This window comes from Staurois parvus, unplaced genomic scaffold, assembly GCF_062004578.1.
Source record: "Staurois parvus isolate SC_StPar_1 unplaced genomic scaffold, SC_StPar_1.0 ptg000415l, whole genome shotgun sequence".
NCBI classification, from domain to species: domain Eukaryota; kingdom Metazoa; phylum Chordata; class Amphibia; order Anura; family Ranidae; genus Staurois; species Staurois parvus.
Genome location: NW_028318211.1, coordinates 1,265,491 through 1,337,579, shown reverse-complemented (window position 1 = coordinate 1,337,579; position 72,089 = coordinate 1,265,491). Strand labels below are relative to the sequence as shown.

The 72,089-nt window shown below is 43.4% G+C and overlaps 3 protein-coding genes across 3 annotated transcripts; 2 read left to right on the top strand and 1 right to left on the bottom strand.

The window, feature by feature from the left end:
• The first annotated feature begins 8,282 nt into the window (after positions 1-8,282).
• On the top strand, positions 8,283-9,441 carry LOC149454818 (olfactory receptor 6B1-like). Its single transcript, XM_089686935.1, has one exon. The coding sequence runs from the start codon at positions 8,283-8,285 to the stop codon at positions 9,207-9,209; it is 927 nt and encodes a 308-aa protein (XP_089543061.1). The 3' UTR covers positions 9,210-9,441.
• A 35,238-nt stretch (positions 9,442-44,679) lies between these two features.
• Positions 44,680-45,264, top strand: LOC149454817 (olfactory receptor 6B1-like). The gene has a single exon (XM_089686980.1). The coding sequence runs from the start codon at positions 44,680-44,682 to the stop codon at positions 45,262-45,264; it is 585 nt and encodes a 194-aa protein (XP_089543106.1).
• A 15,040-nt stretch (positions 45,265-60,304) lies between these two features.
• Positions 60,305-61,234, bottom strand: LOC149454816 (olfactory receptor 10A7-like). Its single transcript, XM_089686979.1, has one exon. It carries the CDS (start codon positions 61,232-61,234, stop codon positions 60,305-60,307), a length of 930 nt encoding a protein of 309 aa, XP_089543105.1.
• Between the last annotated feature and the right edge of the window lie 10,855 nt (positions 61,235-72,089).

The following is a 72,089-nucleotide window of genomic DNA, read 5'->3' as shown; positions in this document are numbered from 1 at the left end:
GCAACAAAATTCTGATCCCATTGTCTCTACCCTCCCTCCCTGGTACAAATCCCACCTGGTCCCCCCGAATCCATTCTGGCATTAAATCTTTCATCCTATTTGCTAAAACCTTTGCATATAACTTGTCTATGTTCAAAAGTGAGATTGGTCTATAGCTAGAGCACTGAGAAGCATCCTTCCCTTCCTTATGAATAAGCACCACATGGGCCTGTAGGGATTCCTGCCTTATCTCCATCTCCCCACCCAGGGCGTTCATATAATCCTTCAACTTAGGTATTAACAATTCATTATATTTTTTATAGTACCTCACAGTATAACCGTCTGGGCCTGGGCTTTTCCCCGTCATGGTACTTTTCAATGCTATTTTTATTGACTCCTGTGTGATTTCTGAATCCAGGGACTTCAATTGATCTTCATTTAACTTCGGTAGTCCTGCGTTTTTTTAAATATACCCTTCTTTTTTCTCTAATCCCGTTTCCACTTTTATTTACTAAATCCTGAGAGTTAATATTATACAGCTTGCTATAATATTCCTTAAACACCTTAACAATCTCTTTAGTAGAATAAGCCATTTCTCCCTTGGGGTTTCTTATTTTTTCTATATAATTCCTATTTTTCTTTTTCCTCAAGGCTCTCATTAAATATTTTCCTGGCCTATCTCCCCATCTATACCTCTCCCTTGCCACTTTATTAAATACTCTTCTCTTCTCCTCTTCCATCAATACCTCCTGTTCTTCCTTCTTTTTTGTTACCTTCTGTCTTATCTCCCTTGTTATTCTACTTTTATGGATCTGCTCCAGGTAAGATATTTCTTTTAAGAGGCCCGTAAGTTTCTCTCTTCTTTCCCTTTTTTGTTTTTTGCCCCGGACGCAATCAATATACCTCTTATATAGGCCTTATGGGACTCCCAAACTGTAGCCACCGACACATCCCCTGTCTCATTTTCCTGAAAAAATCTTTCCATCTCCTCCCTAATCTTCTGATCAATCTCCTGGTCCAGTAGAATAGCCTCATTTAGCTTTCATCCTACACCACCTGCCAATTGCCTCCCCCACCCTACTTTCAGTGTAACAGGGGCATGGTCTGAGAGAGTCATTGCCTCTATTTCTACTTTAACCACCCTCTCAATAAGTTGATGATCTACCATTATGTAGTCCAATCTCGAATACATCTCGTGTGCATTAGAGAAGAAGGTATAGTCTCTCTCTTTTCCATGCATTATTCTCCAAATATCCACCAGTTGACACTTATGCATCACCTTCTTTAAGGTTCTCAGAGACCCACCTCTCTCTCGCTGCACAAAAGAGGTCGTATCCATTTGTGGATCCATACAGAAATTCAAGTCCCCCGCCACTATCAACCGTCCCTTTTTAAAGGCCATCAGTTTTCTCAATACCCCTTTCAGGTATACCTCCGGTCTCTTATTTGGGCAATAAATATTCGCTATTGTACATTCCATCTCTTGCAATCTACCTCTCAAAAACAAAAATCTCCCCTCAGGATCTATTTCTCTCTCCTCCAACTCCAACCTTATATATTTTTTGCAAACCCTATTGCCATTCCCTTAGCTCTCTTAATTGGGAAATCTGCGTAAAACCATGTTGGATAGTTTCTAGTGTTCAACTTAATGTTTGACTTAATCTCAAGATGTGTCTCCTGCAAGAAGACTACTGAAGCTTCTCTATGGTGTAATTCTTTAAATAGTTTAAATCTCTTCCCAGGACAATTCAACCCATTTACGTTATATGTTATAAACCGTATATCCTCCATACTTCTTGTATACTTCTCCTCCTTATGCAGAGTGTTTTTAATACCCCCAGCCCATTCCCTCCTACTCCCCCTCTCCTATTCACCCCTCCCCTCTCTCCTCCCTCCCCCCTCTCAACCCAAACCCTTCCCCCCCACCTCCCTCCAAATAGCCTTATCCTTCCCCCCCCCATTCCCCCCACCCACCCCTCCCTCCTCCCATTCCACCCTCCTCCCTACTAGGCCTACTATTGCCTTCAAATCAGTTGTGGCCCTAGTGCCACGTTTGATTCCGACCTTGGGGTTGAGCTCTGCCCATGTATGGCTCACCTTCCCCCATTCCCCCGGTACCCCTGATGTCCCCCTTTCTGTCAATTCTCTATTTCTCCTTCTAACTAGCTGCCATTCCTCTTTTCCCAGAGTACATATCTCTCCTTCTTCTTCCTCCTCCCATCCTGGAATCTCTATTCCCTGGATATTAAATGTCTCACAAAAGTCTCTTAATTCATCAGGGAATCTCAGAGATGCAGGAACTCCATTCTTCCATCCAATTAGGCACGCCGAGCTACCCCATCTATATTTTATATTCTGTTTTTTCATCTGTTCTAATAGTGGTTTCAGCGATCTCTTTCTCCACAATGTCTCAGCAGTCAAATCCGCAAAAACTTGTATATTTTTTCCTCCATGTGTAATACTTGTTCTTCCTGGTATCTTCTTCCATACCTCTTCCCTCTCTCCATATTTATGGAATTGTACAACTACATCTCTTGGTATCTCTTCCACCCAATCCCGTTGAAACCTTCATATCCTATAAACATTATCCAGGTCGAATGTCTCAGTACCAGGCTTATCCATGATGGAGTTTAAAATTTCACACATTGTCCCTCTTAGATCTTCTCCTTGTGTGAGCTCCAGAACTCCTTTTATCCTAAGATTTTTTCTCCTATGCCAATTTCCTTGTATCTCCAACATATATAGCAACTTTTTTTGTTCTTTCCTCATCTCCGTTATCCGGTTTTTTAAGTCTGGAATAGCTTGGGCATGCTTTTTAATTTTTTCTTCCGTTTCTTCTACTCTGGATAGTAATTGTCCCAAATCATTCCGAATGATCTCCATCTCTTGCTTAATGGATTTTTCCAAGTTTTTATACATTTCTGCCATCTCCTTTTTGTTTGGGATTTGCAGTTCTCCTTCATTTTCTCTCAACTCCATTCCCTCTGATATTTGTTGGCTACTATTAGCCCTTTCCCCCAAAAACCTGACACTATTATCCAAGCTGGTTTCCATAATACTCCTTTCACATACCCCCTGAGATCTTTCTGGGGTCACGTTTCCCTGGGACGTATACTTCCTAATTGTTCCAGAATGGGGGTGCTTGGGTCCACTTCCTTTACTTATTTTACTTTTCATTTTCCCTATAAGACCATCTCCTCTTCTTTAATCTCTGGGGTATGTGCTATGCCTAGTCCCTTGGGTATGTTCAAATTTCTTCCGTCCCTTTAGGAATCCCCCTTTTTCCTCTGTATATTCCTCCCCCAGCTCAACATTAGGGGTCCTTATACAGTCATTATATACAGGGACAGTATACAGTCCAGCCGCTCTCACTCACCCTCCTCCTTGTAAATCTTTCAGTGAGGCGGCTTTAACTTCGCTATCTCCTGTTCCCAGTTCTCTCTTGTCCTTGTTCTCACTCTTTTAGGGGGATTCCTCCGGGTCCCTCTTTCTTCCTTTATCCACTCTCAGTTGCAGGTAGCAGGCAGGTTGCTTTCCTTTCAAGCCGGCGTCTCTCCGGCCCCATTGGACGTCGGCTGGCTTTTTTCCTTCCCAGCACTCCTCCACGGCTGTCACGTGGCCACGCCGCTTCCCTGGCAACCCGACACTTCTTCCGGGTTCACCTCCCGGCAACACCCCGCTCCTCCTACATCCCCTCACGGACTCTTCTCAACCGCCAAAGACCCCCTCGGGTAAGTCCACGGCGCAGCCAACGGGAACGGGGTAAAGCGGGGGGGGTTAACAGAGAGAGTCTACTCCGCTCTCTCCGTCTCCGCCATGCTCAGGCTCCTCCCCTCCTGACTGAGAAATACCATCTAAGCTGTGTACCTTGAAAAGCTATGGAATAGAGTGGGCTGAAGATAAACAGACACAGCTTATGTAGGAGGATTGAATTCATCACTGTGTATCACCTGAGACTAGTCACTTCTGCGGGTTTATGTAAGAGTTTGCTCTTGCGTTACATTTGAAAAAATTGGATCTAATCATTATGTAAAATGTATACTGTCTAATGGAATATAAAATAAAAACACATGGACCTTTATATACAGGTGAAACTCAAAAAATTTGAATATCGTGCAAAATTTAATTTATTTCAGTAATGCAACTTAAAAGATGAAAAAGGTGAAACTAATATATGAGATAGACTCATTACATCAAGATAGTTCAAGCCGTGATTTGTCATAATTGTGATGATTATGGCTTACAGCTCATGAAAACCCCAAATCCACAATCTCAGAAAATTAGAATATTGTGAAAAGGTGCAATATTCTAGGCTCAAAGTGTCCCACTCTAATCAGCTAATTAAGCCATAACACCTGCAAAGGGTTCCTGAGCCTTTAAATTGTCTCTCAGTCTGGTTCAGTAGGAATCACAATCATGGGAAAGACTGCTGACCTGACAGTTGTGCAGAAAACCATCATTGACACCCTCCATAAGGAGGGAAAACCTCAAAAGGTAATTGCAAAAGAAGTTGGATGTTCCCAAAGTGCTGTATCAAAGCACATTAATAGAAAGTTATGTGGAAGGGAAAAGTGTGGAAGACAAAGTTGCACAAGCAGCAGGGATGACCGCAGCCTGGAGAGGATTGTCAGGAAAAGGCCATTCAAAAGTGTTGGGGACTTTCACAAGGAGTGGACTGAGGCTTGAGTCAGTGCATCAAGAGCCACCACACACAGACGGATCCTTTAAATGGGCTTCAAATGTCATATTCCTCTTGTCAAGCCGCTCCTGAACAACAAACAACGTCAGAAGCGTCTTACCTGGGCTAAAGAAAAACAGACCTGGTCTGTTGCTCCATGGTCCAAAGTTCTCTTTTCTGATGAGAGCAACTTTTGCATCTCATTTGGAAACCAAGGACCCAGAGTATGGAGGAAGAATGGAGAGGCACGCACTGCAAGATGCATGAAGCCCAGTGTGAAGTTTCTACAGTCTGTGTTGATTTGGGGAGCCATGTCATCTGCTGGTGTTGGTCCACCGTGCTTCATTAAGTCCAGGGTCAACGCAGCCGTCTACCAGGAGATTTTGAAGCACTTCATGCTTCCTTCCGCAGACGAGCTTTATGGGATGCTGACTTCATTTTCCAGCAGGACTTGGCACCTGCCCACACTGTCTAAAGCACCAAAACCTGGTTCAAGGACCGTGGGATTACTGTGCTTGATTGGCCAGCAAACTTGCCTGACCTGAACCCCATAGAGAATCTATGGAGCATTGCCAAGAGAAAGATGAGAGATATGAGACCGAACAATGCAGAAGAGCTGAATGCCGCTATTGAAGCATCCTGGTCTTCCATAACACCTCAGCAGTGCCACAGGCTGATAGCTTCCATGCCATGCCACATTGAGGCAGTAATTGCTGCAAAAGGGGCCCAAACCAAGTACTGAGTACATATGCATACTTATACTTTTCAGGGGTCCGATATTGTTCTATGTACAATCCTTGTTTTATTGATTTCATGTAATATTCTAATTTTCTGAGATTGTGGATTTGGGGTTATCATGAGCTGTAAGCCATAATCATCACAATTATGACAAATCACAGCTTGAACTATCATGCTTTGCATGTAATGAGTCTATCTCATATATTAGTTTCACCTTTTAAGTTGCATTACTGAAATAAATGAACTTTTGCACGATATTCTAATTTTTCGAGTTTCACCTGTAAGTTCACCAGATACAAGAAAGGAATTTACATAACTCCACTAGCAGTGAGTAAGTTGTCTGAGTCACTAAAAGTATATGTAAACTCAATCACTAAATGTTATATAACATGGTAATGTCATTCAAAAGCCTTTTTCTAATTCTTTATTTTATCATTCCGCATTTAACAGAATGAGGTACATTTCAGTAATAAGATACAAAATGCTAATATACAGTCTTTACAGAGTGGCTGTATAAATGCAATTAGAGGAAGACATATCCAGATGGTAATAGTTCTTATAGAAAATAAGAACATACTCCACAGTATTTCTGATTCCCAAACCAATAAGTTTTGTATGGCCTCCTAGTGACTGTATGCACAACACAGATAATATTGGAAGGAGTGGAAAGGAGTACGCATTCACAGCACATTGGTGGTAGACTTTTTTCTTGGATTGGATCATACGGACTTTATTTTTTATAGTTCATATTTTTTTTATTTGTGATCAGCTGTATTTTATGTTTATCTGTATTTATTGAGCTACATCTATGTTTTAATATATGATATGTGTAGTGTAGTGAAAGCACTTTTTTGATGTTTAGCGGCAACTTAGATTTTGGAGATATATTCACAATTATTATTGTTTAGGGACAGTGCTGACTGATTTTGGAAGTGTTTGAAATCTTCCATACAGTTGATCTCATTTAGCCACTGCCCTATAGTATAATTACTGTATATATACATGATTTGCATTTCTGGGTAGGGGGCGCATGCCATTGAAAGCAGGGGCGGACTGACCATTCGAGCACTCGGGCACTGCCTGAGGGCCCGGGGTCAGTAGAGGGCTCCATGAAATGCCCCTGGTACTTTTTTATAGGCTTTTTTGAGTGTGGGCAAGGACACAGGGGCCCCATGATCCCCTATTGCCCGGGGGCCCCATGAGTCCGCCTCTGATTGGAGGCTAGGCATGTCAATCACCAGGTCTCGGCCGGAGATTCCCCGCCGGTACCCAGTGATTGCCGTGTAAATATGACAGGGAAGAGACCTCTGTGTAAACAGCACAGGTCTCTCTCCTGCCCGCAAGGACATGCTGCTGCGTATTTCTCTGCACAGCAGAGAAATACACAGCAAAAAAACAAAAGACAAAAGAAAAGAGTGCAACCTATTTACAATCTGAGGATGGCTTTAAGACCGTGAGTAAAGGCAAGAGAACATCAATGTATAAAAAAACCACTGTATATATCAATACCATATAAATGGGACTCAATTGGGTTGTAGTAGAAGTAAAGAGATCAGGGATATTCTGTCAAACAGTTGATGACAAGTATATAACCAGCAAGGTGAATAGAGTCCTGTTCACTTATGGCTGTCTTTCACTGGATTGAAGCTTAGTCCTGTGAGATAGCAGTTCTAGCTCACTCCTTTGTCAAACTAATGGAATTGAGTGAGTTGTGCACGCCAGAGTAGGCACGGCTATGCTGGCTTCCTTTTACCTACCTTGCTGGGATTGGTGAAGCTCAGTTGACATCAGCTGTGGGCTGTAAGACACAGCTTTCTCACAGCGCATGCTCAGGAAATGCGTCGTACGATGCCTGGTGACATCATCATTCACACGCTGCACTGCGCTGTGTGTTCCAAGCCTCGGTGCCAGACCTCCTCCATCTTGCCGGCCATGATGCCTCACACTGACAGAAGATAGATCATCGTCCAGAACTGCACACCATGCTGCTCACCATGGCCAATTCCCTTTGATAGATATTAAAGTGTTTTTTTTAATCTACCCTCCTGTAATTTGCTGTCTTTTATGTGCAATAAAAAAAGTTTACAGTTTACACTTAGAGGCGCCTTTCTCCTCTTTTCTTTTGAGAAATACACAACAGCACACTGTTAACCATTTAATTGCCCCAGATATTAACTCCTTCCTTTGATGCAAACCAATCAGTTTACATGTCATGGGATTTTTTTTTAGCAGAATACATTTTGGCCTAAATTTATGAAGAAATTTGATTTTTAAAATTTTTTTACTGGATGTGTTTTATAGCAAAAAGTCGAAAATATTGTTGTTGGGTTTTTTCAAAATTGTCGGTCTTTTTTGTTTATAGCGCAAAAAATAAAAACCGCACAGGTGATCAAATACCACTGAAAGACAGCTCTATTTGTGGGAAAAAGGACATAAATTTTATTTATGTACAGCATTACATGACTGCGCAATTTCAGTTAAAGTATTGTAGCACCGTATTGCAAAAAATGGCCTGGTCAGCAAGAGGGGTAAATCCTCTGGAGGGCAAGTGGTTAAAAGTTTTTTGTTTTTCTTTATACCTGCTGCCTTCATTAAAAACTGGTAATCCTAATTGAAGGTACATATTCAGGCACTTCCTTTTATAGGGTAACAATTCTTTTTTCTCCTTATCTTCCATTCTATGTTGCTTCTATGTGCTTCTACATTGTCATTCTTTCACATGGGCTTTTGATAGAAACTATATGTTTTAATGCACGATACACTGGCATGATCCATTGGGTAAAAAGTATTTTAGTAAAATAAAATGCACAGTATTTTAACAAATAAAACATCCTTCAATTAGGGGTCAATGTCTCATGTACATGCTACAATTTCAGGTTACCTCAAGATGAAAGCACATCGCATTAACAATGTCACTGAATTCTTTCTTGTTGGATTTACGACACGTCCAGAAATGCAGGTTTTTCTCTTTTTTGTCTTTTTAGTAATATATCTTTTAACTGTGACAGAAAACTTGGTGATCATTATAACTATCAAATTAAACATAAAACTCCACAAGCCAATGTACTATTTTCTATGCAGTCTTTCTTTCCTAGAAGTCTGGTATGTCACTGTTACAGTGCCTATTCTTCTTTGCCACTTCCTGACCCAACATAAAATGATTGCCTTTGCCTTTTGCATGGCTCAGATGTACATCTTTATTTCTCTTGCTTGCACTGAATGTGTACTTTTAGCAGTTATGGCTTTTGACAGATATGTAGCAATATGCATCCCTCTGCGTTACACAGTCATTATGAATAACACCTGTTGCATGCTCATGGCAGTGGGATCTTGGTTAATTGGGTTTTCCGTTGCTATGTTTAAAGCAATTATCATTTTCAGGTTAAACTTTTGTGGTCCCAATACAATCAACCATTTTTTCTGTGACATTTCTCCAGTGCTGAATTTGGCTTGCAACGATATATCACTTGCCGAACTGGTAGATTTCATCCTGGGTATTGTAATTATTCTTGTACCTCTCTCTGTGATAATCTTTACTTATTTCTCTATCATAGAGGCCATCATACGAATTCCAAAGGAAAGGCAGAGGAAAGCTTTTTCAACTTGTGCTTCACACCTTGCAGTTGTTACTATTTTTTATTCAACAACAATTTTTATATATGCAAGGCCAAAAAAGTTAAGTTCATTTAACTTAGCCAAATATGTCTCCATTTTTTATTCCATTGTAACTCCTGCCTTGAATCCAATTGTCTATTGCCTTAGAAATAGAGAAGTGAAAGTAGCATTAAAGAAGACACTCCAAGGATGTCATTAACAAATACAGTAAACTATTTGCTCCACCAAACTTAGTAATTTGTATTTTGTTTCTTAAAAGGTAAAGTCAATTTCAAGGCTTTTTTGTGCATATCCAGTCCATTTTCATTCCACTTTCTGAAATTGTATTTTTGTTCTTCAACATTTCCTTGAACCTCTCTCATCTGATCGTATTTGATCCAGCAGTGGCATGTGGGCACGGTGACACCTCACACAGCAGTGATGCAAATGTATTGCCAGAGCCAGGAAACATGAAACCCAATCTAATGTCTTTGAAGGCTCATTACTGAGGAAGAAGACACTACCATCTACAATCATATATTAGACTCCAGGCTGCCCCAAATTGGGGACTTTTTTTACACCAATGTAATGCAGATACTTTTATAAGTGCAATGGGGTTGATTTACTAAAACCGGAGAGTGCAAAATCTGGTGCAGCTCTGAATGGTAGCCAATCAGCTTCTAATTAAAGTTATACTAAATCTAAAAAAAAATTTTTTTACCTCAATGAATTGCTTGCATTAAGGTAAAAAACATTTTTTTTCTCTGTCCTTCCACTTCCCTGTGTGAAGCGGAAGAGAGGGAAGAAGAGAACAGCTGCATCTCTTCTCCCCTCTCTTCCTGTTCACACAGGGAATCAAATCGAAGCAGGAGCCATTGACTCCTGCTGCTGTCAATCAAATGCAGTAAGAAGGAAATGGGGGCAGGGCTAAGTCCCGCTATGTGTGTCTATGGGGTGCAGCTCTATAGACACAGAGTTTGGGAGTGAGCAGACACTGTGTGCCTCCATAGCAAATGTCTTGCTATGGGGACACATGCAAAAGAGGAGGAGCCAAGATTGCCAGCATGGGACCTGAGAAGAGGGGGATCGGGGCACCTCTGTGCAAGGCCATTGCACAGAGCAGATGTGCATAACATGTTTGTTATGTTAATTAAAACAAATAGACTTTAGTAACACTTTAAGCTTAGAAAAAGAATGGACGCTAATAGATTTCTATGCAGAACTGCACCTGACTTTTAAGCGGAGTTCAAGTTGAATGAAAAACAAAAATAAAAGTCAGTAGCTACAAAAACTGTAGCTGCTGACTTTTAAAATACAGACACTTACCTGTCCCTCAGTCCAGCAGTGTCTTCTCTCCCGGGCACCAGCATCTTCAGTGTGGGCACTCAGCTGTGACAGCTTGCAGCTTCACAGCCTGGTGCCCGCTGTGCATGCTCAAGTAGCGCTGCGCTTTGTAAATGGTCCCGTAGTCTTCAGGGACCTGTCACGTGTCCCAGTAGACTATGGAGAGGGGGGGGACAACTTCTGCTTCCGATCGCCTTAGGCATACCTGCCAAATTCAGGTACCCACTCCTACCATGCTCCCCAAAGGTACCAATCCTAACAGGGAGCAGGAGACAAAGCTTTAAAGCGTACCTTCCCCCTTTTTTTGGAGCTCTACTTTAAACTCCAAGAAACATGCAGATTAGGTCTCCACCCCTTCTGCCCCCCTGGCTTCTGGAAGGTTCTATGGTCCTCCAGAGTCAGGTGGAGGCGATAGAGTCCCAACCTGCCAAGTCATCCAGCCTGACCTGCAGTACCCAACCTCAATCACAGACTCACACAGTTACCATGAGTCATACACAATACATTTGCCTACACTATTCTAGTGGCATACTAGAAGGTAATAAACTGTCTTAACATTTACAATTCAAAACTAAACTAAATCAAAATAAATTCAATTGTAAGTTTCTGCTTTATTTTCAACATCTTTTATGGTTTAATGGTCTTTGAGGTTTGTTGGAGATGCAAGTTTATAGGGGGGGGAGCCACCCATATACTACTCTGGATTCTGTGTTAGATATACTTGGACATTCATTAACATCCTATAAACTACTTTTAACTTGGATGTCAAATCTTCCGGTGAATTTTACTTCCATAGGTGGAGGGTCTCACAGGTAAATGTGATGTAGATATATTAGCACTGGAGATTTTCATCACTTCACATGGATATATTCAGTATATTTGGGATGCTTTTCCCTATATTATTTATTTTTGTTTTATTTATTTTTGCTTTGTTTTTTTTTTGGTTGATTTGCATTGATCAGAATTTTAAAAAAAAATCACTAAAATAAAAGTGTCAATTCCAATTCAAAATTGATCCCCCAATGAATAAACATTATCTACATATCATAAAATACACAACTCAGTTATTAGAATATCTTTAACACTAGTTTCCAAAACATACACCTGTGCTCAAAAGTTTGCATACCCTGGTAGAAACCATGAAATTTGGGCATTTATGTTGAAAACATGACTGATCATGCAAAAAACCTGTCTTTTATTTAAGGAGATGATCATTTGAAGCCACTTATTATTACATAGTTGTTTGGCTCCTTTGTTTATATATTTCTTTATTGAAGCTTTCCAAAACAGAATACAAAGAACTATCAAGTATGAGCAATTAAAAGAAAACAAGCAATAAAGAAAAAAACATGCCACGTACCCCCCCCCCCCCGCCCACCATCAGGGCAGTGAGAACTGGCGCAATTTAAGCACCCAGGGACCCCCTGACCACACAGTAGCTATATCTCTGCACATGGCCAGCAGGTCCCAAGGCGACAGGATGGCTGTACAATATAGTAAAAGCAGAACCAAACATTGAGCTAACACATTGAGCATCAACAAGTACATGGAGCACATGGATTAAGTTGAGGTACACACATGAGAAAAACAGAAAAGGAAAAGGTGAGAGAAAATGTCCAAGGCCTCAATACGCCATCTTAAGGCAAAACAGGATCACAATGCATGAGGTCTGCAAGATGAGGAACAATTGGGTAAGTGTGCAGAAAAAATACCTAAGGGTCCTAAAAAAACACTTTGCATAGTGGTCAGTTGGTAAGGCGGTCAAATCCACAGTCACGGGACAGCAGTCAGCAGCGGGAGAGGTCACCAAGCTAAGGTACTGAACCTATGGGAAAGGCTAACGATTATAAAGAAGCTCCCCAGAAGGAAGGTCATTCGGGCTCTCCAGTTCCATGGAGTAGTACTGCCAACCAGACCAGGTATCATGAAATCTCTGAAGATTATTTCTAACGGTGTGGACCCATCGTTCAGCTTCATAAATCTTGTCTACTTCCTTCCTCCACTCCTGAACAGTTGGACACAGAGCTTGTATACAGAATCTCTGTATCAAACTCTTGGCAGCATTCAGAAGATGCGGGGTAACACTATGTTTATAAGATTTAGTAGAGGAAGGGGCATCATGAAACAAGTAATGCAGGGGTGTAAAGTCAATAGACTTAAGGGTCGTTCTCTGGAACCAAGGGGAAATAGCTCTCCAGAATTGTTGAATCTTGGGGCAATACCAACAGAGATGCCAGAAGGTGCCCTCATGAAGGCAACCCGTCCAGCAGCTACAGTCAGCCCCAGGGAACATCCTAGCTAACTGAGAGGGTGTCCTATACCATCTAGATAAAAACTTATAGCACGACTCGTGCGTCTTAGAGCTCATAGAAGAGACATGGGATAATTGAGTAACTTTCCGCAACTGGTGGGGCGTAAAGTCAAACCCTAACTTCGCTTCCCATTCCTGAACATAGTAGTCTGCGATCCATGTGGTAGCACCTTAGTAATTTCTGGAAGAAATCATGTAACTGTCGATAGTGCCAAATGTCTATGGGGAATGTCCCAAAGGATCTTCTCAGACTATCCAGGGGCAGTAAACTACCCGTCGGGGCCAAGGTCAGACATGTAACAGTCCCCTCCATGCAAACGCATTAAAAAAGGAAACATCGTCCCCAGGCAGGAACCAAGGGAAGCCCCCTAGCGGGGCAAGGGGTGAGGTTGGGGGGGAAGAGCGCCCAAAGTATTGACTTGATCCCATACCTTCAAGGTGTTCAATATGACCAGGCTCGTCCAGCTGGACAGCCCGGGGGCCATCTGCCGTATCCACAGGGCCCCCGCCAAATTCCTACCAGCTATAAACTTTTCAAGAGTAAGCCAAACTTTCTCTGTCGAATGATGCATCTAATTCAAAATACAGACCAAAACCATAGCTTTATAGTAAAGGAATATATCAGGAACTCCCAGGCCCCCATCCTCATTGCATCAGTGAAATAGCGAGTATGCTAACCTAGGTCACTTCCCCTGCCAGATGAAGGTCATGAACAACCTACGTAAGCGACTAAAGAATACAGGTGGCAGGTGTATCGGGGTCATGGAGAGTAGGTACAAAATTTTTGGCAGGATCGTTATTTTAAGAGTATTAATTCGACCCATCCACGTGAGGGCAGTGTTGTACCAGGCACCCAAATCTCTCTCCAACCCTTGTAGCAGCACCCCGTAATTTGCAGAATATAGTAGTTTGAGGTCTGGAGAAATCTGAGTGCCCAAGTAGGACAACGTGTGGGATTGCCATGTAAACAGGAAGCTAGTCTTGAGAAAAGGCAGAAGATCAGGGAGGATCGTGACCGGCAGTATTTCAGACTTCCAATAATTAATACTAAAATTCGAAAGAGAACCATACCTGTGTAAGGGAAAATGGAGCAGCCATTTCTAGATATAAATATTGATTTATTTCTTTATCTCTCTCTATCCTTGTCTTGGTCTTCACAATGACACAGTTACAATGAATAGAGCTTTATACAGCTGTGTGATTGTTTTAGGGCTTTATGCATAGATGCATGTACTCCTCTCAAACTTTTTAATGACCATGACCAGACTTCTTTGACATCCTGCTAAACCCAAAAGACAATGGAAGTAACAATAACATGTAGATAACTATTCGCATCTCAATGAGTTACACCAAAGACACAGATGACTCTTCAAAGAAAGATCAGATAGCTAGGTACCACCCACTGTAGAGCATATAAATTGTATTAGAAAGCCCTAGTTAGATTAGAGCATTACTTTGAATCCAACACTATGTATTGTTCTGCTCTCCCTGCATGGAGGTCTAGCTACATGCTTGTATAATAAACATCTACTTTTCAATCCGGCTTCAGCAGTCAAAATGTTACTGGAACCCATGAGTTTTGGGTTTCCCCGTCAATTTGGTCCTTCGAGCCGGAAAGGGAAACTCTACAGACATCGTTTAGACACAGAAGGACAGCACAACCTGGGAAGGCATCTCTGCTGGCATTGGTAAGCTAACTTTCTGCTTACTATGATTTCCCCTTGTGCTGTGCCTTTGTATGTAAAGTCGATGTTGTGGAAAAGTACCCTTTCCAAGAACCTTGACTGTTGAATTTTTTTCTTTTCTTTTTACTTTCTATACTATCTGTTACTTATTACTGTCCTTTTGCATGAATGTGTTCTGCTGAATGATTTGCCCTATTTCAGGTGCAATGTGTGGTTAGGTAGGATCTCTGCAGTTCCTGTTACCGGGCGACTGGGCAGGTCAGGGATCGGGTCTTCTGACTCAAAATATCTTAAGGTGTGATTGATAAGGTACTAAGTGTGGTGGGGCCATGTGGTCCATTACCATGGGTGACAGGCTGCTTAAAAAACAGCACTGCTTGAAACATTAGTACCAGTTTTGATTGATGAAGTTTTTTTCTTTTTTCTCTTCTGCGTGGCTCTCCATAAAGTCACACCATAAGTAGAGGAACTGTCTTTTCTATTCTACAGCAGTGTCTATAAACTGATGTGAAAGACTTTTTAGGGAAACAAAGCTATCAGATACTATACTTTCTCTAAAAAGTTCTATAATCTTTTCCTATTGAAATTTTGGTTGCTTTGGTTGTACTGTATTGATCTCTTTATGCGCTGCCATGTGTTTTACATATAAGTGGACTGTCTCTCTTTTTGTAGAAAGAAGTACTTTTTTTTTTTTTTTTTTACATTCCTGAATTGTTTTACTCTGTATAACCGAATCCCCTCAGCCTATGTGACTGAGGTGTCCCTGTTCAGTCTGTGTGGCTGATTTATGCATAGTATAGTCTGGTATATATCCTTGGCCAGGATTGGGGGCCAGATATACGGTTCCTGCTATTATCTAGGTATATCGTATCTTGCATTTGATCGTGGGGGCTTAGTAATAGATTAATTCTTGAGGAAGTCTCACCATCGTGTGAGATGGGGAATTGTACCACCGTGTACACCCCAAATGGGTATCTGTGTGATCCCTCCGGGAGCTCCTCCTGGATTGCCAAAGTACATGATATATAACTTTGGAACAGGAGTGGCTGAATCCCTCAAGGAATGGAACCAAGGCACACAGGGGTTTAGTACCCCTAGAAGGGAAATTTCACCTTAAACTCTTGAAAGAATGTAAAAAAAAAGGGAAATAATGAGATCTATATATAGATTTGAGGTACAGTCCAGAAAAAAAATATAAGAGAGAGAATGCAGCCTTATTAGAGAAATGTGCTCATATTTGTGTCTAGAATTTAAGCAAGCTAATTGTGAGAGTATGTTGTGTTAAGATGTGTGAGATCCATGGATTGTATGTTGTATTGTCTGGGATGACTGTATTAATGTGCCTAAAGTGCCCTGTCAGTAAAATATTTGACAATACTGATTCAATATCAGTGGCATAATGATTTGTTTTGTGTTTGTTACTTATGTTTTAAGGTGATGTGATGTTGCAAGTAAAGGTAACGAGTCAATACCATGTTGGTCATGGCAACATCTAGAAGATAAACACATTTTGATCTTAAAATTACTAAATTTTGATTTTTGACTTTTAGAAGTTTAAACAAATTGAGACATGATTGGGGTAACTAATCACTTAAAATCGTAAATCTATAAGTGTAATATGCAGACGTTTTGCACTTTCCATTTTAGGAATGTGATAAATTTAATGTAGGGAAAAAAAAAACAAAAACGTGTAAAATATACTGCTCATTCTAAAAAAATTAATCTAAGAAAATTGTAAGTTGAAAATTGTGAAACGCTTGCTGGGGTAACTATTGGTTTGGACATTTAAGCCGCCACACCCATTGCCGTTATTAAAATTGATAAAAAGTCATGGGGAATGTTAAAAGAATTAGTGACATGTAAAAAGCATTTTCACTGATCTTATTTAAAGTTTAAAAATCAGGAGTGCTGTCTCATATGTTTAAGGTGCTGACAGCCCACCGAGTGCTGACCCCCCTTTTTCTTTAACACAGGTTAATTGCATGGTTTGTGAATGAGAACAGCTGTATGGTCATGCAAATTTACTGAGCCAAGTGAACTCTAAAAGGAAATCAGATGTTAATAGTGAATTGTTATGTGTATTCACTATCTTGTGTTTGTTTTTTAGAAGATACAGTTTTGGAAGTTTCCAGTGTGTTCAGTATGGTGAAGTATAACTCTTGCACACAAATGGTAGCTTACTAAAAGGTTTACATTGAGCTGCTCATTTTTAACCATGGTGTATAATAATAATTTTTTTCTTAATGGTATACCATAAACAAAATCCACGTGGTAATAATTAATTTGACGTCAATAATTTTTGGTATTAGAAAAGTGCACTGTTAGAACAACTAAGAGAAAATTTTAAAAGTATGTACTGTATGTTTTGTTGTTAGATCTTTAACCATTGGTTTATTAGAAGGAAAGTGTCATGTTTGTTACTAAATGTAATTGATGCTTATTCATCAGATTAGATCAATGCCTTGGTTGGACTTCTTTCAGGCTTTCAGAACGGAAGATTACAACCTTCATAAAAAAAAAAAAAAATCAACCAATGGAAGCATTGTTCCAAATTGTTTTCTTCCTTGTTTTATTACTCTGTTTTCTTTTGTAAATACTTAAATGTTTCACCCCCATTAGCTGATATCGGTGTAGTTAGTTAAGTTTGTACCTTCTTTGGAAGTTCCTATTTTCCTATTTATTGGGTGTTAGATCTTCTTTGTTGTGTGTTCTGATCTAACATGTATGGGCTCTGGTATTAACGAGTTCAACACTCTAAGAGAGGTCCCCAAACGAACCAAAGCCAGAAATCCCCTGATACCAGTGACAATAGAACTGAGCGTTTTCTATCTTATAAAGTTTTTATATTATTGTGAAAGTTTGACTATTGAGTTGAATAATTGTTTCTCTATTTTAACACCTATAATATGCTAAGAAATATAATTAATGTATGTTAGTGTTACTATATTGATTGTTAAGCTTAGTTAGATATTGTCAGGGTCTTCAGCTTTTCTTCAGATCTGTCTCCTCTATTTCCAAAGAGCAACAGGTATGCTGGTACATGTAGTTCCATGACTTTAAATTATAAGGTTCTGCTGTTGCCTATTGTCCCACAAGACGTGTGTTTAAGGCTGCTTAACCTCCTGCTGATTTAATGAGCCCAGCCAGGTCATCTCTTCTCATTCTAATGTGGCTCATTGCCTCAGGCTTTACACCTTAAAGGTCCTAGCAGATTGTCTCTGTGTCTCCGAATGTGTTTCAATCCTGTTTCCTGTTTGGTGTCACCGTACATCTCTATCTGCTCTTAGAGACTCCTGTTTGTTTGCTTGCTTTACTACCTACTCCTAGTTTTCTGTTCCCAGTGTCTGTGTGTTTCTATGCATGTCAGCTTGAACTGAGCTCCCTACTGTCCAGTGATCCCTGTGCCTCATCACTGCAAGGGGTTCTTATTTATCAGTTAGTAATTCCCAGTAGCTTCCTGCCTGGGTGAGTACGAGGACCGCAACCTGGGGACTGTCTGCAGCAAACCCATCTCTACCTTCAAGAGCTCTGGAGAAGACAAGGCAGTTCCTTAGACTTCCCAGATGATACTGTTGGGTATCCTTCCGGTCTTAGAATCCTTGATATATCAGCTGTATCCTGTGTGCCTGCATTCCCTGTGAGCCCTGATCCCCAGTGCTACAAGTGTTTCTTACTAGCATTTTGTGTCCTGCTTGACTTTAAAACCAGTACCCCAGTGCTGAACTGTCCTCCTGCCATCCTTCTAAGTCCTGTATTCTGTGCTCTCCAAGTCTCCTGTCTCTGTATTTACATGTTCCTGGTCAACTGTAAGGTCACTGATCCCAGCCATACATGATAGGCCCTTTTTAAGATGACGACTGAGTAACACATTATACAAAGTGAAAGTGGTTTCTCCTCATATTAAGATGTATTTCTTTTTTTTCTAGGTCTTATTGTCTCTATAACACAGATTTACTTTGGCAGAAAAATAAAAACGCCATGGCTTCATGGGCATTTTTGTTAAATACCTAATGTTGGACTAGCAATCTGAATGACGCCATCTTCAAAAATATCCTCCCTTATTCCTGGACTTCTTGACATCAGCCACAAACAACAGTGATGGAGAAAAGTGGTTTCAAAACTTTTGAGTATCTGAAGAACATTTCCACTTATCATTTCAGCTGTCCATGAATAGGAGTCAAAGCTCAATTTGCTATAATTGCAGCAGATCTGCACACCTACCGGAAGTTTCTTGTCATGTGGACTGCGATGGTCCTGAAGAAAATATTATGTATGAACATTGTACGAGTTCTTAGGTGTTGCAGTACAGTCTTATGGAGGACTAGCTGTCAGGGATACATTGGAGGAATCAACTGCAGACTTGGCGTTCATAAACAGTTAGCCCAACACACAGTTTTTTTTTTAGACTTTTTGATTTTTAATTTTTGTTTAATGTTTTGCATTTTTCAGCCTTTGTGAAGCAAAATTAGATTTTTCTGCAGAAGTAAATTGGATGTATAAATCAGGAGAAATATGGACTAGAAAGAAATATTAGGCAAACAAAGTGAGATGTATGAGAATTTAAGGGAGGAATTGTAAAGCAAACATGTTTCTCAAATTTCTTTTTAGGAAGGGATAATTGTTTGGACAATATGATGTCCAAGAGGAGGGATTGTAAGGGAAAATGGAGCAGCCATTTCTAGATATAAATATTGATTTATTTCTTTATCTCTCTCTATCCTTGTCTTGGTCTTCACAATGACACAGTTACAATGAATAGAGCTTTATACAGCTGTGTGATTGTTTTAGGGCTTTATGCATAGATGCATGTACTCCTCTCAAACTTTTTAATGACCATGACCAGACTTCTTTGACATCCTGCTAAACCCAAAAGACAATGGAAGTAACAATAACATGTAGATAACTATTCGCATCTCAATGAGTTACACCAAAGACACAGATGACTCTTCAAAGAAAGATCAGATAGCTAGGTACCACCCACTGTAGAGCATATAAATTGTATTAGAAAGCCCTAGTTAGATTAGAGCATTACTTTGAATCCAACACTATGTATTGTTCTGCTCTCCCTGCATGGAGGTCTAGCTACATGCTTGTATAATAAACATCTACTTTTCAATCCGGCTTCAGCAGTCAAAATGTTACTGGAACCCATGAGTTTTGGGTTTCCCCGTCACCTGTGAAACTTCAACATCAACACCAGTAGAGTTGTGAGTGGCTGGGTGATACAGAACAAAATATCATCAGCATAAGCCGAAAGTTTATAAACCCCAGATCCAATAGGAACCCCCTTAATATCATCATTGCTACGAATTTTCCGTAGGAGCGGTTCTAGCACTAAGGTGAACAAAAGAGGGGATAAGGGGCAACCTTGTCTGGTGCCGTTGCGGATGCTCAGTGACTTAGAATAAGTCCCATTCACCTTAACTCTGGCCTCAGGGTCAGTGTATAGGGCCACCCCATCATCCTCCTCCCAATCCACAGTTAAAGCAGGGTCTCCTCCATGAGCTGCCAATTTCACCCTATCAAACACCTTTTTGGCATCCGTCAATAAAACAAAGAAAGGGGAGCGACATGGCCCAAATCTTGTACAATGAAGGATATTAAGGGCTCGGATAGTATTATCCCAAGCTTCTCGGCCCCAAATAAACCCCGTCTGATCAGGGTGGATGACCCTCGGAAGGAGGTCCTGCAATCTAGTATTTATGAGTTTGGACAAGATCTTGACATTGGAGTTCAACAGAGAAATGGGTCAGTAACTCTGACAATACAGGGGGTCTTTCCCAGGTTTTGCTATAACAACAATATGGGCTAACAGGGCATCCCAAGACAAAGGGTTGGAAGCCATAATGGCATTAAAGTATTCACACATGGACCCTGCCAAGAGGTGTACCATTCACTTATAATAAGCATTAGAGAAGCCATCGGGGCCCGGACTCTTCCCGTTAGGGAGATCCAAGATAACCGAAGCCACTTCAAGAGGGGTAAATGGGCGCTCCAAATCTTCTATTGTCTCAGCCAGGAGACAAGGAAATTGTACTTCTCCTAGATACTGGCAAATGAAATTCCTAAGGTTGGCAGCCCAGGACGAGTCAGGGGGCGGTTTGATATTGTATAAGGAACTGTAATAAGTCCGAAAAGCATCCGCATGTGGTCAGAGTCTACCACCGGTCTGTCACAAACCATCAGTTCATCATGAGAAAGTGCCTGCCATCTATTAAGGAAGTGGGCTAGAAGGCGGACGCATTTTTTCCCATGCTCATAAAATTTATGTGCATAGTAACGCAGTTTGTTCTGAGCTTGCCGCTCAAGACAGGCCACCAGCTTGGCCCTAAGATCAGTCAATGTCGTCAAGTCGGAGGGCTGCAGTCTACTCTTATGTGTTTGTTCAAGTAATCGAATGCCAGTAACCAAGGCCTTGATTTCTAAGCTTTTGGTCTTAGTAAGTCTTGAGCCATGAGCTATCAATATGCCTCTGATCACTGCCTTATGTCCCTCCCACCATGCCCCCATGAATCCCTTTAGAGATGAGCGAAGAAATGAAAAATTCGATTCGACTGATTCGGCGAATTCGTGGACAATATTCGATTCGAGTCGAATAAATTCGCTGTGAATTTAACTTAAAAAAGGGTGTTTCTAGGCTTCAGAGAGACTTAATATTAGTGCAGAACACTGTACCTTTAATTTAAATGCCCTTGGAGTCTGCTGGGGAAGAGAAATAATACTGTCAGTCAGTATGACATGCAGATGAGTGCCGTCGATCTTAGAATCACCGCACACTTCACTCATTTGGGCAGTCACGGGGCCAAAACCAGAGTGTGGAGCCACAGTGTGGCGGTGGAGGCAGCAGCAATGGGAGGCCATACAGCACCCTATGACAAAAATGGAAACCACCAGCAGTGTGAGGAGACCTGAAAGTGGCACATGGCAGAGTGTGGCGATAGAGACAGCAGCAATGGGAGGCCGTACAGGGACCCATGACACACTCTGGACCTGGCAGCAGCATGAGGAGGCGGTACAGGGGCCCATGACAGATTACGGGCCTGGCAGCAGCATGAGGAGTCGGTACAGGGGCCCATGGCAGATTACGGGCCTGGCAGCAGCAATGGGAGGCCGTACAGGGACCCATGACACACTCTGGACCTGGCAGCAGCATGGGGAGGCGGTACAGGGGCCCATGACAGATTACGGGCCTGGCAGCAGCATGAGGAGTCGGTACGGGGGCCCATGACACACTCTGGACCTGGCAGCAGCATGAGGAGGCGGTACAGGGGCGCATGACAGATTACGAGCCTGGCAGCAGCAACTTGGACAGGAGGACGTTCAGCTTCTGCACCGTCGGGTGCGTGCTCGCAAACTGTTGTCTCTTGGAAACGGATTCCAAGAAAGACTGCTGACGGAATCCGTGAAGAGGAGTAGCAGGAGAAGGAGCATCTGAACGAGCGGAATATGCCAACAAGCGACAACAGTGGCCCATGACAGATTACGGGCCTGGCAGCAGCATGAGGAGTCGGTACGGGGGCCCATGGCAGATTACGGGCCTGGCAGCAGCTATGGGAGGCCCGTAATCTGCCAGCACCCTATGACAAAAAATGGAACCCACCAGCAGTGTGAGGAGACCTGAAAGTGGCACATGGCAGAGTGTGGCGATGGAGACAGCAGCAATGGGAGGCCGTACAGGGACCCATGAGAGACTCTGGACCTGGCAGCAGCATGAGGAGGCGGTATAGGGGCCCATGGCAGATTAGGGGCCTGGCAGCAGCTATGGGAGGCCCGTAATCTGCCAGCACCCTATGACAAAAAATGGAACACACCAGCAGTGTGAGGAGACCTGAAAGTGGCACATGGCAGAGTGTGGCGATGGAGGCAGCAGCAATGGGAGGCCGTACAGGGACCCATGAGAGACTCTGGACTTGGCAGCAGCATGAGGAGGCGGTATAGGGGCCTATGGCAGATTAGGGGCCTGGCAGCAGCTATGGGAGGCCCGTAATCTGCCAGCACCCTATGACAAAAAATGGAACACACCAGCAGTGTGAGGAGACCTGAAAGTGGCACATGTTTGGGGCATGATTCATGGCGGATTTAGTCAGTTGTGTCAGGAACTGGTGGTTTGAAATCCAGACTAATCCACGCCTGATTCATTTTCACAAACGTGAGTCTCTCCACACTTTGGGTGGACAGTCGTGTCCTCCGCGGAGTTGCAATACCTCCTGCCGCACTAAACACGCGCTCCGATGCCACGCTACTGGCCGGGCATGACAGCCTTTCAAGGGCAAATTCAGCTAGTTGGGGCCAAAGGTCAAGTTTCGTTGCCCAGTAGTCAAGGGGATTGTCTACCTCGGTTGGCAGGGTGCTGTCCAAGTAGGCCTAAGCCTGTTGTTTGAGGTCCTGCTCCAGGTCCACCTGATGCTGCTGCTGCTGCTGCGGCTGGTTAGTAGTTTCCTCACTGCGCTGGTGAAGAAAGCTACTCATCATCGACTGCAGACTGAGGCAGCCGCTGCTGGTGGAGCTGCCACTGCTCCTACCACCCCACCCCTCCCCTGCTGCCATGGCAGCGGAACACGAGCGCACAGGGCCCACAGTGTCTGAGGATGGACGTTGGCGCAGACAGGCAGAGACCAGCTGACTACATAGGTGTTTTTTATAGTACGTTATTTTGGCCTCCCTCTCAGCAGGTGTGAAAAAGGCCACCATTTTTGAACGGTAGCGAGGGTCCAACAAGGTGGACAGCCAAAAGTCATCCCTCTGTCTGATGGTTATTATTCGGCTGTCGCTACGCAAGCAACCGAGCATGCTATGGGCCATTTGTGCCAAGGAATGCGAGGGACTCCCTGCCTCCATCTCCACAGCATACTGCCACGGTGCGTCTAGGTCCTCTGTCTCCTCTTCCTCCTCCTCTACCAGATGCTCCTGCTCCTCCACTCCTGTCCGCTGAGTGGAAAAACCACCCATTTCACTCAATAATTCCTGAGCACCAATGTCCTCCTCTACCTCCTCCTCTTCTTCCAGTCCTGCCCCCACAGGGGCCATGTGGCGTTGAGATCTGTGCGCCACGTCTACCGCACCCTGACCAGCCATTGTTAACAGCATTTGTTCCAGGACGTGCAACAGAGGAATGACGTCGTTCATCCCATAGTCCTGCCGACTCACGAATAGCGTGGCCTCCTCAAAGGGCCTGAGCAAGCGCAGGTGTCACGCATGAGCTGCCAATGGCTGACATCTAAGTTACACAGGGAGTACCTTTATCTGCTTTTAACATCAGGAAATCTGTGATGGCCTTTTGCTGTTCGTAAAGGCGGTCTAACATATGTAGGGTTGAATTCCACCTTGTTGCAACGTCACAGCATGAGGAGTCGGTATAGGGGCCCATGGCAGATTAGGGGCCTGGCAGCAGTTATGGGAGGCCCATAATCTGCCAGCACCCTATGACAAAAAATGGAACACACCAGCAGTGTGAGGAGACCTGAAAGTGGCACATGGCAGAGTGTGGCGATGGAGACAGCAGCAATGGGAGGCCGTACAGGGACCATGACAGACTCTGGACTTGGCAGCAGCATGAGGAGGCGGTATATAGGGGCCCATGGCAGATTAGGGGCCTGGCAGCAGCTATGTGAGGCCCGTAATCTGCCTGCACCCTATGTCAAAAAATTTAACACACCAGCAGTGTGAAGAGACCTGAAAGTGGCACATGGCAGCAGAGTGTGGCGATGGAGACAGCAGCAATGGGAGGCCGTACAGGGACCCATGACAGACTCTGGACTTGGCAGCAGCATGAGGAGGCGGTATATAGGGGCCCATGGCAGATTAGGGGCCTGGCAGCAGCTATGGGAGGCCCGTAATCTGCCAGCACCCTATGTCAAAAAATTCTACACACCAGCAGTGTGTGAGGAGACCTGAAAGTGGCACATGGCAGAGTGTGGCGATGGAGACAGCAGCAATGGGAGGCCGTACAGGGACCCATGACAGACTCTGGACTTGGCAGCAGCATGAGGAGGCGGTATATAGGGGCCCATGGCAGATTAGGGGCCTGGCAGCAGCTATGGGAGGCCCGTAATCTGCCAGCACCCTATGTCAAAAAATTCAACACACCAGCAGTGTGTGAGGAGACCTGAAAGTGGCACATGGCAGAGTGTGGCGATGGAGAAAGCAGCAATGGGAGGCCGTACAGGGACCCATGAGAGACTCTGGACCTGGCAGCAGCATGAGGAGGCGGTATATAGGGGCCTATGGCAGATTAGGGGCCTGGCAGCAGCTATGTGAGGCCCGTAATCTGCCTGCACCCTATGTCAAAAAATTAAACACACCAGCAGTGTGAAGAGACCTGAAAGTGGCACATGGCAGAGTGTGGCGATGGAGACAGCAGCAATGGGAGGCCGTACAGGGACCATGACAGACTCTGGACTTGGCAGCAGCATGAGGAGGCGGTATATAGGGGCCCATGGCAGATTAGGGGCCTGGCAGCAGCTATGTGAGGCCCGTAATCTGCCTGCACCCTATGTCAAAAAATTTAACACACCAGCAGTGTGAAGAGACCTGAAAGTGGCACATGGCAGCAGAGTGTGGCGATGGAGACAGCAGCAATGGGAGGCCGTACAGGGACCCATGAGAGACTCTGGACTTGGCAGCAGCATGAGGAGGCGGTATATAGGGGCCCATGGCAGATTAGGGGCCTGGCAGCAGCTATGTGAGGCCCGTAATCTGCCTGCACCCTATGTCAAAAAATTAAACACACCAGCAGTGTGAAGAGACCTGAAAGTGGCACATGGCAGCAGAGTGTGGCGATGGAGACAGCAGCAATGGGAGGCCGTACAGGGACCATGACAGACTCTGGACTTGGCAGCAGCATGAGGAGGCGGTATATAGGGGCCCATGGCAGATTAGGGGCCTGGCAGCAGCTATGTGAGGCCCGTAATCTGCCTGCACCCTATGTCAAAAAATTTAACACACCAGCAGTGTGAAGAGACCTGAAAGTGGCACATGGCAGCAGAGTGTGGCGATGGAGACAGCAGCAATGGGAGGCCGTACAGGGACCATGACAGACTCTGGACTTGGCAGCAGCATGAGGAGGCGGTATATAGGGGCCCATGGCAGATTAGGGGCCTGGCAGCAGCTATGTGAGGCCCGTAATCTGCCTGCACCCTATGTCAAAAAATTTAACACACCAGCAGTGTGAAGAGACCTGAAAGTGGCACATGGCAGCAGAGTGTGGCGATGGAGACAGCAGCAATGGGAGGCCGTACAGGGACCATGACAGACTCTGGACTTGGCAGCAGCATGAGGAGGCGGTATATAGGGGCCCATGGCAGATTAGGGGCCTGGCAGCAGCTATGTGAGGCCCGTAATCTGCCTGCACCCTATGTCAAAAAATTTAACACACCAGCAGTGTGAAGAGACCTGAAAGTGGCACATGGCAGCAGAGTGTGGCGATGGAGACAGCAGCAATGGGAGGCCGTACAGGGACCCATGAGAGACTCTAGACTTGGCAGCAGCATGAGGAGGCGGTATATAGGGGCCCATGGCAGATTAGGGGCCTGGCAGCAGCTATGTGAGGCCCGTAATCTGCCTGCACCCTATGTCAAAAAATTAAACACACCAGCAGTGTGAAGAGACCTGAAAGTGGCACATGGCAGCAGAGTGTGGCGATGGAGACAGCAGCAATGGGAGGCCGTACAGGGACCATGACAGACTCTGGACTTGGCAGCAGCATGAGGAGGCGGTATATAGGGGCCCATGGCAGATTAGGGGCCTGGCAGCAGCTATGTGAGGCCCGTAATCTGCCTGCACCCTATGTCAAAAAATTTAACACACCAGCAGTGTGAAGAGACCTGAAAGTGGCACATGGCAGCAGAGTGTGGCGATGGAGACAGCAGCAATGGGAGGCCGTACAGGGACCCATGAGAGACTCTGGACTTGGCAGCAGCATGAGGAGGCGGTATATAGGGGCCCATGGCAGATTAGGGGCCTGGCAGCAGCTATGTGAGGCCCGTAATCTGCCTGCACCCTATGTCAAAAAATTAAACACACCAGCAGTGTGAAGAGACCTGAAAGTGGCACATGGCAGCAGAGTGTGGCGATGGAGACAGCAGCAATGGGAGGCCGTACAGGGACCATGACAGACTCTGGACTTGGCAGCAGCATGAGGAGGCGGTATATAGGGGCCCATGGCAGATTAGGGGCCTGGCAGCAGCTATGTGAGGCCCGTAATCTGCCTGCACCCTATGTCAAAAAATTTAACACACCAGCAGTGTGAAGAGACCTGAAAGTGGCACATGGCAGCAGAGTGTGGCGATGGAGACAGCAGCAATGGGAGGCCGTACAGGGACCCATGAGAGACTCTAGACTTGGCAGCAGCATGAGGAGGCGGTATATAGGGGCCCATGGCAGATTAGGGGCCTGGCAGCAGCTATGTGAGGCCCGTAATCTGCCTGCACCCTATGTCAAAAAATTAAACACACCAGCAGTGTGAAGAGACCTGAAAGTGGCACATGGCAGCAGAGTGTGGCGATGGAGACAGCAGCAATGGGAGGCCGTACAGGGACCATGACAGACTCTGGACTTGGCAGCAGCATGAGGAGGCGGTATATAGGGGCCCATGGCAGATTAGGGGCCTGGCAGCAGCTATGTGAGGCCCGTAATCTGCCTGCACCCTATGTCAAAAAATTTAACACACCAGCAGTGTGAAGAGACCTGAAAGTGGCACATGGCAGCAGAGTGTGGCGATGGAGACAGCAGCAATGGGAGGCCGTACAGGGACCATGACAGACTCTGGACTTGGCAGCAGCATGAGGAGGCGGTATATAGGGGCCCATGGCAGATTAGGGGCCTGGCAGCAGCTATGTGAGGCCCGTAATCTGCCTGCACCCTATGTCAAAAAATTTAACACACCAGCAGTGTGAAGAGACCTGAAAGTGGCACATGGCAGCAGAGTGTGGCGATGGAGACAGCAGCAATGGGAGGCCGTACAGGGACCCATGAGAGACTCTAGACTTGGCAGCAGCATGAGGAGGCGGTATATAGGGGCCCATGGCAGATTAGGGGCCTGGCAGCAGCTATGTGAGGCCCGTAATCTGCCTGCACCCTATGTCAAAAAATTAAACACACCAGCAGTGTGAAGAGACCTGAAAGTGGCACATGGCAGCAGAGTGTGGCGATGGAGACAGCAGCAATGGGAGGCCGTACAGGGACCATGACAGACTCTGGACTTGGCAGCAGCATGAGGAGGCGGTATATAGGGGCCCATGGCAGATTAGGGGCCTGGCAGCAGCTATGTGAGGCCCGTAATCTGCCTGCACCCTATGTCAAAAAATTTAACACACCAGCAGTGTGAAGAGACCTGAAAGTGGCACATGGCAGCAGAGTGTGGCGATGGAGACAGCAGCAATGGGAGGCCGTACAGGGACCCATGAGAGACTCTGGACTTGGCAGCAGCATGAGGAGGCGGTATATAGGGGCCCATGGCAGATTAGGGGCCTGGCAGCAGCTATGTGAGGCCCGTAATCTGCCTGCACCCTATGTCAAAAAATTAAACACACCAGCAGTGTGAAGAGACCTGAAAGTGGCACATGGCAGCAGAGTGTGGCGATGGAGACAGCAGCAATGGGAGGCCGTACAGGGACCATGACAGACTCTGGACTTGGCAGCAGCATGAGGAGGCGGTATATAGGGGCCCATGGCAGATTAGGGGCCTGGCAGCAGCTATGTGAGGCCCGTAATCTGCCTGCACCCTATGTCAAAAAATTTAACACACCAGCAGTGTGAAGAGACCTGAAAGTGGCACATGGCAGCAGAGTGTGGCGATGGAGACAGCAGCAATGGGAGGCCGTACAGGGACCCATGAGAGACTCTGGACTTGGCAGCAGCATGAGGAGGCGGTATATAGGGGCCCATGGCAGATTAGGGGCCTGGCAGCAGCTATGTGAGGCCCGTAATCTGCCTGCACCCTATGTCAAAAAATTAAACACACCAGCAGTGTGAAGAGACCTGAAAGTGGCACATGGCAGCAGAGTGTGGCGATGGAGACAGCAGCAATGGGAGGCCGTACAGGGACCCATGAGAGACTCTGGACTTGGCAGCAGCATGAGGAGGCGGTATATAGGGGCCCATGGCAGATTAGGGGCCTGGCAGCAGCTATGTGAGGCCCGTAATCTGCCTGCACCCTATGTCAAAAAATTTAACACACCAGCAGTGTGAAGAGACCTGAAAGTGGCACATGGCAGCAGAGTGTGGCGATGGAGACAGCAGCAATGGGAGGCCGTACAGGGACCCATGAGAGACTCTGGACTTGGCAGCAGCATGAGGAGGCGGTATATAGGGGCCCATGGCAGATTAGGGGCCTGGCAGCAGCTATGTGAGGCCCGTAATCTGCCTGCACCCTATGTCAAAAAATTTAACACACCAGCAGTGTGAAGAGACCTGAAAGTGGCACATGGCAGCAGAGTGTGGCGATGGAGACAGCAGCAATGGGAGGCCGTACAGGGACCCATGAGAGACTCTGGACCTGGCAGCAGCAGGAGGAGGTGGTATATAGGGGCCTATGGCAGATTAGGGGCCTGGCAGCAGCTATAGGAGGCCCGTAATCTGCCAGCACCCTATGTCAAAAAATTCAACACACCAGCAGTGTGAGGAGACCTGAAAGTGGCACATGTTTGAGGCATGATTCATGGCGGATTTAGTCAGTTGTGTCAGGAACTGGTGGTTTGAAATCCAGACTAATCCACGCCTGATTCATTTTCACAAACGTGAGTCTCTCCACACTTTGGGTGGACAGTCGTGTCCTCCGCGGAGTTACAATACCTCCTGCCGCACTAAACACGCGCTCCGATGCCACGCTACTGGCCGGGCATGACAGCCTTTCAAGGGCAAATTCAGCTAGTTGGGGCCAAAGGTCAAGTTTCGTTGCCCAGTAGTCAAGGGGATTGTCTACCTCGGTTGGCAGGGTGCTGTCCAAGTAGGCCCAAGCCTGTTGTTTGAGCTCCTGCTCCAGGTCCACCTGATGCTGCTGCTGCTGCTGCGGCTGGTTAGTAGTTTCCTCACTGCGCTGGTGAAGAAAGCTACTCATCATCGACTGCAGACTGAGGCAGCCGCTGCTGGTGGAGCTGCCACTGCTCCTACCACCCCACCCCTCCCCTGCTGCCATGCCAGCGGAACGCGAGCGCACAGGGCCCACAGTGTCTGAGGATGGACGATGGCGCACAAAGGCAGAGACCAACTGACTACATAGGTGGTTTTTATAGTACGTAATTTTGGCCTCCCTCTCAGCAGGTGTGAAAAAGGCCACCATTTTGGACCGGTAGCGAGGGTCCAACAAGGTGGACAGCCAAAAGTCATCCCTCTGTCTGATGGTTATTATTCGGCTGTCGCTACGCAAGCAACCGAGCATGCTATGGGCCATTTGTGCCAAGGAATGCGAGGGACTCCCTGCCTCCATCTCCACAGCATACTGCCACGGTGCGTCTGGGTCCTCTGTCTCCTCCTCCTCCTCCTCTACCAGATGCTCCTGCTCCTCCACTCCTGTCCGCTGAGTGGAAAAACCACCCATTTCACTCAATAATTCCTGAGCACAAATGTCCTCCTCTACCTCCTCCTCTTCTTCCTGTCCTGCCCCCACAGGGGTCATGTGGCGTTGAGATCTGTGCGCCACGTCTACCGCACCCTGACCAGCCATTGTTAACAGCATTTGTTCCAGGACGTGCAACAGAGGAATGACGTCGTTCATCCCATAGTCCTGCCGACTCACGAATAGCGTGGCCTCCTCAAAGGGCCTGAGCAAGCGGCAGGTGTCACGCATGAGCTGCCAATGGCTGACATCTAAGTTACACAGGGGAGTACCTTTATCCGCTTGTAACATCAGGAAATCGGTGATGGCCTTTCGCTGCTCGTAAAGGCGGTCTAACATGTGTAGGGTTGAATTCCACCTTGTTGCAACGTCGCAGATCAGGCGATGCTGTGGAATTCCGTTCTGCCGCTGCAGCTCAATGAGGGTGTTCTTTGCGGTGTAGGAATGGCTGAAATGCATGCACAGTTTACGTGACATTTTAAGGATGTCTTGCAGTGGGATGGTGGATTTTAGGAACCGCTTGACAACCAGATTGAACACGTGAGCCATGCATGGCGCATGGCACAACCTTCCTTGACGCAGAGCAGACACCATGTTCTTTCCGTTGTCAGTCAACATGGTTCCGATTTTTAGTTTGCGCGGAGACAGCCATCTGTCGATTTCTCTGTTCATTACACTCAGCAGTTCCTCCCCTGTGTGACTACGTTCGCCAAGGCATACCAGGTGCAGCACAGCGTGACACCGTTGCGCCCTGCACATGTGATATGCCGGTCGGGTAATGGGACTTGGCACGGGGGTGGCGGCTGAGGACACGGCGGAAAAAGAGGTGGTAGAGGCGGACATGCTTGCTGGACCAAGGACGTGCAAACGTGGAGGCAAAAGCGTCGTGACCTGTCCAAGTTGCTGGTGCGGCTGTGCCGGCACCACGTTCACCCAGTGGGCCGTAAATGACATGTACTGTCCCTGACCGTAGTTACAGCTCCACACGTCGGCGCTGCCGTGCACTTTGGCAGAGACCGACATGCTCAAAGACTGGCCCACCATCTCTTCTACATGTGAATGCAGGGCTGGCACTGCCTTTTGGGCAAAGAAATGACGGCTTGGCACTCTCCACCGCGGCGCGGCACAAGCCATCATTTCTCGGAAAGGTGCTGAGTCCACCAGTTGGAAAGGGAGGGACTGCAGCACCAGCAACTTGGACAGGAGGACGTTCAGCTTTTGCACCGTCGGGTGCGTGCTCGCAAACTGTTGTCTCTTGGATACGGATTCCAAGAAAGACTGTTGACGGAATCCGAGAAGAGGAGTAGCAGGAGAAGGAGCATCTGAACGAGCGGAAGATGCCAATGAGCGACAACTCCCCTCAGCAGAGGTGTTGGAGCCTTGACTGGCTGATAGAGGGCGATTGACGACGTCGGGTGACGGAGCAAGTAACGGAGCGGGTGATGGAGCGGGGGCTGGGGCAGGCAGAACCGCCGTATGTTTATCACGGTTTTCCCAGGCCACCGAATGGTGACGCTGCATATGCTGACGCAACGCTGTAGTCCCAACATGGGCCCCCTGGCCACGCTTGCATTTCTGGCCACATAGTCGACATACGGCTACGTTTACTTCCTCGGGCCGCTTGAGGAAAAATTGCCACACCACCGAGTAGGAAACTTTGCCCCCGCTACTCTTCACTGGCTGACTGCTACTTCCTCCGTGCGCACCGGCACCACTACTGGCCGTGGTGGTAGGCTGCAGTGGAGCTGGTGCTCTACTCCGTGGACGTTTGGCTCCACTGACACTGATGCGACCCTGCTGCTGTCTCCTGGGCAACCCACCGACTGTTTTGCTCGCTGCCAAGCTGCCACCCTCTTCTCCTGATGATGCGGAAGAAATTGCCTGATGACGACGAGGCTGCCAAGTGCGATCAACCTCCTCATCATCAAGTAGGGTCTCCGCCTCACTACTAGCCCCCTCGGCTGCGTCTGGGTCAGGAGACAGACCTGTCTCTAGACCGGCTACCGAGCCACTCTCCTCGCCAGTACTTGTTCGCTTGGCTGCTGAAAAGGCCGATGTCTCCCCCCGTTCCTGACCGCCCTCTGTTAGCTCTTCCTCACTGTACAGTGGGGCTGAGCCCACAGCATGCGATACTTCGCTTGGTGAGGGAACAGCAAAGGACAGGGGCAGGTAGAGGACACGTGATTTCAGTGGGCTTGGTCCCGGGCCATGCCAACTAACGGTTGTGTCTGACGTACCCACCGACCGTTGGCTGTAGGTGTCAGAGGTGACCTGGGAAGAGGAAGACGACCGAGCCAACCAATCAATGACGGCAGGGTTGTCGGTGGAGACACGACCGCTGGATGACACCGGGAGCACTGGCCTCTGGCTGCGAATACTGCTGCCTCGACCCCTTCCTCTGCTGCCACGTCTGCTCGCTCCTAAAACATTGCCTCCTCTGCCACTCCTCTGCATGTTGTCTGACATACTATTTAATTCAACGATTAGGTGTCCCTGAGTAACAATTCTCTGGCACTCAGTAACAATTCTGTCTGTCCCTGAGTATGAATTCTGTGGCCCTGAGTAACAATTCTGTGTCTGTGCGAGTAACAATTCTGTGTCTGTGCGAGTAACAATTCTGTGTCTGTGCAAGTAACAATTTTGTGTCTGTGCGAGTAACAATTCTCTGGCACTCAGTAACAATTCTGTCTGTCCCTGAGTAACAATTCTCTGGCACTCAGTAACAATTCTGTCTGTCCCTGAGTAACAATTCTCTGGCACTCAGTAACAATTCTGTCTGTCCCTGAGTATGAATTCTGTGGCCCTGAGTAACAATTCTGTGTCTGCGCGAGTAACAATTCTGTGTCTGTGCAAGTAACAATTTTGTGTCTGTGCGAGTAACAATTCTCTGGCACTCAGTAACAATTCTGTCTGTCCCTGAGTAACAATTCTCTGGCACTCAGTAACAATTCTGTCTGTCCCTGAGTAACAATTCTCTGGCACTCAGTAACAATTCTGTCTGTCCCTGAGTAACAATTCTCTGGCACTCAGTAACAATTCTGTCTGTCCCTGAGTAACAATTCTCTGGCGCTCAGTAACAATTCTGTCTGTCCCTGAGTATGAATTCTGTGGCCCTGAGTAACAATTCTGTGTCTGTGCGAGTAACAATTCTGTGTCTGTGCAAGTAACAATTTTGTGTCTGTGCGAGTAACAATTCTCTGGCACTCAGTAACAATTCTGTCTGTCCCTGAGTAACAATTCTCTGGCACTCAGTAACAATTCTGTCTGTCCCTGAGTAACAATTCTCTGGCACTCAGTAACAATTCTGTCTGTCCCTGAGTATGAATTCTGTGGCCCTGAGTAACAATTCTGTGTCTGCGCGAGTAACAATTCTGTGTCTGTGCAAGTAACAATTTTGTGTCTGTGCGAGTAACAATTCTCTGGCACTCAGTAACAATTCTGTCTGTCCCTGAGTAACAATTCTCTGGCACTCAGTAACAATTCTGTCTGTCCCTGAGTAACAATTCTCTGGCACTCAGTAACAATTCTGTCTGTCCCTGAGTATGAATTCTGTGGCCCTGAGTAACAATTCTGTGTCTGCGCGAGTAACAATTCTGTGTCTGTGCAAGTAACAATTTTGTGTCTGTGCGAGTAACAATTCTCTGGCACTCAGTAACAATTCTGTCTGTCCCTGAGTAACAATTCTCTGGCACTCAGTAACAATTCTGTCTGTCCCTGAGTAACAATTCTCTGGCACTCAGTAACAATTCTGTCTGTCCCTGAGTATGAATTCTGTGGCCCTGAGTAACAATTCTGTGTCTGTGCGAGTAACAATTCTGTGTCTGTGCAAGTAACAATTTTGTGTCTGTGCGAGTAACAATTCTCTGGCACTCAGTAACAATTCTGTCTGTCCCTGAGTAACAATTCTCTGGCACTCAGTAACAATTCTGTCTGTCCCTGAGTAACAATTCTCTGGCACTCAGTAACAATTCTGTCTGTCCCTGAGTAACAATTCTCTGGCACTCAGTAACAATTCTGTCTGTCCCTGAGTAACAATTCTCTGGCGCTCAGTAACAATTCTGTCTGTCCCTGAGTATGAATTCTGTGGCCCTGAGTAACAATTCTGTGTCTGTGCGAGTAACAATTCTGTGTCTGTGCAAGTAACAATTTTGTGTCTGTGCGAGTAACAATTCTCTGGCACTCAGTAACAATTCTGTCTGTCCCTGAGTAACAATTCTCTGGCACTCAGTAACAATTCTGTCTGTCCCTGAGTAACAATTCTCTGGCACTCAGTAACAATTCTGTCTGTCCCTGAGTATGAATTCTGTGGCCCTGAGTAACAATTCTGTGTCTGCGCGAGTAACAATTCTGTGTCTGTGCAAGTAACAATTTTGTGTCTGTGCGAGTAACAATTCTCTGGCACTCAGTAACAATTCTGTCTGTCCCTGAGTAACAATTCTCTGGCACTCAGTAACAATTCTGTCTGTCCCTGAGTAACAATTCTCTGGCACTCAGTAACAATTCTGTCTGTCCCTGAGTATGAATTCTGTGGCCCTGAGTAACAATTCTGTGTCTGTGCGAGTAACAATTCTGTGTCTGTGCAAGTAACAATTTTGTGTCTGTGCGAGTAACAATTCTCTGGCACTCAGTAACAATTCTGTCTGTCCCTGAGTAACAATTCTCTGGCACTCAGTAACAATTCTGTCTGTCCCTGAGTAACAATTCTCTGGCACTCAGTAACAATTCTGTCTGTCCCTGAGTAACAATTCTCTGGCACTCAGTAACAATTCTGTCTGTCCCTGAGTAACAATTCTCTGGCGCTCAGTAACAATTCTGTCTGTCCCTGAGTATGAATTCTGTGGCCCTGAGTAACAATTCTGTGTCTGTGCGAGTAACAATTCTGTGTCTGTGCAAGTAACAATTTTGTGTCTGTGCGAGTAACAATTCTCTGGCACTCAGTAACAATTCTGTCTGTCCCTGAGTAACAATTCTCTGGCACTCAGTAACAATTCTGTCTGTCCCTGAGTAACAATTCTCTGGCACTCAGTAACAATTCTGTCTGTCCCTGAGTATGAATTCTGTGGCCCTGAGTAACAATTCTGTGTCTGCGCGAGTAACAATTCTGTGTCTGTGCAAGTAACAATTTTGTGTCTGTGCGAGTAACAATTCTCTGGCACTCAGTAACAATTCTGTCTGTCCCTGAGTAACAATTCTCTGGCACTCAGTAACAATTCTGTCTGTCCCTGAGTAACAATTCTCTGGCACTCAGTAACAATTCTGTCTGTCCCTGAGTAACAATTCTCTGGCACTCAGTAACAATTCTGTCTGTCCCTGAGTAACAATTCTCTGGCACTCAGTAACAATTCTGTCTGTCCCTGAGTAACAATTCTCTGGCACTCAGTAACAATTCTGTCTGTCCCTGAGTAACAATTCTGTCTGTCCCTGAGAATGAATTCTGTGGCCCTGAGTAAGAATTCTCTGGCACTCAGTAACAATTCTGTCTGTCCCTGAGTAACAATTCTCTGGCACTCAGTAACAATTCTGTCTGTCCCTGAGTAAAAATTCTGTGGCCCTAATAACGTTTCTGTGGCCCTAAGTAACAATTCTCTGGCACTGAGTAACAATTCTGTCTGTCCCTGAGTATGAATTCTGTGGCCCTAACTAGCGTTTCTTTGTCCCTAAATAACGATTCTGTGGCCCTCATTAACAAGTCTGTGTCCCTGAGTAATGGTTCTCTGTCCCTAAGTAACTTCTCTCTGTCCCCAATTCTCGTTTCTGTGGCCCTAACTCTGTCCCTGTCCCTAGTACAGAGCGGTCTGCCTCTGTTCAATGACTGCAGGCAAATGAAGATTTCCAAAATGGCCGCTATATATACCTCGACCATTACACAGTGCTGGCTGGCTGGCTGCTGATTGGCTGATGCGATCACATGTCGTTGAGGAATGCATTATGGGGCAGCGCGCCTTGTCTGCGCGCCTTCCCCGACATCCCCGCTCCGTCGCCGCACATGTCAGCCGCCATTTTCGGAAAAATTTCGATTCGCGCGTCTGAATTAGGCTGTTTTTCGGATTCGGCACGAATCGAAATTTTTCCGATATTCGACTCGAATTCCACTTCGGATACTTCGATTCGCTCATCTCTAAATCCCTTATCAGTGAAACTGAGTTGGAAATATGTGGCAATGGAGGATTCAATGGCGGTGCGGGTAGCGTCGTCATCCAACAAAGATTAGTTTAAATGCCAAGTCCAAACGGGTCTATGGGAGGAGTGCAGAGCCATAATCAAGGAAACGGGAGCATGGTGGCTCTGGTGGGGATTCATAAGACCCTGCAATCCAAGGAAATTGAGGCCAGCAACTGGGAGACCAAGGAGAAACTAAGAAACATTCCAAGCGGCAGCAGAAAAAGTGTAATATCAGCACTTTAAATAGAAAAAAATTTAATTTATTATCATTATGTTTTTGTACTGGTGCCTTGACCCATTTATGATATGTTTCAAAGCATTTATCAAGATAATGCTGGAAATACAAACAGAGGGTCAGATTTTCTTGATTTGGCAGCTCACACAATTAATTCCACAACCCTAAAATGCATTTAAATCCTAATGTCAGTGTTTGACAACATAGTGCCCCAGCCCTGCCCAGTCCTCATCTCCTGGACTCCAGAATACCTCACCTCTCCTTATCTCCCTGACGTAAAAGTGATACCTTCTATTGTTCACAGAAGAAAACTCAGGCAGAGTTGATAACACTACTTGGTGTAGCAGAAGTATTTTTGTCAGCACAGATCAGGATCATAGGATGTTATGAGGTATTTTTCTGTACTTGTACTGTTTTTAAGGGGACAAAGCACGGGGAAATGTGCATGTATGGCAGAGATGTACTATATAACGTTTTCTCACTGACATACACTTCAAAGTGGAACTTTAGTCACAAAATTAAAGTGTTACTAAACCCACAACAGTAAAATCAGTCTGTATGTGCAGTAAAGCATGCTTGTTATTCTCACTGTAGAAGGGGTTAATCATCTGCATTGTCTAAAAAGGCTGTTTGATCCTGTTTTCTCTGATCCTCCACTTCTTTCAGTATCTCCCTCTTATCTCCTGATAAGACATATCACATGTTCAGTTTGGTGTGTGTTGCTAGAGAGGTTTTTATCTTTCTTGGGAGAGTGCATGCGATCAGCACAGGGCCAAACAGCACTGTCCAGACAGAGGTCCGAGGTTCTGCATCCTCCTAGAGTAAAATTCAAACTCCTCCTACAAGCTTTAACATGTACTTTGCTGGACACTGATAGAAGTCACAAGACTGCTCTAACTGCTGATGAGAAAAGGTATTTAGCAGTTTATATTTACTAAAATAATTCCATTTCCATGTTCTGTGTACTGTGAGAGACCAAATATTGTGAATGCAGGATCCTGGGTTTAGTAACACTTTAAGTCCTGTTAGATCACCTCAGGCTGGTCCCTTTTGCAGGTATACAGTGCCCTGTCTCACTTTGCTCTACACATGCTCAGTTGCTCTCTATTCTCAGCACTGTGCCTAAAATCAGAGTCACTAGAAGCTAACCAGCTGACAGCATTAAAATGTACTGTTGTTGAAGGGAGGATAAAGTAACAGGAATGTTGAGGGAATACAGATTAGGGCGGACAGGAAAAAAAAGGCAGGAGAGGTGACAGGACAAACTCTGCTGCCAGGGAGACACAAAATAACTAAGCATACAAGAATATTGTTTTATCTTACCTGCCTGATATTCGCTCTCTCATTGGCAGCCTGTGAACTTCAGCACTGTAAAGTTTCTGTCAGCCTTTGTCTCTAACTGAGCCAAGACATACAAGCAAGGCTGGAAATGCACAAATTTAAATTTTCAGAAAGTGACATAGTTTTTGAGACCAAGGAAAGTTGGAGCATTTCCATAAGGAAGTGACTGCTATGGTCTTCAACAAAATGGCAGCCTCTAGCAAGAAGAAACAGGAACAAAGCTGGAGCTTTACAGCACACACTCATTTTGGTAGCATAATTAATAACGTGGAATGGATGTTATTTTGTTTAACAGTACTTGTTATCAAACCTTTATGAGTAAAGTTCTGCTTTAAAAACAAAAGGAAGCATATTAAATATTAAAAGTTTTCATTAGACAGCTAGAAAGCTAATACACAGTGAAATCCCATGTGTCTGATGGAAATTGGTTCCCTCTAGATAAAAGGTTATGTTTATTTAAAAAAAGAATCAACAGCAAAGGTGTAATGTATAGGCTTGCTATCTTGAAAGAGACTTGACATGCTGAAGAGTTCACATGGCATCTTCACACGTATCAGCAATGTGTTTTATTATTTTACTTCTGGTATATTTTTTCCTAATTTTTGTGCTTACTGTAGAATGACTACATTTAAAACAGAGTAAGTTCTCATTTTGCCATGCACACATATTTTTATTTTATGAATAAAGAAATATGTTTATGAAGGTAATTTCTGTTTACTTATGGTTGATTTCATGTTTTGTGGGTTTTTTTAGCCAACAATAACACATAGGGGTTGATTTACTAAAGGCAAACAGACTGAGCACTTGGCGAACGCAGTTGCTCCAGAGCTTAGTAAATGAGGGGAAGCTCTGCTGGCTTCCATCATCCAATTATGTGCAAGCAAAAATGCTGTTTTTAATTTTCTTTGCATGTGATTGGGTATTTTTTGTAAAGTGAAGCTTTACCTCATTTACTAAGCTCTGGAGCAACTGTACTTGTAGAGTGCGACTGCACGTGTAAAGTGCATAGTCTATTTGCATTTTAGCTAGGTTCACATATGTGCGGGTGGTGCTGCTGTGGATCCGCACAAAAATCCGTGCAGCCCCACCACCCAGAAGAATGCGGACCCGCAGGCAGGTGCCATTAATTCTAACGGCATGCCGCCCGCACTAGAAATCACAACCGTACTGGGAAATGAGGTTCCCGTGCGGGCTGCGTTTCAGAAGAAGTGCATGGGCTCTTGTGCACGGGCAAAACACGGCCCGCAAGAACATGGATATGTGAACGAGGGGTGAGTATATCAACCCACTAAAATAATTTCAAAGATTTCCTGTTAATCTTGAAGCCACTGTGAAAATGGTGGAGTATTGTTTGTAAATTGTATTGATTATGTAATTTACCGGCATTACAGGCAGCCCAAAATATTCTCACCAAACAGTTAATAGCCTTTTTTTATATATATAAATGTTCATTGGGTGAACATTTATATATAAATGTTCACCCAATGAGAGGGCTACGATGTGAGCTAAGGAAAATTAATTCCAGCCAAGGAGCAGCTTCTAAGAGTGCCAAATTTATTTATGTCTTTTTTATTATATCTCTATCATTGAGTCAGTATGTGTATTTGGAGTTGATTTACTAAAGGCAAATAGACTGTGTACTTTGCAAGAGTAGTTTCACTGTGCAAGTGCTGTTGATCCAGAGCTTAGTAAATGAGGGGAAGCTATGCTTGCGTCAATCATCCAATCGTGTGCAAGCAATTTTTTTTGTTTTACTGTTTTTAATTTTCTTTGCATGTGATTGGGAGTTTTTTGTATAGTGGAGTTTTACCTCATTTAATATGCTCTGGAGCAATTGCAGTCTATTTGCCTTTAGTAAATTTCACATTTCCCAGGAAAGAGACATTTTCCTCTTGCTCCACTTTGTTGCATTTTTCATTTCTGCCCTTTATCTATTTGGAATAGTGATAAGCAGTGCCGGGACCAAGTAATCCAGTGCCCTGGGCAAAAATGGGAAACTGGGAAACTGTAGCCCCCCCCCACCTATCACCCCCACCAACCCCAGTTCCCTGTTGGATAAAGAGAGGAGTGGGGCCAATACATCGCCATGCGCCAAAATGTTTGTAATGTTTGTGGCATTATAAAGTACCAATATTTTTGGTACACTGTATTAAACTGATGTCAGCCGACTGCAGACTTTAGCCTGCTGTCGGCTGAATACGGGACACAGGAATACAGAACTAAGTGCACTCCTGTGACCTTCAGGAAAAGTGGGGCCAAAAGTGCTTCTCTTTTAAGGGTGGTTTCACATGGGCATTCCAATCAGGTCTGCCTGTCAATTTTTCAGGAGGACCTGATTGGAAGGTCCATGCAGCCCTATGGACAGGCTGATGTAAATGGACTGCCTTTTTACACCTTTGAATCCATCCAAGTCTAGGGGAAAAAAATCAAATAGGACTGCATCTTCTACCATTTATATGGACCTAAATGTGACAAATCTGAGAAAGCCTGATGTAAACAGACAGTAAACAGACAGTGGAGTCTGTTTTTATCCAACTGACCATAGAGCTGTCACAAGTCCACCTGTGTCTCCTGGCACAAACTGAATGGGTGCACATGTAAAAAAAATTATATCCATCCAGTTCAGCTCTGATTCGGCAAGGGATCTGCTCACTGATCCCCTGCTGATTGAAGTGAGCTCCATTTTGTTTGTGTCTGGGGGGGTGGTAAAATCGGGTGGTTGAGCAGTGGTTTGGCTGACCACCTGTTTGAAAGCTGAACCTACAGCTGCTACCAGTTGTACACATACCGTGGCCATGGGGCTATGCTTAAACAGCATGTTGCTGCCACCAAACACAGAAATGCAATTCAATGGGGCTGTGCTGCAGCGCCCTGCATGTGACTGCAGATTAGAAGTACAGCAATTATCAGGTTAAATCAGGCTGTGAGGAGGCAACATATCACCTCTTCATCACCTCTCAAAACAAAACCAAGAATGGATCACTTTTCAGAGGAGCAACAGTCACTACCACTCTATAGCTGGCCATAGATAGATTGAAATGGGTCTGGCCCAGCAGGAATGTGATGCATTTCAATCCATCTATGGGCAGGGTGGTTGTACTAAAGTCGGTTTGTCGATTGACTTCAGTGAAACAAGCCTTTTGTGTTTTTTTTACCATGCGATCACTGCCAGCAGCTATAGCCGGCAGTAGTGATCATTGTATTCTGACGGCGGGAAAACCTACTGCTGTCAGAATACACTAGTGCAGCGGGAGAGATTCCTCCATCAGCACTGACTGTGCTGATGGGGAAATCAAGCAAATTTCTTTCCTTCGACTCACTGTTTAAAGTGAGGAAGTTGCATGATGCATGGCTAGCCTATGATCCAGCCCTAAGAGTAGCCAATCAAATAAATGCAGGGAAGTGCTAATCTTCTCACCTGGTAACAGATCAGTTCAGACACTGCACCACTCAGGTTCAGCCTTATTTATTGCCGGGATGACACTGGGGTTGATTTACTAAAACTGGGGAATGCTAACTCTGGTGCAGCTCTAGAAACTAATCAGCTTCCAGTTTTTCTTGTCAAAGCTTAAAGTATTACTAAACCCACAACAGTAAAATCAGTCTGTATATGCAGTAAAGCATGCTTGTTATAGTCACTGTGGACCCTAAGGGGTTAATCATCTGCATTGTGTAAAAATGCTGTTTGATCCTGACTTCTCTGATCCTCCCCTTCTTCCAGTGTCCCCCTCTTATCTCCTGATAAGACATATCGTGTGGAGACACTCTGCACATGCTCAGTTTGGTGTCTAGTGCTAGAGAGGGGGTTTTTTTCTTGGGAGAGTGCATTTGATCAGCACAAGGCCACTCAGCACTGTCCAGACAGAGGTCAAGGGTTCTGCATCCTCCTAGAGCAAAATTAAAACTCCTCCTACAAGCTTTCACCAGTGCTCTGCTGAATACTGATAGAAGTCACAAGACTGCTCTAACTGCTGATGAGAAAAGGTATTTAGCAGTTTATATTTACTAAAATAATTGCATTTCCATGTTCTGTGTACTGTAGGAGACCAGATATAGTGAATGCAGGGTCCTGGCTTTAGTAACACTTTAAATGAGCAAACTGAAGTTAGAAGGTGATTGGCTACTATAGAGCTGCCCCGGATTTTGCACTCTCCAGTTTTAGTAAATCAATCCCAGTGTAATGTGATCTATAGTCCAGGCTATGCTGACAGGTCTGGGCCATTCAGCAACTGGAGACAGAGTAAATATGCAGTGCACTAGTAACTGAAGAGAGTAGTGCTTGGGCAGCCTGTGACAGCAAGAGATCGAGATACACTGACATCCTGGCAGTGCCTAGTGCACACAATGAGAATATTGGACAAATGATCATTCATTTTGTTTGCTGCACCCAAATGAAATTTATGTCCTTTTTTTTCCACAAATAGAGCTTTATTTCTATGATATTTGATCACCTCTGCATTTTTTATTTTTTGAACTATAAAATATAGACCAACATTTGTAAGACAAAAACAATATTCTTGACCTTTTGCTATTAAACATGTCCAGAAAAAAAAATATTAAATTTTCTCTTACATTTAGGCCAAAATGTATTCTGCGACATGTCTTTGCTAAAGAAAAATCCCAATACATGTAAATTAATTGGTTTACGTGAAAGTAATAACGTTTACAAATAGCGGTATAGACACTGGAATTTTTATTTTTTATACTAGTAGTGGTGGAGATCAGCGACTTATAGCGGGACTGCAGCGGGCTTTCTGACACTGGGGGAGAACTGACTAACTGCCACTGACATCCCCAGTGACACTAATACAGTGACCAGTGCTAAAAAAACACTGACACTGTACTAATGGCACTGGGCAGGAAGGAGTTAACATGTGGGGCAATCAAAGGGTTAACTGTGTGCTGTTTTACTGTGCTCTGTGTGTGAGCTTTACTATGTAAGCACACTGCTTTGTATGGCTCTGCTATGCAGATCAATACAAAGCAATGTGCAGGAGCTGACAGGGGAGAGATCTGTATTGTTTACATACAGTTCTCTCCCCCATCGTGATGATCGCCAGGTGTTAGCAGGGAACCACCAGCCAGGACCTGGTGATCTACAAGTGAGGGCGCCCCCTACCCAGAAATGCAAATCATGTATATATACATTATTTCGTGCACCCTGGCCACCCTGTAGCAGTATTTCTACTATAGGGTGGCGGGAAAGCGGTTAAAGCTGAACTCCAGGCAGAGATAAAATACATACATTAATGCAGCTCAGTATTTATTAATGCATTCCTCATTTTTTTTAAACACTTCCTGTCCGGCCCATGCACATAAACGCCCGGCCCGGGAGTAGTGCCAAAGCGGGTCGCCGTTTATAAACGGCCCCCGCAATCACTGCCTGTATGCGCTCCCTGGGACCTCTGTACGGGACCTCTGTGTGAGGTCCCGATCATGTGATTACTGATTGGCCAATCAGTGATCACATGAAGAGTAGTAAGCAAGAAGTCACTTCCTGACATCATTGCTTACTACGTGTGAAATCTGTGAATGATCACAGAGGTCACATGGTACAAGGCTATTCACAACAGCCTTGTACCATGAGACAAGCTGTAACCAATCACAGCTCTCGCAGTAATTCTCAATGGCTGCAAGAATGCAGCCAGAGAGAAGAAATGATTGCTTTTACAGCCTTTATGGGTGTAAAAGCAATCAGTGAAAAAAAAGAAAAAAAAAATCTTCATCAACCCACACAAGTAGTAGTGTCAGTATGGTGACACTGTACTGCTAGGGTGACGGTATGTTAAAAAAAAAAAACATAAATAATAATATTAAAAAATATAATAAAAATGTAAAATAAAATTTAGAAAAATTATAATTTTTGGTTATAAACTAATTTGGGTTATTTATTTTTTTTTTACTAAAAAGATAGCTGAATACATTTTGGCCAAGATTTATGAAGAAAGATTATTTATTTGCAAACTTTTATGAGAAAGACTTTTTTTTTCAAAATGTTTGGACTTATTCATTTATATAGCAAAAAAATAAAAATCCCAGTGGTGAATAAATACCACCAAAATAAAGTTTTATCGGTCTCAATAAAATGCAAACAAATTCATATGGGTACAGTGTTGCATGACCGTGCAATTGTCATTCAAAGTGTGATAGCACTGAAAGCTGAAAATCAGCCTGGACAGGAATGGAGTGAAAGTGTCCGGACTTGAAGTGGTTAATACAATTAATGTAAGTATTTAAATTTGACATGATATCAGCATTTAGTAGTCCTTGTACAGCAAAGCTCAGACTGGGGCAGGGAAAAAAGGCACAAAGAATGCAGATAGGAGGAGAGAGTAAAATGACAGGGAGATTAGCTTATAAGTCTGATGCTTCTCTTTTCAAAGCCTGTAAGTATTACTGAATTGCAGCAAAAAAAAAAACACAGGTTTACTGTCCTACCAGAAAAGGCTGCATAATGTTGCAGAGCTGTGTAAATATCAAGAATGGATGGACAGAAATGTAAAATCCTGTAGCATGCAAAACAGCTCCCACATTTTTATTTGTATGTTTAGCTGTTTGCCTAGAGTTCACCATCAAGGCACTGATATGGCAATCAGTCTAAAGAAGGTAGACTACATTATAAGAAGCATGCACTATACACACAACATTGGTATAAGTTTCTTTATTTATTTTTATCTCAGGTTGTGTATATTTCACAATTGATACAAAATGGGAACATTCAAAGGTAATAATATCACCGTTTTCATCCTCGTTGGATTTCCGACTCGTCCAGAGCTTCAGCCTATACTATTTACTGTTTTCCTTCTAACTTACATTTTAACTGTAGCAGAAAATGTGATGATTATTCTAACGGTCAAGTTTAATGTAAACCTCCACAAGCCAATGTACTATCTTATGTGTAGTTTATCTTTTTTGGAAATATGTTATGTCACAGTCACTGTTCCCAATCTTCTAAACATCTTCCTTACACAGAATACAAAAATCTCTTTTCTAGCTTGTATGGTACAGTTGTATATCTTTATATCTTTGGCCTGCACCGAATGTGTCCTATTAGCAGCCATGGCTTTTGACAGATGTGTTGCTATATGTTTCCCCTTACGTTACACAGTCATCATGAATCACACATTTTGTACTCAGCTGGCTATTGGGTCTTGGGTGCTAGGTTTTTCCATTGCAATGGTGAAAGCCACTCTTATTTTTAGGCTTCACTTCTGTGGCCCAAATGTGATCAACCATTTCTTCTGTGACATTTCCCCGGTGCTGAATTTAGCTTGTAGTGACATGTCTTTTACTGAGTTGGTGGATTTTATCCTTGCTATGGTGATCATCATGATTCCTCTAGTAGTGATCATTATCATATATATTTGTATTCTCTGGTCAGTGGTAAGATTACCAAACAACATGGGACGCCAGAAAGCTTTCTCTACTTGTGCTTCTCATCTTGCCATCGTCATCATATTCTACACAACCACATTGTTTATTTATGTAAGACCAAGAAAGGCTAATCCATTTGACAGCAATAAATTGGTAACAATTTTTTATTCCATTTTGACCCCCCTCATAAATCCAATAATCTACTGCCTGAGGAACAGAGAAGTACAACAAGCAATAAGAAAATCAATTACTAAATGCATTGCAAAGTAAATGCGTGTGTGAGTCATGAATGCTGCATCTTTGATGTGCTTTCAGAAAATACACCAAAACGAGGGACATAATAGAAGTGTCTGGGAAAATTGCAGGTAGCTTGCACGAAAAACGCAGGTACACTGTGCTGCACCCGCACCGTGGCCAAACTGCAACCTGGCAGTGTGAAACGGCCCTTAAAGACTCAACCAACTCTTCAGGCTGCATTTTAGGGCTGCAACAAAACTGAATTAAAGTGTTACTAAACCCACAACAGTAAAATCAGTCTGTATATGCAGTAAAGCATGCTTGGCATACTCACTGTGGAACCTAAGGGGTTAATCCTCTGCATTGTGTAAAAAGTCTGTTTGATCTTTTCTTCTCTGCCCCTCCTCTTGTTCAAATGCCCAGGCTAATAAGACAGACTGAACTGTGCCCTTCTGCACATGCTCAGTTTAGTGTGTATTGCTAGAGTTTTTTCTTGAGAGAGTGCAAGTGATCAGCACAGGGCCAATCAGCACTGTCCAGACAGAGTTCAGGGGATTTTCATCCTCCTAGAGAAAACTCCTACAAGCTTTAACCAGTGGTCAGCTGAAGTCACAAGACTGCTATATACTGCTGATGGGAAAAGGTATTTATCAGTTTATATTTACTAAAATAATTGCACTTCCATGTTGTGTGTACTGTGGGAGACCAGATATAGTGAATGCAGGGTCCTGGGTTTAGTAACACTTTAACTCTGTCTAATAGCTCACATTAAAAACAAGGGGTTTAGTCGCACACATTTGCAAATTTAGTATACTGTATGTATAAGCTGCAGTAGCCACATCAAGGCACCCCAGTGTACTGTGGTCCTAACTCTATAAATTGAGAGTCTCCAAAGTTGGAGCACATATAACAGTAGATAGACTAGGGGTAGGTTTTCCTGGAAGGAACCCACACCTTCTTAAAGGTACAGGGATGCACTGGACACCCAGCACAATGGAAGCTGACGATGTCCAGTGTATCCAAGCACCAATTCACCAACTATAAAAAAAAAAGGGCAACCATCCCAACCTATAATAGCCTTTGCAGCAAATAGCACATGGAAGAGCAACGCACATCATATACAAACAAAAATTCCCAGCTCACTTACCAGCTAGCCATGTGCTTCTTGCTGCAAGAACAAACTAAAGGTTGGGGTGGTTGTCATTCATTTGCATTTTGGGGCTCCAGGTCTACTCTTGTTTAACAATGCTTTCTAATCATTACACAGCTATGGCTGCTCAAGTCCCAGCCTCCCTGCTGGGATTATCATCTTAGTCTCTAGCTTAGGCCCTTAGCCTGTTCACATGCAACAAATGTCGGTTTGACCCTACTATTGATTAGAAAATGTAAAAAATGTTCTTAAAATGAAAAATGTCTAACAAAATTCTATTAGTGTATAGTCAGCTTACCTCTGTCTCTCCGTAGTCACACAGATACTGCCTTCTGTTCATAGACCGGCCTGGGCAGGCATTCTGGGGTCTTTCTCATTCCATTGCCTTGGCAGCAATGGCTTAGTCTAATGTTCTATTCTAGGAGTTCTAATAGACAACAGACTCTTCCCTTTGTGGGATAAACCCACCTGTCCTTTATAAGCCCCGGTTCACATACATGCGGCCGTGCGGGCCGCGTTTTGCGGGGACACGAGCGCCCATTCATTTGAATGAACTACCGTGCCCCGTGACACGCGGGGAAGAAGTCCCTGCACTTCTCCCGAAAATGCAGCCCGCACGAGAACCTCAGTTCCCAGTATGGTTGCGTTTTCCAGTGCGGGCGGCGTGCCATTAAAACTAATGGCACCCGTCCGTGGGTCCGCATTTCTCTGTGCAGGTGGTGCGGCTGCACGGATTTTCGTGCGGATCTGCAGCGGCACCACCCGCACATATGTGAACCTAGCCTAAGACTTCTCCACTGTGCTACCTGTCCTGAGCTATCGGGCACTCATTTATCACATTTACTGTTTGTCAATCTGTGCTTCTGTACATACAGTTGCAAGAAAAAGTATGTGAACCCCTTGAGATTACGTGGAGTTTTGCATGAATTGGGCATAAAATGTGCTCTGAACGTCATCTAAGTCACAACAATAGAAGAACACAGTCTCCTGAACATAATACTACACAAACATTAGATGTTGCCATGGTTGAATTGCACATAACGTAAACATTCACAGTGCAGGAAGGAAAAAGTATGTGAGGCCCTAGCTTAATGACTTCTCCCAGAGCTAATTGGAGCCAGGAGTGAGCCAACCTTGACTCCAATCAGTGTGATGATATTGGATGTGTTGCTGACAGCTGTCCTGCCCTTAAAAAACACACACCTGTTTTGGGTTTACTGGTTTCAAGAAGCACTGTCTGATGTGAACCATGCCTCGCAGAAAAGAGCTCTCAGAAGACATACAATCAAGAATTGTTGACTTGCATGAAGCTGGAAAGGGTTACAAAAGTATCTCCAAAAGCCTTGATGTTCATGTGTCCACGGTAAGACAGACTGTCTACAAATAGAGAAAGTTTAGCACTGTTGCTACTCTCCCTAGACGTGGTCGTCCTGTAAAAATGACTGTAAGAGCACAGCGCAGAATGCTGCATGAGGTAAAGAAGAATCCCAGAGTGTCAGCTAAAGACCTACAGAAATCTCTGGCACATGCTAACATTTTTGTTGACACATCTACAATAAGGAAAACATTACACAAGAATGGAGTACATGGGAGGACACCACGGAGGAAGCCATTGCTGTCCAAAAAGAATATTGCAGCACGTTTGAAGTTTGCAAAAGAGCACCTGGATGTTCCACAGCACTACTGGCAAAATATACTGTGGACAGATGAAACCAAGATTGAGTTGTTTGGGAAGAACACACAACACTATGTGTGGAGAAAAAAAGGCACAGCACACCAACATCAAAACCTCATCCCCACTGTAAAACATGGCGGAGGGAGCATCATGGTTTGGGGCTGCTTTGCTGCCTCAGGGCCTGGACGGATTGTTGTCATTGATGGGAAAATGAATTCCAGAGTTTATCAAGACATTTTGCAGGAAAACGTACGACCATCTGTCCGCCAACTGAAGCTCCGCAGAGGATGGATGATGCAACAGGACAATGACCCAAAGCATACAAGTAATTCAACAAAACAATGGCTGCAACAGCACAGAATACGCCTTCTGGAGTGGCCCAGTCAGAGTCCTGACCTCAACCCGATTGAAATACTGTGGCATGACCTTAAGAGAGCGATTCACACCAGACATCCCAAGAATATTGCTACACTGAAACAGTTTTGTGAAGAGGAGTGGTCCAAAATTACTCCAGATCGTTGTGCAGGTCTGATCTGCAGCTACAGGAAACGTTTGGTTGAGGTTATTGCTGCCAAAGGAGGGTCAACCAGTTATTAAGTCCAAAGGTTCACATACTTTTTCCTCCTGCACTGTGAATTTTTACATGTTATGTGCAATTAAACCATGGCAACATCTAATGTTTGTGTAGTATTATGTTCAGCAGACTGTGTTCTTCTATTGTTGTGACTTAGATGATGTTCAGAGCACATTTTATGCCCAGTTCATGCAAAACTCCACGTAATCCCAAGGGGTTCACATACTTTTTCTTGCAACTGTACAATATATACTATATACTGTATAATCAGCTCAATGTAGCTAATGCTCAATGCATGTCAAACTAAAGAAAAAATGTGTCTAGCTTATGTGCACATCACATTTATATTTGATGTTAATATTTGGTCTATTGTGCTAACAACACATATCCTGATAAAGACGACCCTGTTCATTGTTTTTGTAATGTTAGGTAGCCTCCAGGACAAGCCTATGCATGTACTTAAATTTTCTCTTTTCCCAAAGTTTTTTTTATTTTTCAGTTATACAGTAAATTCAAAAAAGGGTTTTTTATACCATCTTAAAATCTAGGAGGAAAGAAAGTAAAAAGCTAGATACACACTTTAAATGTTAATGCATGTTGTATCACATGTTAGCATCTATTGTGTTAAGGCAGCTCATTCATTTTAAGTGTGTTGCCAGTGCACCCCAGCGAACAGAAAAATGCAGATGAGCCTTACAGTCCAATGCAGCACACAACAACCCACCTGAGTATTGCAGCACGTTGCACATTCTTTGTGCATTGGTTTTTACTATACACAGAACTAAGTAATGAGCATGTTACCACAATGTACAAGTATGAATGCATGAAGACATCTTATGTTTTCAGGTATTATGACTCTAAAATGGCAATAGCATTTTTGGGAACAGTAAAAAATAAATATTTGATTATGGGCATTCCCTCCTTCCAATTGCCACCAGCACTGCTGGGCATTTGTTTCTTTAACCTCCAACTCCAGGCATTTCCCTTTCCCACTGACCACCAACGCTAGATATTTCTTTTTCCTACAGACTTCCAATGCTGAGTATTTCTTCCTCCCACTGACCTCCAATGCTGGGCATTTCTTCCTCCCACTCACCTCCAATGTTGGGCAGTTCTTCCTCCCACTGACCTCCATTGCTGGGCATTTCTTCCTCCCACTGACCTCCAATGCTGAGCATTTCTTCCTCTCACTGACCTCCAATGCTGGGTATTTCTTCCTCCCACCGATCTCCAATTCAGGGGGTTTCTTCCTCCCACTCATCACTGACACTGGGCATTTTTTCCTCCCATTGACCTCCAATGCTGGATCTTTCTTCTTCCCACTGACCTCCAATTCAGGGCATTTCTTCCTCCAAATGACCTCTAATGCAATACGCTTCTTTCTCCCACTAACCTCCAATGCTGGGCATTTCTTCCTCCTACTGACATATTGGGCATTTTTTTCCTCCCTTTGACAAGCAATATAAGGAGCACAAAGCACAGGCTGACTGCTTAATGCTATACAGTACATAGTGCTGACTGCTGTAAATTACATTCTTCTGACTAAAGTGTTTATTGTCTCCATATTTGCTAATTGCTATAGCTTCTTACTATTTTCTTTTTAAAGGTAGGCACAAAGTGTTGGTGCTTTGTCCATATTCGGTTTTGTTTTTAACTGGTGAACCTTTAGTTCACTTTCAGATGGCTGTCCTCCATATTGATCAGCAGGGGATCCATGAACAGATCCCCTATTTAATCTGAGCTGAACAGAATGGAATGGATGCTGCTTTTTTGTGACATCTGTGTTCGTTCATGTTTTTCCTCCAGCTTGGAAGAGGACCAATGTTAGGTTTATGGGTAGGTGGATGTAAACGGGATCTATTTATATCATGTTACGGTCTGGAGTCAGGCTTTGGGGCCAGTAGATGTAGCAGCTGAGATATTCACAAGTAGTCAGCTTGAGTAATACAGAAGAAGTTCTGCTAGTGGATGATGCAGGCTCACCCATGGCACAGGGTTTAACCACTAGCTGGTCTATACCAAAGTCCCTGATGGTGGGGATGGGTTTTGCTGTGTGCTAATGCCCTCAGGATTGCCCCAGCAGGAAGTAAGCAAGTAGGAGTCAGGCGGAGAATGAAGCTCAAAAAGAACAAGCAGAAGCATAGGCCATGCAGTAATGAGTAGAAGATGGATAGGATCAGTAATGAGTAGAAGATGGATGGGATCAGACAGGAGCATAGTCGATGAACAAGTCAAAGTTCTATAATGAGTGGTAGAGAAGATAAAGACAGCTGTAGGTACACAAAAGGATCAAGATATCGGCTAGAGAGAGCACAATAATAAACAACAACAAAGAGACATAACTTAAATAAGGTAGTTCAAGGTAGGAGCAAAGAGTTCAAGTTTCACCAGAAACAAGATACAAGGCGAGGTTGCCCAGCATCTTACAGCCAGACAACACAAAGGTCCCAGGTTCAGATCCAGACCCTGACACATCCTTTTACTGTAGAACCATCACTTTTTTTGGACCTAGATATATTCGGATCTTGTCAGATGTATGTGTGTCTATGAAACTTACCATTTTGGCAAAGTATTTTTGGATTATTTTGTGCGTGCAAGGACTGCAACACATGTCTATAGTGTGTACTGCAAGTAGACTCAAACTACATTTTACCATGTGCCTATGGGTCATGCCCAATATTCAGAACAAAGTAGCCATGCCATTTCTTTTCTTCTTTCCCTTTTCTTGCTTCCCAAGTTGTCCTTCTGTACCAACTTCTGATTTTAGGAGGTATGCTGATGGCCTAGTGTCTTAGTGTACAATGCCTTTCTGATCACACACCAATATGTGCAGTTCTATTATTAATGTTTTAAAAACAGCACTGCACATAATTAATGCAACATATTTTCAAAAACATCAGCTCTGAACATACATAGTTTAAAACATCATGCTCATTTTTTTAAATCATGATCACTTTTTGTTACACTCACTTTTTGACCTTTTAACTGTAAATCCAATTGGTTTACTTTTTGGGGGTATTGATTTCTTTTGCATATTGTAAAAGCTGCTTAAAGCTGAACTCCAGGTACAAATTTTATTGCATAGGTACACTGGTCCAAAGTGGTTCATTGTAGGTACACAAATGCCATACTTGTGGGAATGCTGTGGACAGGGCAGGGGCTTCCACTAAGTAAAGGGGCGCCTGGACAGAGCACTATTTCTGCGTGGGACACTGCCGCATTATGAATGATCCTCCAGCTGAGGGGAGAGGTGGCAGAGAGAAGGAGAGTACAGATAAGGACAGAGAAAGATGCCCGGTGTCTGGGGCCAGTGTAGCAGCTGAGCTGTGCTCCTTCCAGTGTTCCTCTCAGACTTAGTCCCTTACTGCAAGCTGACTGGTGGCTGCTGCTCACTGTGGAGTTCCAACCCTACTCTTTCCATTCATCAGCGGAGGCAGAGCTGCGTTTGCAGAGGAAGGTAATGTCTGACTCTCTGATGTCTCATGTCATTTTGAGTGTGACCCAATCAGCATGCAATTCATCCATCACATGTGCAATGTGTCAATAAGTGATAACATTATCACAATCCCAAAGCCTGCTCTTCTAGTGCCTGCTGGGCCTGCTAATCTGTGTCAGTGTTGGTGGTGGTGCATTGTGTCGGATCTGTCACTTTGTGTGATCACTCAGTTAAGGTGTTCTCTGTGTGTGGGTGGGCGGGGCTGCCTGCTGTCAGCGTTTTACCTCCCCCCATTACCTGGGGAATTCCAGCCTGGGATCTGTCACAGTGTGGATCCATCATCCTCCACTCACTGCAACTGTCACCCTGCCACTGCTAGCCAAAGATGCAGTCCATCCGTGACACTGATTTTGTCTTTAATATTGGTGCTGGTGGCATCTTATGGCACTTATTTTTGCAAATTAAAAGAAATTAAACAGTTTCGTTTTTGTTGATTTAATATTTTCTACTCTTTTTAAGAAAAAAAATTTTTGTTGGGGGGGACGCAAGTAGCTGGTCTTGCCTAGGGTGCAAAATTGTCTAGCACCAGCCCTGGCTGTGGAATTAGAGAGTCACTGTAGCAGTTACTGCTGCTACAGTGATTGCCATGGTTTTAGGGGTCGAATGCTGAGCAGCCACTCAAAAAAGAGCTTGAAGACAGCTGCGATATTCTCAATTACAGAGCGATTCTCTGCTGTCACAATAGTCTCACATGTATGTCATATGTATATTTACATTGTTCCAAGCTTGACACATGTAACTATGCAATAAAATCCATACCTGGAGTTCAGCTTTAAATATTGATTGGTTAGTTTCTGATAGAAAGTACTATCATATTTCTAGCTGGCAGTAAAAAAAATGTGCTCTGTAAATGCATTTTCTATGTTTTGTTAGTAAAAAAAATGTGAGGGATCAGAAATACTGTCTGTATTTTTTTGTCTAGTATCATGCATTAAAACACATGAATTTTACTGTGTGAAAATGCATTCTTAACCACATGCCGCCCAGCCACTGTAGAAATACGGCGGCAGGGCGGCACGGCTGGGCAAAAGCATGTTTTAAAATGTGTGTTTTGAAAACAGGTAGGGGGCGCTCCGCCGCCCTACCTGTCCCGCCGCTCACAGCCGCGGATGTCAGTCGCAGGGTCACAGCCGGTCGTTACCGGCTATGTCCCGGCGATTGGCGGCAATCGCTGACAGAGAGCACAGCTGCAGTAGCTGTGCTTTCTGTCAGTTCCCTGACAGCTCCAGGACACGCTGATTGGGACAGAAGCGTTTCTCTCTCCCGATCAGCGGTGTTCCCTGCAGTACACACCCCAGCCCCCTAGTAAAACACTCCCCTCACACAGTTAACCCTTTCCCTGAATAATAAACTTAACCCCTTCCTCCCCAGTGCCATTAGTACAGTGTCAGTGTTTTTTTTTTTTTGCACTGATTACTGTATTGGTGTCACTGGGGATGTCAGTGACCCCAAGTCAGTACCCCCCAATGTTAGAATGTCCGCCACAGTCCCGCAGCCCCGCCATAAGTCGCTGATTGCCACCATAAGTCACTGATCGCCGCCATAAGTCGCTGATCGCCGCCATTTTTAGTATAAAAAAAACCTAAAAATCCCAGTATCTTTCCCGCCATTTGTAAACGCTATAACTTTCACGTAAACCAATTAATTTACACGTATTGGGGTTTTATTTTAGCAAAGACATGTCGCAGAATGCATTTTGGCAGAAATTTATAACTAAATTTGATTTTTTAATTTTTGTTTACTGGACATGTTTTATAGCAAAAAGTCCAAAATATTGTTTTTTTTCCTCAAAATTGTCAGCCTTTTTTTTTATAGCGCAAAAAATAAAAACCGCACAGGCGATCAAATACCACTAAAAGAAAGCTCAATTTGTGGGGAAAAAAAAGGATGTAAATTTTATTTATGTACCATTTTGCATGACCGCGCAATTGTCCGTTAAACTAGTGCAGCGCTGTATAGCAAAAAAATGGCGTAAATTGCAGTATCTATACCCTAGTTTGTAGACGCTATAACTTTCACACAAAGCAATCAATATTCACTTATTGGGATTTTTTTACCAAAAACATGTAGCAGAATACATTTTGGCCTAAATTTATAACCAACTTTGAGTTTACTATATATTTTTTATAGCTGAAAGTAAAAAATATAATTTTCCTTCAAAATTTTTGGTCTTTTTTTGTTTATAGCGTGAAAAATAAAAAGCGCACAGGTGATCAAATACCACCAAAAGAAAGGTCTATTTGTGTGAAAAAAAGGACGTAAATTTTGTTTGGGTGCAGCATTGCATGACCACGCAATTATCAGTTGAATTAGTGCAGCGCCGAGTATCAAAAAGAGGCCTGGTCATTAATGGGGGTAAATCCTCTGGAGGTCAAGTGGTTAAATAGAAAACCCATTCTTTCCTATTTGGCTGTTCACATCTATGTGCTGTAATTTAGTGTGTTTTTAAGGGTTTATGATATGGACACATTCACATCTACACAAGTAATCGTTACCATGTAGGCTGCAGTGCATGCGATTAAGTGTAAAATATGTTCTTAGTCAAGAAGAATTTTTATTGAAAGCTCTTCCTAAGATAACATTACAAGTCTGAAAGATGAGCAACACAATCAATCTAAATTATCAGCATTACAATCCCTGATGTTTAATGAAAATAATAAAAGGATTATAGCAAGAACCCAATGCTATCCTATTTCCTATGACTAAATGCAAGGATTAAGTGCAACCAATGCACTCTCTTCATTGTCAATTAATAGTGCATCAATCTCATGTTACCTGAAATGCACCTGTCAAATTACCTCAGAACAATACATCTCTTAAACCAGATGCTTTAGTTACCGAAATATACAAAGCATGGAAATGTGGTAATCTAATGTGGCAAAGTAAGACACTACAGAAGTGCCAGTTTAATGCTCAGACCAGAACAAGTGATTAAACACTTAAAAACTGGAATTCTTCTACAAGCATGGGAACTTGTTCTATAATGGTTCATCTTGAAGATTTAAAAGGCTCACTGTTGAATATATAATAAGAAAGGTGATATTTAAACAGTATAGTAACCTTTTTGCAAAGGTCATCCTTGGCAATTGATTACTGATATTTATAATGCCAATAGATTCAACAGATGTATGCTTTTTCTGCCTCCTAATGTAGGTGGTATTCCTAAAAAAGAATTGAGCCACTGGATCTGCAGTGTCAATCATAACATACTATGAAATATAATATAAAAAACTGTTTAAAGATATGTACTGTCCCTAAACGTATCAGGACACTCACTGATAAACTCAACAACAGCCTGGAATAAACTCTCAGGCAATGTATATAGGGGTCTCAATCTTCAGTTTTGCCTTGGAAACTGCCAGAGGTGTCCCAACTCCAATTGCAAGTAGCTCTCTCAAATTGGAGCCTCCAATGAGGTCCACCAAACATCAATTGTTAGGCCAAATTTCTTAAATGTGTGGAAATAGTAAGCACAGGACTTTCGCAATTTGCTTTTCCAGCTACAGTATATGTTTCTATATGTTTCTCTTCAAGGTAACACTTCTCTTCCAAGTCAGCTGAAGAAAGCAGGAAGGGCAATGGTTTAGATTGTGGCAATACTTAAATCAACAACAGAAAGACTTCAATATTTGCATTCTGGCAAAAATTATGGATCAGGTTCTATAGGGCTTTTCACATACTTAGTGCTATCTGGATGATATAATTTTAAGAGGTATAGATGATACAGAACATTTAGAAAATACGAAAAGAATTCTAGCATGCCTTATGCAATAATGATGATGTTTTAGCTTTAAGTTATCTTCAGAATAACTATAAGAAAATCCAAGCAGTGTTAAAAGAATGATTTTAGCTCAGAGATTTTTTCAGATGTTTTTATTATTATAAATTATTTGTCCCAAACTAGACAACTGTACTGTACCCACTGAGTTGATTCTTGCAAAAAGATCATCATGATAATGAGATGAACAAATTAAATATTAAAGAAACAAAGAGATTGGTCAAATCTGATAATGTTCTTGTACAGTGGGGATCGAAAGTTTGGGCACCCCAGCTAAAAATGTGTATTAATGTGCATAAAGAAGCCAAGGAAAGATAGAAAAATCTCCAAAAGGCATCAAATTACAGATTAGACATTCTTATAATATGTCAACAAAAGTTAGATTTTATTTCCATCATTTACACTTTCAAAATAACAGAAAACAAAAAAATGGCGTCTGCAAAAGTTTGGGCACCCTGCAGAGTTAATATCTTGTACTGCCCCCTTTGGCAAGTATCACAGCTTGTAGCCAGCCAAGAGTCTTTCAATTCTTGTTTGAGGTATCTTTGCCCATTCTTCCTTACAAAAGTCTTCCAGTTCTTTGAGATTTCTGGGCTGTCTGTCACGCACTGCTCTTTTAAGGTCTATCCATAGATTTTCAATTATGTTGAGGTCAGGAGATTGTGAAGGCCATGGCAAAACCTTCAGTTTACGCCTCTTGATGTAATCCCCCGTGGATTTCGAGGTGTGTTTAGGATCATTATCCATTTGTAGAAGCCATCCTCTCTTTAACTTCAGCTTTTTCACAGATGGCATCAAGTTACCATCCAAAATTTGCTGAAATTTTATTGAATCCATTTTTCCTTCTACTCGTGAGATGTTCCCTGTGCCACTGGCTGCAACACAACCCCAAACCATGATTGATCCAACCCCATGCTTAACAGTTGGACAGAGGTTCTTTTCATTAAATTCTGTGCCCCTTCTTCTCCAAACGTACCTTTGCTCATTCCGGCCAAAAAGTTAAATTTCAACCTCATCGGTCCACAGAACTTGTTTCCAAAATGCATCAGGCTTGTCTATATGTTCATTTGCAAAGTTCAAACGATGATTTTTGTGGTGAGGACGTAGAAGAGGTTTTCTTCTGATGACTCTTCTATGAAGACCATATTTGTACAAGTATCTCTTTATAGTGGAATAGTGTACCACACTCCAGTGTCTGCCAGATCTTTCTGGAGAGATCGTGCAGTCAAACGTGGGTTTTGAATTGTTTTTCTCACAATCCTGCGAGCTGTTCTGTCTGATATTTTTCTTGGTCTTCCAGATCTTGCTTTAACTTCCACTGTTCCTGATGACTGCCATTTCTTTATTACATTCCGAACAGAGGATATTGACATCTGAAAACGCTTTGCTATCTTCTTATAGCCTTCTCCAGCTTTGTGAGTGTCAACTATTTTCAGTTTCAGTTTTCTAGACAACTGCTTAGAAGAACCCATGGTGCTGATTGTTGGGGCAAGGTCAGATGAGTCTGGGCATTTAAAACCTTTGAGATTGATATCACCTGGTCTTCCCAGACGATGTTTGAGAACAATCCATGACACTGGCAGGTCTCAGCTTGGCAAAGGGGGCAGTGCATGCTATAAATTCTGCAGGGTGCCCAAACTTTTGCAGACGCCATTTTTTTGTTTTCTGTTATTTTGAAAGTGTAAATGATGGAAATAAAATCTAACTTTTGTTGACATATTATAAGAATGTCTAATCTGTAATTTGATTCTTTTTGGAGATTTTTCCATCTTTCCTTGGCTTCTTTATGCACATTAATACAAATTTTTAGCTGGGGTGCCCAAACGTTCGATCCCCACTGTATATGGCAATCCCTATATGCTAATAAAATTAGGATGTGATGAGGAGTGGGAGCTATATGACCCCATGTTTTTCAAGGCAAAGGTAAAAGACTGCTTTCAACGTTGTTTATCATTTGCAGATGCCCAAGTAGACACACACAAACAAAAAAAACAATCTGTCAAGATAGAAATCAAGGGTCTACCATCGATTATTTGTTTTTGAAGGCATCAGGGTGTTTTGGGGCTGTTGCCTGTATACATACCTAAATTCACATATGTGTTCCTACAAGAGTTACAGAAAAAGATAAGGGATAAATTACTGTAAATCTCCTATTTTGTAAAGTCATACAGGTCTTGGTGCTCTGTGCATAATACGCACATGTAGCCTAATGTTGAGGTTTGTCAGAGAACTACAGACTATCAATTATATTTATTTGCCTGGGGGGGGGGGCGGGCTGGGGGGAAGACGAGAAGCTCGGTTTTGGAGAGGTTGAGCTTGAGGAAATGGAGCGACATCCAGTCAGAGATGTTGTTTAGGAGGTGAGTGATGCGGGCGGAGAATGTGGGGGTGAGGTGAGGGGTGGATAGGTAGATTTGAGTATCATCAGCGTAGAGGTGGTAATTGAAGCCGTGGGAGTGTATGAGTTTGCCAAGGGAGGAGGTGTAGATGGAGAAGAGAAGGGGTCCAAGGACAGAGCCCTGGGGGACCCCAACAGAGAGGGGGAGGGAAGAGGTGGTGGCATCGTTGTAGGAAACGCTGAAGGAGCGTTGGGATAGATAGGACGAGAACCAAGAGAGAGCGGTGTCTCTGATGCCAAGGGAGAGTAGTTTATTAAGGAGGAGGGGGTGGTCGACTGTGTCAAAGGCCGCGGAGAGGTCTAGGAGGAGGAGGACAGAGTAGTCGCCTTTGGCTTTGGCGGTGACCTGTACCCAGGTTTCAGTGATGGCTAGGAGGTTGAGGGAGCGGGAGATAAAGAGGTCATGGATGGCAGTTAGTTTGTTGCAAACCGAATGGGCGTTCAGAAGTGCAACCGAGAGAGGGGGGATGGATGCGGGGAGGAGGTGCACAGGTATGAGGTTGAGGGGGTTGCGGCGGCTGGCGGGGGCAGGGGGGTCCCTGGAGGGGGGGTTCCTGGAGGGGGGGAGAGGTGGTGAGGGGCCAGGGTTCGGGGAGATGTCCCCAGCGGATAGGAGAAGGAGAAGGGTGAGGAGGGTGGCATGGGAATGGGAGGTGTAGGAGCGTGTGGGTCTGGTAGTGGTGGCACGTGGGTCGACCGGGGAGTGGAGTACCAGGAGGAGGTGGTGAGTGCAGTAGTGGGGAGAGGGCAGAAGTGAAGGGGCAATGTAGAGCTGTTTTGGGGGGGTGGGCAGGTAGAGGGAGGCGATTTTTGGGATGGAGGAGAGGAAAACTAGGAGGAGAAGTGCAGGTGGCATGCTGGGGTGAGTGCAGTGCTGTTCGGGTCAGGGGAGGTGAAGGGATACGGGTCAGGGCGAGGTGACGTGGAGAGTCTGTATCACCGTGGAGGAGTCCACTAGAGTCCTTCTGTAGCTGCAATCTGTGGGTGCAGTATGCTGGCGTCCGAGGGGTCTTCAGTGGGTCCGGTGGATCGGCGAGTGGAGGGGTCGTAGGGTGCGATGTCTGGGGGTGTTGGTAGGCACGGTGTCTGGTGATGCTGGCGGCTCGGTGACTGGAGATTCGCTGGGTGGTCCGGGTGTTGGGTGTCCAGAGGTGGTAGCTGGGTGCCCGGTAGCTGGGTGTGCAGGGGTGGTAGCTGGGTGCCCGGTAGCTGGGTGTCCAGGGGTGGTAGCTGGGTGCCCGGTAGCTGGGTGTCCAGGGGTGGTAGCTGGGTGTCCGGTAGCTGGGTGCCCGGTAGCTGGGTGCTGGGTGTCCAGGGGTGGTAGCTGGGTGCCCGGTAGCTGGGTGCAGGGTGTCCAGGGGTGGGCCCAGAACCGATGTATGGGTTGGGCAGCGGAGCAGCGATCAGTGGGCCTGAGCTGGTTCCTGGTGGTCAGGGATGGACACAGGGCTAGTGGGGAGGGCCCTGCGGAGGCTGGCAGGTCTGTGGGGATCGGTGGTGGCAGCTTACCCGTTCTGGTGGTGCTGCCGTGCAGGTATCCTGGGGTGGTCCTGGGCTGCTTTCAGCTTGGTGGTCATAAGCTCTGCCCCTCATGTGAACATCTACATGACCTATATACTCCATTCAGCCCATGGTATAACTATCCATGCATTTTTTGTTGTTCAAAGTAGATGACTCCATGTAAGTTGACCCAATGCATTCCAATATAACATCTACCTCAGGGGCTTGGAGCATACCCTTACATTCCCCAGCTTTTGACAGGATTCAGTAGTCTCTATGTGGAAGGATGGGCCTTTGTTTCTAATGTTTATAGCTGATTTGATATACCATACACCCTCTTGACATGTCCTAATACTACTAGAAATGTAGTATATTTTTATTAAGCTATCCTTTTCTACATTTAAAGTGTCTGGCTTTAGAATAACACACATCATTGTTATCAATTCTCTTTAATTTCTTTTAAAATATTTAGACGAATTGAGGTATAACCTGAGGTATAGAATTAGGAAGTCTTGTTAAAATGTATTAGTCTTTTTATGGCATTTTTAATTGTTGAATTTCTCAAGCTATATATTAGAGGATTGAGCATTGGAATAACTATAATATAGAGGAGAGAAATAACTTTTGACCCTCCAAAGGTTTTGGTTGATTTCGTCTTGAGATATGTGATTGTAGCTGTTCCATAGAATAAAGTTACAGATGTCAGATGAGACCAACATGTTGAAAATACTTTCTTTCTTCCAACACCTGAAGGCATTCTTAATATAGTAGTAATGATACTTATGTAGGACACCAAAATAAGCAAGAATGGTAGAGGTATAACTAGAGAGCTGTATATTAAAATAGCTATTTCATTAGCAAAAGTGTCAGCACAAGCTAGCTTCACCACTGGAAGAATATCACAGAAGACATGGTCAATGATATTGGAGGAACAGAAAGGCAGACTAAAAACATAGGAAATCTGGATTATTGACAATAAAATTCCAGACAGCCATGAGCCTAGTGAAAACTCTAAGCACTTAGCTTTGGTCATTATGGTCACGTAATGAAGAGGGTGACAAATAGCCACATATCGATCATATGCCATAACTGCAAGCAGGAAGCACTCTGTTGTACCGAGAAAACAGAAAAAGTAAAGTTGGGAAGCACAACCCAAAAACGATATTGCTTTATTTAGATTTAAAATGTCTGTAAGCATTCGGGGAACTGTCACTGATACATAGAATATTTCAGTAAGAGACAAGCTCCGTAAGAAAAAATACATTGGGGACTGAAGTCGACCATCTACAGTCACTGTTACAATGATCATCATATTGCTCATCAAGGTTAAACAATAAATTATTAGAAGTATACCAAAAAGCAATGGTTGACGATATGTTGATAGTCCTAGAAGAATGAATTCAGTTGGCTGTGTGTCATTTCTATTACGCATAATACTAACTGTGCAAAAAAAGTAAATGGGTGAATACAAATATTAATTTTTGTTATTATATATTAAACCTGATCTCCAGGCAGGTATAAAAAGGTACTATTTTATCCAGTTATTGATTTTTAAAAAATGAATTCTAATTTATACACAAAAGCTGCTCCACTGTATATGTATTTTAACATTATATTTAGCTTCTTGCATGGCATCTGGCTTTACTTTTAAAAGCAAAAATAATATTAAACTACATAGTAAAAATATCAATGTGGTTTAATAAAAAAAAATAAATGCAATGCATGTATAATATAATATAAACAAGCAGTCCTCCTTAATAAAGCATGACATGCATTAGACATTCACATTGTGCACATCAACTCTGGTGCTAGAGCAGTCTGAAAGATTAGGTTTCTATGCAGAGACAAATAATATGTAAGAAAGTTCTGTTTCACCATGGCTTGTAACCAATACAAACCATCTCAGCATGGGACATGTTCCACAGTCATCATTCATAAAAAGATATCTGCCTCTTATGAATATGGGAGATTTACAGATGATGCTTGGCTCGCCCCAGACAGGCTAGACAGTGTGAAGGAAAAGGTCTGGAATCACTATTTCCAGGTCATATTGAATCTTGCTAGGTGCTTAGTTTAAGTTGGACCTTCCATTCAAATGGAAGATCTGCTTTCATGACATACTGCCTATGCCCAAATTCCCAAACAAAGTTAGCTTAAAAACACTTTGAAATGTAAAATGTTACAAAGAAAATATTTTAAAATATTCAGCTTCTGACACTTTCGGGAGGTGGAAGTGATGTGGGTGTCTCACTGTTGCCTCCTGGGCACTCAAATTCCCACAAGAATAAACTCCTGAAATAGATTGGGGCATATTTTAGGTGTTTAGCAATCCCAGAAGGCAAACATATGCATAAGTATTTTTTTTATCTGATTTGTAACATTTTTATTTAGAAGGGAGCATGCACTGCATGTGAGACCTCCTATCCATTTTGTTTAATCTACCCCTCACCTGAACCCCTCATCTGAACCCTTTCAAAGTCTCTTTTGCCCTTCTTACAACATAATGCACTAAGCTATCTCCCATAGCAAGATGTAATATAGAAGAGATTTATACATAAAAGTATAAAACTTGTGGTGTGGATTTTTGTGCTCTTTGTATACATTCTACAGTTTGATTTGCTGTTGTAGCTCCCCATGGGCTTTAAAGTATATGTCCAGCCATTTTTTTAGTGTTGGATAGAATGGAGAAGGATTTGAACCCCTGACAATTTTATTGTTATGAGCTTTACATTAGACAGATTTCCCTTCACTTTCTGTCTCATTGAGAAGTACAAATATTTTCCTTTCAGTTGGGCAAGTATAGGTTAGAGACCCTGTCAGATGTTTCTTATTTCTTTCTCTGTCCCTGTTGCAGATTTTCTCTCACTTCCTTTCCATTGTCGACAGGACAGGAGGTAGGAGGGAAAACAAAACACTGGGTGGCAATAAAAATTGTACAGGGCTTATAATCTTAGGACTTTATTTAGATATTCATTTATTACTAGTTGCTTTTTTTTGTCACATTCCTGGTCTTTTTTTTTATCTGGCATGTAGCGCTGACAGTGTTATTTTTTGTTTGTTGATTGGCTCTAATCCTTCCCCACTCTATACAAAATGAAAATTTTTTTCTGAACAAAAACTTTAAAGGAGGAGGAGGGCCAAAGTTCTTTCAGCCCTACTTCTCCTGTGGGTCACAGGAGTGCAACTAGTTTTGTAGTCATGTGGCCCGTATTCAGTCGACAGTGGGCTAAAGCCCTCTATCTGCTGACATCAGAGAGCCAGTCCAGGCTCAGGGGAGAGCCAAATTTAATGTTGGGATCCACCCAGATGCCTGGACCTGCAATTGGCTCAGCCTGTCAGTGAACCACTGAGAGTCTGAGCCGCTCCTTCCACAGTTTCAGCACCCCAGTGAGCGCTAGAGGGGCAGAGCACAGAGCGGTGACTAGCAGTCACCAGCTCTCTGCTCGCTGAAGTCCGGGAACTGAGCAATCAGCAGGCTTTGACCACTCAGTTGTCAGTGGGGACAAATGCAGCATCGGACCACTTCTGCATCCGCCTAGTTGAGCATATACTGTCTGTTTGTTTGTTTTTTTAATTCCCATACTTCTCTGTCAAGCGTTATTGATGTGATGTTGATCAATACTTCTAAACCCCTTGTTCAAATCTATTTGAATGGTATTCTGTTGAATGTAAAGAGGCATTACATGGCTTAGGGCTATATAACCTTTCTATTATGAACATTGAAAACCTGTATTGCTATTTTGTCTAAACCATTCTGTAATATGCCACTGCCTGTTACATATGAATTATTCTGCACAATTTTTAGTATATCTTCAACATGTACAGTATACTGTATATGAACTTTGGTACTCAAAGTTGCTGGGTCAGGCTGGGTCAAAGTTCCATTTTATTCTTTCAGTAAGAACCTCAGCTAAGAAAATTAATATCAACAATACAGTTAGAACTATTTTTACTTTTGTAAGATGTTCTGATTGTTTTGGGGGATTGAAGCTTGTATGCACATATGTTGCTGCTCCTGTTGATTTCTGACCTTATCTAGCCGTGTTTTACACAGTTTTTTGTTATTTACTAGCAGTTGTCTTTCCTAATACCCCAACAACAGACTGCTATAAATAGGAACAGGAACTTTGCTGCAAAAAATGTTCATTGCAGATACTGCTACAGCTCACAAAGAAAAAAGTGCAATTTTGTATATGTTTAATAATTGTATCACCTTCCTAGTTAGGTACTAGGATATGTATAGTTAGGATAAATATAGCTGTGTTTCTCTGCTTAACAAAGAGACTGTTAGGAAAATCGAATTGGGCTCTCTGCTTAACAGAGTGCTGTGATAGATTAGTCAGGTCTGCTCATGATGCTCTGGTGCTGTTTCAGTTTGCCTGAGTTCCGCCTGCCTTCAGGAAGCTATGATAGCCTTCCAGAACCTGGAAGGGAACTAGGCAAATGAGCAGCATGAATATGGATACAGGCCTGGCCAATTGCAGGGGAGAGTGGCTGCATTGGATGCTGGGAGTGGTATTTATGTTCTGTGAGCACATGGGTTCAGCATCTTTCCCTGGAGAGGATTGCACCAAGCCAGGCTGGAGGCAAGCTTTCCTCACCTGGCTCTTCCTGCCATGCAGGCCTCAGGCCTGATGGCCTGAAGTTAGAAAGAGTGACCCTGGTTCTACAGTAAGCTGACTGAGGGGAGCTGTCTGCCAAGGATCTGTCTAGTATCACTGGAGAGAGAGTTGCTTGGAAGATTGGAGGAAGGCTGCCATTCTGTCCTTGGACTTGTGAGTACAGATGCTTAGAGCTCTTGTGGACTTTGTGGACTTGCTACCCCTCTTGTGCTTGATATTCAGCATGGGTCTGAGAAGAAGGGAATACTGGCTGGTTTTCTGAAGAGCTTGTCCAACTGTTGCAACTGCAAAGGACCTTGCTCAATTCTATTACTTTTGGACTGCCACAGTCTGCGGTAACATGCCTGTACCTGAGGAGCTCAGCCGTGCAACTACTACTGCAAAAAGAGACTTTGCTCACTCCTAAACTACTTGTTGCTACAAAGTAAAGGGAAGTCTTCTATCTGCTTTCAGCCAGGACTTCAAAAGTGCTCAACTAAGAGATCAGCTAGATGTCCTCGGTGTGATGTAGTTCTAATCTTGGAGTATCCTACTAAATTCCGAATCCCTATCTCCAGTTCTACAATAAAACTCAAAGGACAAACCCAAGACTGATCATTGAAGACAACCAACGAGCAGACGTGTGTGTGTACCTGGCTGTGAAAAATGTCTTGCTGTGGCACAAAGAAAGGGGGAAACTTGGGCAAAAATGCAAGTGGCTCCTCTGGGGGGTAGCTCTACATAACTATTATTGTGATCTCATGTGAAGCTCCACAGCAAAAGAAAAAATTGATTTTGTGAAATGTAATCAAACTATTCAGTAAATAAAATGTATGCTCCCTAGACTAATTTAAAATAGCTATCAGAATTTGTATTATTTTAGTTCTCATTTAAATAAAATAACAGATTGAAAAGATGAGGGACCCATTTATATTACTACAATTTTCTTCGGTAGTTTGGTATGAAAGCAAGCATATGTTACAGTAAATCTTCAGTTTCCTTGTCAACACTTTTTTTTGGTGCATGTGGCATGGCATTGCAAAGGTTAATGCATGACCTCTGTCTGTAGAGTGTGAACTGACTGTGAATAAACTATATATCTCACAATCCCTGTGCCTATCAATCTTGTGCTCTGCAGGGGAGAGCTACACAGACTCCCTTGGCATGTACGCATAGATCCTGTTTGTAGATTTTAGCTTAGCATTCGACATTCTCACTACCAAAGTCTTTTACTCCAAACTCGCCCAACTCACTGTGCCCACCTCTACCTGCAAGTGGATTCTCAACTGATGGAGAGGAAACAGTAGTTGAGGCTGTGAAAAATCATATTGAGCACCCAGTCAGTCAGTACTGGCATTTCCCAAGGATGTGTGCTCTTCCAACTGCTCTTTCACCTCTATACTAACAACTCTATCTCAGGGATATTGTGATAAAATATTCAGATGACACAACTGTCATTGGCCTTATCTGAGATATTGATGAGGTAGCATACAGACATAATGTAGAACTGCTGGCCCTGTGGTAGAGACATAACAAGTAGGGCCATCTTTAAGGCAGGGCAAATGGGGCAACTACCCTGGGCCAAATCATTTTTGTGGGGCCCAAAGCAGCTTCCCCATATTTGCCAATTTTTTTGGTTTACATGCCCTTGTCCCTTGAAGTCTTCCTCCTGTGCTGTGTTCTAATATTGCAGTGTGAATTACTGTCACTTTTATTGCCCAGCTCTACCCTATTGCAGTGTAGAGATGACCCAGATCATGTCAGCATTCACATGAAATAGCTGGCATTGATATGTTAATAGTGGTGGCATTCATATATAAATAGCAGTGGGATTCATATGTATATTATACCCCTATGAGGTTCCATCCACCGTCACCTCTCCTGAATGCTGCCCACTGGGGAGGTAAACAGGGACATGCTTGAAAGTCCTGCTGCCTGCAACTGTGGTTACTGAGCTTACCACCAGCCTGTTCTGCAAAGGTAAGCAAAGTGGTGCGGGTGGGGCGTGCAGAGGTAGGCAGAGAAGGAATTACAGTTTGGGTTTCACATGTGAGCAGGGAGGGGAAGTACAGAGGTAAGGAAGGTGGGTGCAAAGATGAGAAGAGCAGGTGTGTAAAGTAAGGTGAGGGGGCTGAAGTGGTGAGGTTGGGGGAGGTTGGGGGTGCAGAGGTTATCAATCAATGAGCCTTAATGATGTGCTGTAATCTGTAGCAACTAATCAGTGAGCTGTAATGATGTGCTGTAACCTCTAGCAACCAATCAGTGAGCAGTAGCAATGTGCAGTAACCTCTAGCAACTAACCAGATAGCCGTGGTTTGTGCTGTAACCTCTAGCAACTAGTCAGTGAGCAGTAATGATATGTTGTAAACTCTGGCAACCAGTCACAATCGCTGCCTGATCTGCTGTAGTAAACTGAGTCTAGCTGCTTTTTATTGTTTGTCTCAGATAAGGTGGAGAGCGAAATTGCATGGGGAGGGCAAGAAAATATTTGCCCAGGGTCCATTCAATATTAAAAATGGCCCTGATAACAACATGGAGCTTAACACACTCATAATCATTGAGATGATAGTGGATTTCAGTACAACCCACACACACACGGTGACCCTTCTCACCATACCCAGTAGTACTGTGTCGACTGCAGATCTGATTCTGAACATGCATTCCTACTTACATCATTTTCTTTCTTTTAAGTGATTTTTTTTTGCTGGAAGATCCCACACATTTTATATTAATTTGAAACCTAATATTTTTCTTTTCAGAAAAGAAGCCATTCTGTGATATATATTTAATTACCAATGTTTTAAGAAGTATCAGTGGTAATTTAGATATCTGCTTATGTAATTTTTCTTACAAGTGCCCTGTTGTTAGAAGCTTATTTTTTATTACTGCTTGTATTGAGATATGCATTCATTTTTTTTTCAATATACCTACAAAAAGTAATTTGATAACTAGATGAAAATGACTTAACAATTAAAATTCACCTCAACAGGTATAAAGTGTAGTCAAAAACTTGTACCTTTACATACTAAGCAAGATCCATGTTTAACAAAAAAAGAATACACAAAGCCATCATGTATATTATACCTTATGCGTATTTAAATCAGAAATTGGCCAATGTACAAGGACAGCCTTATAATATAAAATTGCCCGTAATCAAGATGTACATATAAAACACTGTTTAGAAGAAAATACAATTTTCTAAGTAAATAAGGTTTTTTTTCTAAAAGGTGAAATGAGAGATTCAGTATATAAACATTAAAATTGAAAATTAAAATGTTATCAACTTTGTTTAGAGGAATGCTGTTTCCAACAGAACAGCTCACTAAAATACATTTGAAGATAACATAAAAAAATATGGCAGTCTTGTTCATAGTTTCTCTTTAAAGATTATATATTGAGTTTATTTAATGCAAGGATACCAAGGAGATTTGGACTGAAAGCTCAGGGAGTTCAGCTGGAGCCCAAGGAATTGAAAGCAATTTTGTTTGTTAAATTGAAACTGAACATCTGTTTCATTGTTTTACTAAAGTAATGGCTGTTTAGTAAACTTTTGTACTGTTCAAAATTTAGCACTGTCCAAGTTTATTAACATTATTAGTGGAAAGTATATTAAACTGATAAAATTCCTCTATTTTTGTGAATAAGGTTTTTTAAGTTCTGTGAGCAGAAATACTTAATACATATCCGGCAACTTGGGGATGCATCTTTAAGCTGATTGGTTTCTATGCAGAGCTATACCAGATTTTGCACTCTTTAGTTCTAGTAAATCAACCCCTTATTTTTATTGGAGAATTGTTAGAAAAACTATGTTGACATCACTGTTACAGGGAAATAGGGGCCATGTAGGAGACAGATGCCCATGAGAGTGTGGGTAGCAAAAAGGTTAGTTGGACACATTACCTTAAATTTGATTAGCATTGGCCTCTCCTCCCCACTGCTGATAAGATAACTCCTTTCTATGGTATTGCAGATATTTGACACAATGAACGAAGGGTATTAAGAAATATCTCTTGTGGCCTCCAGCTGTTTGACCATTTCCAGTGTCTGTGGAGTAATTTTATATTTAATTTTTAACACATTAATGAAATATTGTTAATTTTTAACAATAAGGCTGGTTTATAAATGCAACATACAGTATGTCAACTCATATATTGTCACATATATTAGAATGTGATAAAATATACACAACTATAGCCAACACCAAACAGCCGTGTGATCTAAATACATGGATAATAAATGTGTCATTATAACTCTGATTTAAGTATTTTAAATTTGGTATAACATACTTACACTCTCCTAAAGATGAATAGGGTAGAGAGTTTATCCATCTTCATTAAAGAATATGGATATAATAGGGATATAATATCTGCATTTTTTTAATACATCATTGAGATGTAAACGGCTGAATATGTGGTAGGCGAGATATAAGTACTGGATGTGTAACAAATATCAACAGATTGAGGATGTACATACATGTATTTTATGGGATATAATTTTTATGGCAAAGAATCAATAAATTATTTACTGATTATTGATTATTAAGACTGGTCCGTGTACCTTTAAAGTCCTATTTATCTCTATTAAAAATAGTGGTTTGAAATAGCAGGTATGTTGGTACAATAAGGATATACACCTTTGAACTCCAATTCTTTAAAGCAAACTTGCAATAGCCCTCATATAGTGTAGCCTAACTAAGCTGCTTACTATACATACTGTCCAGCCATTGGACAATCTTTGTGGCTATTGTCTCTCCGATTATAAATTCTAATTTTTTTTACACAATAAAACCTGCCTTGCCTCTTTCTTTTTGCTGCCTTTTTAAGTACTAGCATACAGTCATGATGCTAGCCAATTTCTACCAAGCACATACCTGAAGTCTATATTTTGAATATGCAAAGATAGGAGGGGATATTCTGCTTTGGCATTTTATTAAACTTATAAGACAATGCAGTTAGGTATTGCAAAGATAAGAAGCTTGCAGACTACAAAGTTTGTACACAGTTGAGGGATTTAACTCTAATTTTTAGGGGTAACATTTCTCCTTTTATAAATCTGGCCTAACATTTCCATAACCAATACCTAACAACCATTGCAGATTTTAAAGAGACTATTATATATTCCTAAACATGCTCATCAAAAAATGTAGCAGCATACATTTTTAAGGTTTTTATTCTATCAAATCTCTCTTTTGTTTTCGAAGCACACAGTAAAGTAAACTAATCTCACCCAGGGATTCCACTAGGCAAACTAGGCAGCCATCTAGGGTGCACTGCCACCAAGGGGTGCCTGGGCACAGCACAGGCTTGGAATCTCGCTGTGTGGGACATCGCCACGTCATGAATGATCCTCCAACTGAGGAAGGCGGCAGAGGGGAGGAAGAAAGGACAGAGGAAGATGCCGGGTGTCTAGGGCCAGTGTAGCAGCTAAGCTGCCGCTCATTCAGTGTTCCTCTCAGACTCAGTCCTTTACTGCAAGCCAGCTGGCGTCTGCTGATCACTGTGGAATTCCAGCCCTTCTCTTCGCATTCATCAGTGGAGGTGGAGCTGCGCCTGTAGGGGAAGGTAATGTATGACTCTGATGTCTCGTGTCTGTATGATTGTGACCCAGCCGGCCATCAATCACATGTGTAATGTGTCAGTGAGTGATGTCATCATCATGATCCCACAGTCTGTTCTTCTAGTGCCTACTGAGCCTGCTAGTCTGTGTAAGTGTTGGTGGTGGTGTGTTGTGTCGGATCTATCACTGTGTGAGATTGCTCAGTTCAGGTGTTCTCTCTATATGTGTGCGCTGAGCTGCCTGCTGTCACAGCATTTTATCTCTCCCCATTGCCTGGAGAATTCCAGCCTGGGATCTGTCATCCTTCACTCACTGCAACTGTCACCCTGCCACTGCCAGCCACAGATACAATCTGTTCGTGACACTGATTTTGTCTTTCATATTGGTGCTGGTGGCATCTTATGGCACTTATTTTTGCAAATTAAAAGAAATTTTGCAGTTTCATATTTTGTTGATTTAATATTTTCTACTGTTTTTAAAATGTTGTCTTATTTTTTTTATTTTTTTTATTTTTTTTGGGGGGGGGGGGGGGGGGAATGCAAGTAGCTAGTTTTGCCTAGGGCAGTGGTGGGCAACCTTTTTTTTCAACTGAGCCAAATCTCGCCAAAACCATGATTGAAATTTATTTTGAGAGCCACATTTTTAAAACTGAAAATACATCTCCCATATAGTAATTCATCCCCCATAGTAATTCATCCCCCATATAGTAATTCATCCCCCATAGTGTAATTCATCCCCCATAGTAATTCATCCCCCATAGTAATTCATCCCCCATATAGTAATTCATCCCCCATATAGTAATTCATCCCCCATAGTAATTCATCCCCCATATAGTAATTCATCCCCCATAGCAATTCATCCCCCGTATAGTATTTCATCCCTCGTATAGTATTTCATCCCCCGTATAGTATTTCATCCCCCATATAGTATTTCATCCCCCATATAGTATTTCATCCCTCATATAGTATTTCATCCCTCATATAGTATTTCATCCCCCATATAGTAATTCATCCCTCATATAGTATTTCATCCCTCATATAGTATTTCATCCCTCATATAGTATTTCATCCCCCCATATAGTATTTCATCCCTCATATAGTATTTCATCCCCCCATATAGTATTTCATCCCTCATATAGTATTTCATCCCCCCATATAGTATTTCATCCCTCATATAGTAATTCATCCCTCATATAGTATTTCATCCCCCCATATAGTATTTCATCCCTCATATAGTAATTCATCCCTCATATAGTATTTCATCCCCCCATATAGTATTTCATCCCCCCATATAGTATTTCATCCCTCATATAGTAATTCATCCCTCATATAGTATTTCATCCCCCCATATAGTATTTCATCCCCCCATATAGTATTTCATCCCCCCATATAGTATTTCATCCCTCATATAGTATTTCATCCCTCATATAGTAATTCATCCCTCATATAGTATTTCATCCCTCATATAGTATTTCATCCCTCATATAGTATTTCATCCCCCATATAGTATTTCATCCCCCCATATAGTATTTCATCCCCTCATATAGTATTTCATCCCTCATATAGTAATTCATCCCTCATATAGTATTTCATCCCTCATATAGTATTTCATCCCCCCATATAGTATTTCATCCCTCATAAAGTAATTCATCCCTCATATAGTAATTCATCCCCCATATAGTATTTCATCCCTCATATAGTATTTCATCCCCCCATATAGTATTTCATCCCTCATATAGTAATTCATCCCCCCATATAGTATTTCATCCCCCCATATAGTATTTCATCCCTCATATAGTAATTCATCCCTCATATAGTAATTCATCCCTCATATAGTATTTCATCCCTCATATAGTATTTCATCCCCCCATATAGTATTTCATCCCCCCATATAGTATTTCATCCCTCATAAAGTAATTCATCCCTCATATAGTATTTCATCCCCCACAGTACTATTCCCCCCCCCCTTCTAGTAAGCCAAGTCCCCCGTGTCAATTCACTTACCTTTTGCGTTCCTCTCGCTGTCTTCCCGCGCCGTTCGGGTCTTCAGGGCGGACTGTGAGAGGAGCCTAGCTCCCCTCCCCTCACGTTCGGCACGCTGCCCCGCCTACACACATCCTGACAGCCACAT

Excerpts from the sequence above, each read along its gene's own strand:
- LOC149454816 (XM_089686979.1), bottom strand. The coding sequence starts at position 61,234 with ATGCGTAATAGAAATGACACACAGCCAACTGAATTCATTCTTCTAGGA.
- LOC149454817 (XM_089686980.1), top strand. The coding sequence starts at position 44,680 with ATGGCTTTTGACAGATGTGTTGCTATATGTTTCCCCTTACGTTACACA.
- LOC149454818 (XM_089686935.1), top strand. The coding sequence starts at position 8,283 with ATGAAAGCACATCGCATTAACAATGTCACTGAATTCTTTCTTGTTGGA.